The 72,089-nt window shown below is 41.8% G+C and overlaps 1 protein-coding gene across 1 annotated transcript; it reads right to left on the reverse strand.

The window, feature by feature from the left end:
* Positions 1–18,818: 18,818 nt before the first annotated feature.
* YWHAG (tyrosine 3-monooxygenase/tryptophan 5-monooxygenase activation protein gamma) lies at positions 18,819–46,764 on the reverse strand. The gene is made up of 2 exons (XM_070735163.1): positions 46,255–46,764; positions 18,819–22,215 (listed from the first exon to the last, which is right to left on the reverse strand). Exons 1-2 carry the CDS (start codon positions 46,339–46,341, stop codon positions 21,559–21,561), a joined length of 744 nt encoding a protein of 247 aa, XP_070591264.1. The 5' UTR covers positions 46,342–46,764; the 3' UTR covers positions 18,819–21,558.
* Between the last annotated feature and the right edge of the window lie 25,325 nt (positions 46,765–72,089).

Raw genomic sequence — 72,089 nt, forward strand, 5'->3', positions numbered from 1 at the left:
CCTGACTTTAATATATACATACATACGTACATTCATATATATACTGCTCAAAAAAAAATAAAGGGAACACTCAATAACACAATATAACTCCAAGTAAATCAAACTTCTATGAAATCAAACTGCCCACTTAGGAAGCAACACTGATTGACAATCAATTTCACATGCTGTTGTGCACATTTAACTTTGTAACCTTGGGTCCCTTCTACATTTTCTTCTTAGATTCTAAGGTTATTTTCCTTTCTCCTCTCTTCTGCCATCCATCTCTGTCTCCCTCTCCCTCTTCTGTTTTCTGCCCTCTCTTTACCTGGATAGGGTCTTCCTTCATTATGCTACTCATCTTTCTATTGATGAGTCCCCATGTCTTCAAACTCCTGCATGGCTCGTCCTTAAAACAGGCTTAGGTTGTCCTTAGTTGTTCCGGTGATGAATGGTTTTTTCCCCCCTTAAGTCAACTGCATCATATGACAGTTCTGACATATGCCAAGGCTGACACACTTTGGAATAGAAGCGCTGTTGATGGGCCCTTGAGGGAATTGACTATTCTGAGCTGGTGAGGGCACCCTCCCAACCTCCAGTTAGTCTTCTACTGGTGCAGAAACGTTCTTCTTCTTCTCCATTAGGCATAAAATAACTTTACTGTCACTTTGAATGTATATTAATGGGCATACAGTCAGCCCGAGTCCTCATAGAGTGGGCGGCATATAAATTCAATTCATTAAATTAATGAATACATTAAAATAAAATTTTGTTGCACACAGCTCTCAAAAAGGTCATTCTGGCCTTGGCTAGCAACTTTCTTACATCTACCTAGATCAGGAGTAGGCAAAGATGGCTCTTCTATGACTTGTGGACTTCAGCTCCCAGAATTCCTGAGCCAAGCATCCTAGCTCAGAAATTCTGGGAGTTGAAGTCCACATGTCATAGAAGAGCCAACTTTGCCTACCCCGGACCTGGATGATACTGAAAACTCTTCCTCCCCCTCCCCGCCCCCCATTTATAGCACCTTTATTACGCTGAGCATAGGATGAATGTGATAATCCTAGACATTAAATCCTGAGAGCATATGCACCAAAGACAAATTCCTTGTGTGTCCAATCACACTTGGCCAATAAAGAATTCTATTCTATTCTAATGTTCTATTACATTGCAAGCTTATGCCAAAAACATTACATGGCAAACAATGGATAAAATAAATAAATAAAATACAATAAGTCCCTCATAGGTGTTCTTCCCGTCTGAGCCGCAGACAACCCTTAGCTCATGCTCAGAGACCCCCGCTCGAGCAATGACGCAACAACGTTGCAAATGCACGGGGATAAAATAAACGCAGGTTTGGCCAAACCCGCAACTTCCCGATACGAACATCCCGGTCTTTTATTTTTAATTGTTATTATTATGATTATTATTTTCCCCCAGAGGCTACGAGAACGCATGCGCGCTTCAACGCACGATGCGCGCCACGACTCTCCCGCGGTCCAGCCGCAGGAAACGCTTCCCCTACCCACCTTCCCCCACCCCCGCCCAGCTGGGGGGGGGGGAAGATCCGCCCCCTCACTTTGCTTTTGGTCTTAGCAACAGGCCGGGGATTTGGCAGCCCGCTGCATTTCCCTCTGCCTCATTGGCTGCGAAGGCTGGGTAGGGATTGGCCGAGCGTTGGGGGGGGGGGGTGAGCGTGTGGCCGCGCGTTCCCCTCCCTGCGTGGGCACACGCACACACGCACATACACACACACAATCCTGGCAGTTACCTCAGGTCGGGGACAAAGGGTGTGTGGGAGGGAGGCAGCGTGTTTCGGTGATGTACTGGGTAGTACAATATCTAGAAAAGGAGAGCCCGCTCTTTGTCCATTATTGCACAGGGAGATGAATCAGCAGAATGCAGCTTGCGCGTATACACACACACGCTATGATGGCCTGGTGTAAGTCCAGTGGCTTACACCAACACACCAACATACATAGATTTATTTCATTTTTTATTTATTTTGTCCAATTCACAATAATACACAATGAAGGTAATAGAGGACACCTTCGAGGAAATAGAATTAAAGAAAGAATAGAAGAGAGAATATAGGATAGTCCAGTGGCTTACACCAACACACACACACAAGAGAAACATAAATGACCTGGTGTAAGTCCAGTGGCTTATCCATCCAACACATTTTAATCGTGTCAGAGCTGACTTCAGAGCTCCTTTTGTCTCTTATATACTGCTCAAAAAAATAAAGGGAATATTCAAATAACATCCTAGATCTGAATGAATGAAATATTCTCATTGAATACTTTGTTCTGTACAAAGTTGAATATGCACAACAGCATGTGAAATAGATTGTCAATCAGTGTTGCTTCACTGGACAGTTTGATTTCACAAAAGTTTGAATTATATTGGAGCTATATTGTTGTTTAAGTGTTCCCTTTATTTTTTTTGAGCAGTGTGTATATGTGTGCATGTGTTTGTGTGTATAATATATATCCGCCCCAGTCTTCAGAGAAGGGCAGCATACAAATCTAAATAATAATTATTATATGTGTGTGAGGCTAGAATGATGATGATGATAATAATAACTTGGTGTTTGCAAGCTGATCAAGAGTGAAGACAGGTGGGATAATCCAGGGGGTAAAGGCAAGGTCCAATACAAAAAGACTTCTTCCCATCTTTAACAATCCCAATTCAGCCACCTGCTTTCATGTACCTGTCAGGTGGTTGAAACATTGCATTTTTTTATGAGCAGTCTGAGAATAATTCCTAATCTGATCAATACTGAAGCAGGTTTTATAACTACTGTAAAGCAGAAAGATTTATATACGCTGCTCAAAAAAAGGAGAACACTTAAACAACACAATATAACTCCAAGTAAATCAAACTTCTATGAAATCAAACTGTCCACTTAGGAAGCAACACTGGCTGACAATCAATTTCACATGTTGTCAGCACATTCAACTTTGTACAGAGCAAAGTATTCTATGAGAATATTTCATTCATTCAGATCTAGGGTGTGTTCCTTGAGTGTTTCCCCCCCTTTTTTTGAGCAGTATATATAGTTAAGAGGCCTAGTGCCTAAGGAATTGCATTCCACCAGGAGTATTCCAAAAGCATCTTCTCTAGTTAAATGCAAGAGAAGAAAGGCAGAACCTCAGTTTAGCAACCTGAGAGAGGGGAGTCAATCCTTAACTCTCTACTGCCTCCTGGTGATCAATATGCCTTGAGGATGCAGAAAAGTCAAGCCATTGGATTTGTACCCCCAACAGTATCAAAGGACTGATGTGAGCTTATTTTGTGAATGTGAATAAGCAGGCATTTACCCAAGTTTTGTAGAGTCCATTTCCAATGATCCGGGTTAGCAGCTCTTAACTTTTGTGATGGTGAGTTATAGCCTTTGTGAATTCAATCACAACTTTGTTTCGCAAGTCTCCTTTTTCTTAGGGTGTGGCAAAAACAGAAAGATGACAGATAGCACAATGCAATCAAAACTCCCTGTTTTGTGTGTGTGTGTGTGTTGGATGTGCAATAGTTATGAAAAAGATGGACCGGCGATCACACTATATTGGCATCATGTTGACTTTTTTGACCATACTCTGAGGAGACACCTGATTCGTAGAGGAATATTAACTGATGATGAGCATGAAGTTCATGGACAATTATGAGAAAGAGGGAACAAGTGACAAAATGTGGGTTGCAAGATCACAATGCAAACTCCAACTCTCATGTATTGCCATCTGTAACATGGCAACTCCAGCACAAAAGGGCAGAGCTGGAGACACCTCTAAAGAAACCTAAACTTTACTAATTTATTCTTAAAGATATCAGTTTCTATTGAAACTGCCACAAGACACATTCAGATTATCCTCCTTGAGAACACCATAAGGTGTATTTAGTGTTTTTTAGACCTGGCAACTTTAAGATGTGCTAGCTGGGGAATTGTGAGAGTTGTAGTCCTCACATCTTAGTGGAAGTTTGAAAAACTCTGCTTTAGAAGTTGGAGCTATGACAGGGCACAGAAGGTCTTGAAACTCTCCTTTGGTTTTGTTGGTTTCCTTCTTGAGATTCATATAGCAGCTGCTCATATCATAAATCTTTGGCAACTTAGTAAATTCTTTAGACTGCAAACCACACATTTTTCTACAATTCCTACTACCAGTAGCTCTATCCTCCCAGTCTGAAGTGATTTTCAGTTTGCAAATTGAAAAACCATTTTTCCATAATTCTGCTCTTGGCTCATTCTTCTGCTTCCTGTAAGCACTTTCTGACAATCTTCATAAATGTTCTATAGCTAGTCCTCGACTTGTGACTGATCATTTAGCAGTCATTCAAAGTTGCACTGGTCCTACCAGGCAGTATTTATGATGCAGATACAAAGGTCCAACAGTCCCCCTCCCCCCACTTACATGAATGTACTTAGGGCATTCAAGAACTGGGCCACATTTACAGCCATTTGCAATGTCCTACAGTCACATTGGATTTTACAATGATTCTGCCCAAAACTGATATTTATTTTCATTTTTCATCAAAGCTAGTTCATAGCTAATTGAAATGGCAGTCGCTTTTACCACCACAGCAAAAACATCGTAAAATTGAATCAGTCGCACAACTGGCTCCAAGTTACAAATACATACCTGTATGATGGGCAGGCTCTATCATGGTTTTAACTCAAGGACTACTTGAAGGTTTATAATTAAGATGTGCTAGAAATAATGTCAGTAATCAGTGAAATCTGATGTGATGAGGATTATCACTTGCAGTTTCAGGAATTAACATAACAGGACCTTGAAATCAATATAACAGAGAATTTTCCATATTTTTTTTAGTCTATAATGCAGGCTTCATCACTCACTTCTGTTAATTAGAAATGAAGTGTGAACTTGTGTTCTCAGTGAGTACTGTACAGAAACCAGAAGTTTCTCATTTTCATTTACAGGTTATCACTTAATTGCAAAATGCCTTTTCTGTCAGAATGAAGGCCCTAGGCTATCCTAACACTGTTTCCCCGATTTTTCTAGCAAATTATCCCAAATATGGGCAACAGAAATAGAAGGAAATCACTACATAATTTTCACAACCACTGTATGATTATATTACAGGTGGCTGTTACATAGAAATTGGGTTGACAAAATCAGAAATGAGGAAGTGATAAGTCTCCTGGAAAAACCAAGGGAGACCATGAAAACCATTGAGAAGCAAAAGCTAGAATATTTCAGACATGTGATGCGACACCTGGAAAAATACACCATACTTCATTTAATCCTCCATGGAAAGATTGAAGGCAAACGAGCTCTAGGCAGAACATTATGGCTTCAAAATCTAAGGGAGTGGTCTGGACAAAAGTCAGCCGCACTTTTTTCATGTGGCTTGTCGATAAAAATAGGATTGCCAATATGATCGCTGACGTCTGATGATGGATATGGAAGGAGGAGGAGGAGGGGAGGAGGGGGAGGAGGAGGAGGAGAAGTTATTATTGTTATTGTTATTATTTCAACAATACAACACAGCAAACGAGATCACTATGCTGGATTTCGTATTTCATCACCAGTCGGGCGCTTCCCAAGGACTGCATATTGTTGTTGTTGTTGTTATTTCAGGATTGCCAATGTAATTTGGTTCTTAATCCCTGTGAATGCTCTGTGAATTCATCAGTTTGTAATTCTTTCCTCCCAGTTTCCAGTAGAGAACATTCCAGCATTATTGTTGTTATTTTGTTAGAGAGAGGAAAAAGAAAGTTGAGCTTCTAAATATGCTGATAATTACTATATTCTGTATTATTCTTCTGATAATTTGCTCAATGATATATTGCTGGCTTCGCTTGCGCTTACAGTGAATTGATTTTTCAGTAAAGCTCTGGATGATAGTTATAATCAATATTTAGCAGAGTTTTATCAGTCCCAAAAGACATACAGAGGATACAGTAACCGCTGTATGTGAGGCAGACTCTCGTTGCTTCCATTCCAATATCAACTGAGCACATGCTCAGAGCAAGAGGACAGCGACTTATAATTATTGAAATACACATGTCCTTGCCAAATGTATTCGGAAGAGATGATTTATGTCTAGTTATTATTTATTCTTCTTAAGAGCAAAGGATGGACATACATTTATCTTTATTAACTGCAAATTTAGAGGATGCCTGTACTTTTGATAAGGGGAGGAAAAGGAGGAAAAGTGAAGAATATTGTCAAATCATCCTAATTCTCTTTCTTCTGGTAAAGAGTTTGTTAGTTGCCTGTGCCAATTATTAGCCATTCTCTAGCTCTTCAAGGTGATATTTAATTTGCTTCCTGCCGCCCATAATGTGTGACTTCACACAGGGTGTAGCCTTCATCCTGAGAGAAGCCTGATAATGTTTGTGAAAAGTTGAGAATAATTTTAATGCTGCAATTATTCATGATTTTCAGGCAGGATTTTTAATTAAGCTTTTATGATTTTTTGAGGGGGGGGGGGTATGCCTTCAAGTCAGTGTTAACTCTTGGTGATTACCTAGACCAGTGGTGTCAAACTGGATTTCTTCAAGGTCCGGATCAGCATTGTCGTTCTCCTCCAGGAGAAGGCTCTGTGTGTATGGAGGGTGGGGTGGGGTGGAAATAGCAAAAATAGCAAAGGACCAGCCTGCGGTGCCTCTGGCAGCCAAAATGGGGTGCGGTGGGGCATACATGGCCACCCTGTACCCCTGTACCCCATTTTCAGCCTGAACAGCCTCCTGTAGCTCTTTGCTGGCAATAATAATAATAATAATAACAACAACAACAACAACAACAACAACAACAACAACACATGGGGTGAGGTATCATCAATATGCTGATGATACCCAGCTCTACATCTCCACCCCATGCCCAGTCAACGAAGCGGTGGAAGTGATGTGCCGGTGCCTGGAGGCTGTTGGGGCCTGGATGGGTGTCAACAGACTCAAACTCAACCCGGATAAGACGGAGTGGCTGTGGGTTTTGCCTCCCAAGGACAATCCCACCTGTCCGTCCATTACCCTGGGGGGGGGAACTATTGACCCCCTCAGAGAGGGTCCGCAACTTGGGCGTCCTCCTCGATCCACAGCTCACATTAGAAAACCATCTCTCAGCTGTGGCGAGGGGGGCGTTTGCCCAGGTTCGCCTGGTGCACCAGTTGCGGCCCTATCTGGACTGGGACTCATTGCTCACAGTCACTCATGCCCTCATCACCTCCAGGTTCGACTACTGTAATGCTCTCTACATGGGGCTACCTCTGAAAAGTGTTCAGAAACTTCAGATCGTGCAGAATGCAGCTGCGAGAGCAGTCATGGGCTTACCTAGGTATGCCCATATTTCACCATCAGTCCGCAGTCTGCATTGGCTGCCGATCAGTTTCCGGTCACAATTCAAAGTGTTGGTTATGATCTTTAAAGCCCTTCATGGCATTGGACCAGAATATCTCCGAGACCGCCTCCTGCCGCACAAATCCCAGCGACCGATTAGGTCCCACAGAGTGGGCCTTCTCCAGGTCCCGTCAACTAAACAATGTCGGTTGGCGGGTACCAGGGGAAGAGCCTTCTCTGTGGTGGCACCGGCCCTCTGGAACCAGCTCCCCCCGGAGATTAGAACTGCCCCTACTCTTCCTGCCTTCCGTAAACTCCTTAAAACCCACCTTTGCCGTCAGGCATGGGGGAACTGAAACATCTCCCCCTGGGCATGTTTAATTTATACATGGTATGCTTGTGTGTGTGTCTGTTAGTATATGGGTTTTTTTTAAATCTTCAAATATTTTAGTCGGATTATTTATGATTTGTTCCACTTGTTGTGAGCCGCCCCGAGTCTTCGGAGAGGGGCGGCATACAAATCCAAATAATAAATAAATAAATAAATAAATAATAATAATAATAATAATAATATAGTAAATTCCTATGAAAAGCAGTAAAGGCAGAAGTTGTTTGTTCTTTTAACAGCCAGTGATGGAAGTTTTCAAAGGAGGGGGAAAGATGAGAAAGGTTCAAGATGCAATACTCCTTGGATGCAATACCAGCAGCACCCTGAAGGTGGCATCTGTGATGAGTATATGCAGAATGTGGACTGGAAACTTAATCTACCTGATCAAAGGAGGGGTGAGGGGGATGAGGGTAGTGAATGCCTGCAGGATTCCAGAAAGCCTTTTGGCATTGCAGCACAGCTGTGTGTGTGTGAGTATTTTGCAAACCACCTTAGTAAGATGACAGGAAGGCTTCTGGTTTACAGAGCTGTGATTTTTCTGCATTAACACAATTGCCTGGATTCTGTCACAATTAAGATTCAATTGAGCTGAGTATCATATATTGTTCCCATCATAGATAAAGTAACATCCAGATATAGAATGTAATGCTGGCTGAGAAATTCTACCTACTACCTCAGCCTACGAGTGAAGAATGATATGAATGTTGGTTTATTAATATATAGGGGTTTTAGAATATAACTTAAGTTAGATGTCTATGTGTTTTTAGTATTGAGATTTTTAGAGTATTTTAATATTAGATTTCTTCATGTTTTTTACTTGTTTACTGTGAGCCGCCCTGAGTCCCAGAAGGGCGGCATAGAAATCTGATTGTTGTTGTTGTTGTTGTTGTTGTTATTATTATTATTATTACTACTACTACTACTAGTAGTAGTAGTAGTATTACTACTGCTGCTGCTATTACTACGTGGGTCGCCCAGAAAGTAATGCACCACATTTTTTTCTCAGCCTACAGTAATGGTACTAATGCAAAACTTTAGATATACATTATTTGAATTGTCAGGAGTGCGTGTGTAAATTTTGCATTTCTTCAGATAGCGTAGCTGCAGCAGTTTCAAAATGGCGTAAGTGATGTATGTTACAAGCAGCGTGTCGTCATTGAATTTCCCACTGCGGAGAAAGAAACTGTTGGGAACATTCACAAATGTTTGTTCCCTCAAACTTCCACTTGTTTGGGCCATTAAAGGATGCCATTCATGGAAGATATTTTTGAGGATGTTGAAGTGGTGATTCGCACAGTGCAGAAATGGCTTCGTGACCAGAACAAGGAGTGGTACTGACAGGGCATACATGCCCTTGTGTCTCGCTGGAGGAAGGCCATAGAATGGGACGGAGATAATGTGGAAAAATAGGGAGTGAGAAGAAACATCATTTTTTCTTGTGTGTAATTTTCATTGTGTTCAATAAATAATTGTTGAAGAAAATTAATGTGGTGCATTACTTTCTGGGCGACCCTCATATTTTTATTATTATTATAGGAGTGCATACATCGTTACAAGTTTGGGGGGGAAAGTGCTAAGATAAGGGATTCTCACCTTAACATAAATTTTTAGCTATCTTCAAAGAGCTGAAAGCAAACCCTGTTTTCTTGTAGAACATTCTTCGTGGAAGAATGAATGTAAGCAATAGCAAGGGAGATTCCAGTTGCACGTGGAGGAAAAACAATTTCTCTTAACAATAAGTTCAGTTCAGCAGTGGAGCTAATTAGTCATGATCCCTTTCAGGATATGTTTGCAGATACTAGGCAAGTCATCTGGGTTGCTTTAATCTGAATTCCTCCACAAAGCAAGGAAGAAGGTTCTTTTCCAAGGGTAGGACATGCCTACTATTTTAAAAAGTAGATTTTACATTTACAAATTAAGGTGATAACTTGGATATTTAAATTCAAACACCAATGGTACCAATGCATTTTGACACCCATTTTTTGTCTTGGTAAACATGTTTGATGCTCAAAAAACTAGAACTTGTTGATGTTGGCTGCCTTGTGACTCATATTATTCCTTATTGGAAAAACTGGTTCGTACTCATCATTTTTGGTATTCATTGTGTGTCCCAGAACAAATTAGCAATAAGTACCGAGGTACCACTGACCTAATTTTTTTTTACAGGAATCAGATTAATGCCGACATAGGACAGAACATTCAGAGGGGCAGTAGAGAGTTTCCGAACAAAATGTTTAGCCTTAAGTCAAGACATAATAGCATCCTTCGGATATATAAAAGGATGCTGTGCAGTGGGTTGAAACATTTCCACTGCATTTCATGGCTCATGATAGGAGAAGAGATTCCCCCTCTTTGCAACGGTTGGCAACTCTATTGCAAACTCATAACCTGGTTCCAGAGTTCCGATGGCTACACACAGACCAACTGGCTCAGCTGTACAATAATTGCAGTATTGCCCAGTTCTGTGACCATACTGTCACGTGACAGTATTACTTGATCTGTTGTGTAGATGTTTGGGGGGGTTCAGGGTGGGGAATTTGTGGTGGGTAGGGCATTTAATTTATTTTTTATTTTTTTATTCTTTTTGGATTGGCATGTTTATTGGGACTGGTCTCTAGAGTCAGGTGACCTTTTTTGTATTTGTATACTGTGTATACGCATACAATGACAATATTTATTTATTTATTGGCATAATTGGCAAGATTTCTTTTTGCCTTTTTGGCCCATTTCTGGCAACTCATCCATAGGAATATATTGCTATGGACCTGGGTTTTGCTAGAAAACAGAAGTAAATGGCCATATTTGTAAGCCAGTTGTCAAGTACCCAAAATATGATCACATGATAGGAAGAACAATGCCAGACACTTTGAAACCAGGTCATATAAACCCCCTTTGGGAAGTCTGTTGCAATTTCAAACAGCTGCCAAGTAATCAGTCTTAAGTCAAGGACTAACCTACGCAGCCTTGAATTTGAAATCAACGCCAAGTTTAAACTGCCTACATATATTTTATTTTTTTATTAATCAAACTTACACAGCTGCCCATCTCTCCCCAAAGGGGACTCTATAGTTCTCACTTTTGGGATTATATTCCTAGAAATATGGAGATCGAGCCTTCCAAATCCCCATGACAAGCACATAACTTCATGCTCTATTTTTAGCCTTTGTCCTCTCTCTCTGTTGATGTCATGAGCCACCAGACTTCATTTACAGAGTCCAGAGTCTACTGGGAGTGGCATCAAACATTTTGGCACCCTTCTCATTCAGAAGGTTGAGAGTTCAATCCTAGATTGCAGCAGGCATTTTTCCCAAAGTGAAGTGGTTCTCAGCCTTTCTAATGCCGCAACCCCTAAATACAGTTCATGTTGTGGTGACCCCCAACCATAAGTCTAGCGCCAATTCTCCCAACAGAGCTTTACGCTGATTGGCAGAAAGATCAGATGGGCTCCCCAGTGTAAACGCCTGATTGGTCAGATTGTAAAAATATCTTCCAAGGCGCTGTCCTAGGATGAGACAGACCTGCCCAAAGTGATCTAGATTGCTCCTCCACCAAGGCAGAATTAGAACTCACTATTTACTAGGCCTGTGATGGCGAACCTGTGGCGCGCAGAGCCATATCTGTCAACACGCGAGCCGTTGCCCTAGCTCAGCTCCAGCGCGTGCCAGCCAGCTAATTTTCAGTACTGGGAGGGTATTTTCGGTCTTGTGAGGGGCAGGTCAGGTCATTTTTGCCCTCCTGAGGCTCCAGGGAAGCTTCTGGAGCCCGGGGAGTGCAAAAAATGCTCCTACCGGGCCCACAGGAAGTCAGGAGAGTGGGAGGGTGTCTTACGTGCCTGTGCTGGGATGGGGTAGTGTGGGAGGGTTGTATGGGCATATGGAGGAGTGGGGGGGCATGGGGGACATTGAATGATGGGTGTGGGCATGTTCACGTTTGGCACCACCCAAGGGAAAAAAAGGTTCGCCATCACTGTCCTAGGCTCTAGACCAGCGAAGGTGAACCTTTTTTGGCCCGGGAGCGAAAAGGTTGTGCGCATTAATAATAATAATAATAATAATAATAATAATAATAATAATAATAATAATATATAATTTTCAAATTCAGCAAAAAAACATGTGACACATACACATAGAATTGTCGGCTATCAATAAAATTAACTGCCTTGGAAATGGCCCTGGGTTGGGCCGAGAGGCAAATAAGGAGCTGTGATGTTCCTTCAATACACCAGAGTGATACGACACAAAAACATGTGACCCTTCACTGGTGCAGAGCTGAAGGGATTGGATACTGTAGCCTAGAGGATAATTCTCTGCCTTACAAGGCAAAGGTTGCAGGTTCAAGTCCCAGTGGGTATGGCTAGCTGATGAGGCCAAAATAAGGCCGAAATAGATCTATCCTAGTCTCCCTAATTTTCAAATTCAGCAAAAAAACATGTGATATATATATATATATATATTTTTTTTCTTATGTCGGATGACCCTGGTATATTTTTTAAGGAACGTCACAGCTCCTCTTTTTTTTGCCTATAGGCCCAGCCTAGGGCCACTGCAAGGCAGTAATATATTTATAGCCGACAAACTATATTTTGTATGTGTTAAATGTTTATAGCTGGAATTTTAAAATTAAGGGAGACCAGGATAGATCTATTTCGGCCTTATTAGGCCTCATCAGCTGGCCACACCCATTCTTTTACTGGGATTCGATCTGGGGAGCTTCTGCATTGTAAAGCAGAGAGCTAGCAATTAGACCCATCCGATCTGAATCCATCCAGCTTTGTACCAGGGAGGGGTATATGTTTTTTCTTATGTCGGATGACCCTGGTATATTTTTTAAGGAACGTCACAGCTCCTCTTTTTTTTGCCTATAGGCCCAGCCTAGGGCCACTGCAAGGCAGTAATATATTTATAGCCGACAAACTATATTTTGTATGTGTTAAATGTTTATAGCTGGAATTTTAAAATTAAGGGAGACCAGGATAGATCTATTTCGGCCTTATTAGGCCTCATCAGCTGGCCACACCCATTCTTTTACTGGGATTCGATCTGGGGAGCTTCTGCATTGTAAAGCAGAGAGCTAGCAATTAGACCCATCCGATCTGAATCCATCCAGCTTTGTACCAGGGAGGGGTATATGTTTTTTCTTATGTCGGATGACCCTGGTATATTTTTTAAGGAACGTCACAGCTCCTCTTTTTTTTGCCTATAGGCCCAGCCTAGGGCCACTGCAAGGCAGTAATATATTTATAGCCGACAAACTATATTTTGTATGTGTTAAATGTTTATAGCTGGAATTTTAAAATTAAGGGAGACCAGGATAGATCTATTTCGGCCTTATTAGGCCTCATCAGCTGGCCACACCCATTCTTTTACTGGGATTCGATCTGGGGAGCTTCTGCATTGTAAAGCAGAGAGCTAGCAATTAGACCCATCCGATCTGAATCCATCCAGCTTTGTACCAGGGAGGGGTATATGTTTTTTCTTATGTCGGATGACCCTGGTATATTTTTTAAGGAACGTCACAGCTCCTCTTTTTTTTGCCTATAGGCCCAGCCTAGGGCCACTGCAAGGCAGTAATATATTTATAGCCGACAAACTATATTTTGTATGTGTTAAATGTTTATAGCTGGAATTTTAAAATTAAGGGAGACCAGGATAGATCTATTTCGGCCTTATTAGGCCTCATCAGCTGGCCACACCCATTCTTTTACTGGGATTCGATCTGGGGAGCTTCTGCATTGTAAAGCAGAGAGCTAGCAATTAGACCCATCCGATCTGAATCCATCCAGCTTTGTACCAGGGAGGGGTATATGTTTTTTCTTATGTCGGATGACCCTGGTATATTTTTTAAGGAACGTCACAGCTCCTCTTTTTTTTGCCTATAGGCCCAGCCTAGGGCCACTGCAAGGCAGTAATATATTTATAGCCGACAAACTATATTTTGTATGTGTTAAATGTTTTTCCTTAAAAAATATACCAGGGTCATCCGACATAAGAAAAAACATATACCCCTCCCTGGTACAAAGCTGGATGGATTCAGATCGGATGGGTCTAATTGCTAGCTCTCTGCTTTACAATGCAGAAGCTCCCCAGATCGAATCCCAGTAAAAGAATGGGTGTGGCCAGCTGATGAGGCCTAATAAGGCCGAAATAGATCTATCCTGGTCTCCCTTAATTTTAAAATTCCAGCTATAAACATTTAACACATACAAAATATAGTTTGTCGGCTATAAATATATTACTGCCTTGCAGTGGCCCTAGGCTGGGCCTATAGGCAAAAAAAAGAGGAGCTGTGACGTTCCTTAAAAAATATACCAGGGTCATCCGACATAAGAAAAAACATATACCCCTCCCTGGTACAAAGCTGGATGGATTCAGATCGGATGGGTCTAATTGCTAGCTCTCTGCTTTACAATGCAGAAGCTCCCCAGATCGAATCCCAGTAAAAGAATGGGTGTGGCCAGCTGATGAGGCCTAATAAGGCCGAAATAGATCTATCCTGGTCTCCCTTAATTTTAAAATTCCAGCTATAAACATTTAACACATACAAAATATAGTTTGTCGGCTATAAATATATTACTGCCTTGCAGTGGCCCTAGGCTGGGCCTATAGGCAAAAAAAAGAGGAGCTGTGACGTTCCTTAAAAAATATACCAGGGTCATCCGACATAAGAAAAAACATATACCCCTCCCTGGTACAAAGCTGGATGGATTCAGATCGGATGGGTCTAATTGCTAGCTCTCTGCTTTACAATGCAGAAGCTCCCCAGATCGAATCCCAGTAAAAGAATGGGTGTGGCCAGCTGATGAGGCCTAATAAGGCCGAAATAGATCTATCCTGGTCTCCCTTAATTTTAAAATTCCAGCTATAAACATTTAACATATATATATATATATATATATATATATGTCACGTAATATAGTATAGTATAATAATTTATTGGATTTGAGTACCGCCCCTCTCTGCAGACTCAGAGACAATAGCACACGTGTGCCAATGCCCATAATGCAATGCCCTCTCCTGTGCATGTGCACAACCCCGTGCGCATGTACAGAATACTCACTGAATTTTCCGAACTTCCAGTAGGCCTGTTGGGCCTTTTTTCGCCATCCCTATGGTTCAGGAGGCTTTCCTGAAGCCTGAGAAGAGCGAAAATGACTGAAAAGGCCGAAAATCAGCTGGCTAGCACACACATGCATCTGACACAGGGCGACGCCTTTTGTGCCCTCAGATATGGCCCTGCGTGTCACTTGTGGTACCCATGTCATAGGTTTGCCATCACTGTTCTAATCCTATGCCTTTAAAGCACCAAATACCAATCACAATTCATCCTCTTTAGCCATTTACAGACCAATTAAGGTGACCTAGATGCTCCTATCTTCCATGACTCCATGGGCTTTTGCAAGAACATTAGAGCAGGGGTCTCCAACCTTGGCCACTTGAAGACTTATGGACTTCAACTCCCAGAATTCCTCAGCCAGCTGGGAGTTGAAGGCTACAAGTCTTCAAGTGGCCAAGCTTGGAGACCCCTGCATTAGAGGAGGCCATGGATAGAGGCCATGAAATTATGCAGAATTTCAGCTGTGCTTATCTGATACAGTGGTACCTCATCTTACAAACGCCTCTTCTAACAAACTTTTCAAGATACGAACCCGGTGTTTAAGATTTTTTTGCCTCTTCTTCCGAACTATTTTCACCTTACGAACCCAAGCAGCTGCTGCTGGGATGAAGGGGTTTCTTTTTCCCCCTTTTTTGAACAAAGAAAAGGGAGGGGCTGCTTGGAGTAGGAAAGATTTTGCAGAGAACGTGCTTGCAAAGGCACTGAAAGGGTGTCTTTTTAAGAAAGAAAAGGGAAGGGCACCCCCCTTGCCTTTCTTCCTTCCCACTCACCCTTTAGCCTAGCCTTGCTTATTCCAGCCGCCCCCTTTAGCTGCTCCTCCCTGCCCTCTGTTCGCCTCCCTTCTAAAGTTTGGGATTTTCCTGAAGGATTTGCAGCATTATTTGCTTTTACATTGATTCCTATGGGAAACATTGTTTCATCTTACGAACTTTTCACCTTACGAACCTCCTCCTGGAACCAATTAAGTTCGTATGATGAGGTACCACTGTACTTTGGTCTGCTATCCATTTCCACTCAGATGGAGCTCTATACTGATTATTTATTTATTTAATTTATTTAATTTATTTGTTTATTTATTTTATTAATTGGATTTATATGCCACCCCTCTCCAGAGACTGGGGCGGTTTACAACATATTAAAAAAAATCATACAATACAATACAGTGATCCCTCGAGTATCGCGAGGGTTACGTTCCAAGACCCCTCGCGATACTCGATTTTTCGCAATATAGTGGTGCGGAAAAACACCATCTGCGCATGCGCGCCCTTTTTTCCATGGCCGCGCATACGCAGATGGTGTTTTTACTTCCGCACCTGGGAAGACCCAGGGAAGGTTCCTTCCGCCGCCCAGCAGCTGATCTGCTCGGCAGCGCCGCAGCAGCGAGGAGCCGAAGATCCGGGTTTCCCCGCCGCCCACGCAAAGGGGAAACCCCGATCTTCGGCTTCTCGCTGCTGCCGCGCCCGCGGCTTGTCCGCCCGCGGCTTGTCCGCCCGCGGCTTGTCCGCCCGCGGCTTGTCCGCCGCCTGCCTGCCCGCCTGCCCGCGGCTTGTCCGCCCGCGGCTTGTCCGCCCGCGGCTTGTCCGCCCGCCGCCTCGCTTGTCCGCCCGCCGCTTGTCCGCCGCCTGCCTGCCTGCAGCAGCAGCGAGCAGACGAAGATCGGGGTTTCCCCGCCGCCCATGCAAAGGGGAAACCCCGGCTCCTCGCTGATGTGCCCGCCCGCCGCCCGCCAGCAAGAGGGGAAGAGATAGAGAAAGAGAGAGAAGGAAAGAAAGAGATGAGAGATGAAGAGAGTGTGAGAGAGGAAGAAGCAAGATAGAGAGAGAGAGAAAGAAAGATGAGAAAGGAAGAAAGAGAGTGACGTCATCGGGTGGAAAAATCGCGATATAGCGTTTCGCGAAGAACGAGATCGCGAAAATCGAGGGATCACTGTACACTGAATTTAAGTAAAATTAAATAAGCTACTTAAAATAGTTTGCTATATTTTAAAAAAATCAATCATACTGATTATGCAAGAAACCACATCAATTTCTTTTTATATATAAAATCCTAAAACGACGTCAGAGAACAAGAATTTTTTTTTTTTCGTTCTGTCACAAACTAAGCCCCAAAAGTTGTAAGCTTCAGTCAGGGGGAGAATTTACAAAGTTACAAGAAAAAACAAATTAAAGAGATACCCTACAATTCAACTCGGAAAAATACTTCAAAAAAGCAGAGGATTCGGTAAACATCTAAAAATAATTTTAGCCTCTTAGATCTTTACCTCAAAAAGGCCTAAGCTCTCAAACAAGTGTATGCATAATAGGCAGGCCGTGATGGTAGAGTCTGGAAGGCATGAGGGTTGCTCACCATTGAATTCAGGCAGGATCCATGAATAGAAAATCCCCCGTTTAAAAAGTTTGAGTTTTCTATGAACTGGGCTAGTCTCCTGGTGATCACCATAGAACCGTGATGGCAAACCTATGGCACATGTGCCACAGGTAGCACACGAAGTTGTGGGTTTTAGATGTTTTTATTAGATTTGTTACATTGTTAGTATTCTGTTGTGAGCCGCTCCGAATCTACAGAAAGGCGTGGCATACAAATCTAATAAATTATTATTATTATTATTAATATTATTATTCTCTGAAGGCAGACAAGGTGTTGCCCGGTGTCAGCTCCAGCATGCATGTGCTTGCTGACCAGCTGATTTTCAGCATTCCGGAGGACGAGGGAAGGCCGTTTTTGCCCTCTCCAGGCTTCATGAAAGCTTCCAGAACCTGTGGATGATGAAAAATGGCCTGTGGTCCAACTGTAAACTTCTGGTTGGGCTGTTAAGCCATTTTTCACCCTCCCCAGGCTTCAGGTTTTCCTGAAAGCATTTCCTGAGGCTTTCCCGAAGCCTGGGGAAGGGGAGAAACGGCCCAACTGGAGGTTTGTTTTCGAACTTCTGGGAGGCCCGTTGGGTCTGTTTTTTGCCATCCACAGGCTCGAGAGACTTACCTAAAATCTGGGGAGGGCGAAAACAGCGTCTCCCACGACCACCTAACAGGCCTACCAAAAATCCGGAGGCTTCAGTGAGGTCTATGCGCATGCACGTGGGGGTTGTGCACGCAGGGAGAGGGCATTGCATTATGGATGTGGGAGCACACACCCTTTTGGCATCCTAGCAAAAAAAAGGTTCACCATCACTGCCATAGAAGATACAATGCGAGGTTTACCACGTGACAAAAATATCTGTACTAGCTTCTTTAATCTGATGTTTTCAAGATGTCGGACTACAATTCCGTGTCACCGCCTTGTGTGTAGAGAATTCTCAAAATTAGAGACCAATACATGTAACTAAGAAGAGATTGGGGTCATCTGTTATTTTTTCTAGGATCTCTTTGTCTGTCTTATTTGATTTGATTTGTATGCCGCCCTTCTCCGTGGACTTGGGGCGGCTTTGTTTAAATGGCAGTTAACAGTGAAATCAAAATGAGGCTATTTGCCAAACTGCATGTTTCATCTAGCTTTGTGGCAAGGCCTGAAATTTCACAAGGCTTCAGAAAGGGGGACAGAGGCATCTGATGATGGAGCATAGCATGTCTGCACATACCAAGTGTGCATCATGTGACATTTTCAACTCTACCCTGGATGAACAAACTACCTGCCTTTCAACACAGACATATGGGAGACTCTGGAAGTGAATATGCTTTCTACGTTTTTGAAAAAGAGCCGATTGAAATGTTTTTAAACCTTGCTGGAATCTTTTTTTAAAATTTCCCCTTCAAAGTTTCTCTTAAGAGAATGTCAGTGGAAAAAGGCTGTACAACTAATAGTATTGGGTACAAATTATCCCTAAGTAGGGCTCAATAACCAATCCCCTCCCAAACCTTTGGGGGAATGGCATTAACTAAAGAACTGTTAGTCATCGTCTTCATATAACACTCCTTCTCCCCTTTCCTGAAGTACTTCAGCCAGAACTCCAGGATGCCATCATTAGTAAAGCTTCCACTAGAGGCCACATTCCCCAACCCGCTGCTCATAGCTACCAAGAATAAAGCAGAGTCCAACACAAGACCATAGTGGAGTAGCATGGACATCAGATCTGTAAGTTTATTTGCTCAATGTACGACGGCTACATAATGACTCACATTCATGATATTCCATCACTGAGGAAAACTGCTAAGAATGGTCCGTGTGTGAAATAATTCCTTACAGAAACACGGAGTTGGAAAAATAATCACTGATTAGACCTTAAAAAGAGTTCACTGCATAACATGACAGAAAAGCACAAACAAAGGCTCATTCAAAGAACATAGTCATTTTTCTCCTACACTGTAATAGTTATAATTTTCACCATGACGAACACCAGACATTAAGATTAAGCTAACACTGGTGTTTTCTTTGCTTTCCTTTTTTTTAAAAAAAAAATCATATATAATTGCATGTCACTATAGCAACATCCATAACAGATCAGTTTTGTTACGATCACTATTTGGTAGAGCAAACTTTACCCCCCGAAAAAGGAAAAATAAAATAAATTAAAAAATTTTAAAAAAATGTTGAAGACTATTGTCATAGGAATACATAACATCTACAGTATAAGTTAATAAATTTCAAGCTACTTTATAGAAATACAACACCAGCATGCACAATATTGTATCAATAGAATAATGGAGCAGTTATTCATTTCACTGGAGAAACAGTTATCATAGGCAAGTGCATTTCTTTAACAAAAAAATTGAAAGAAACCATTCAAGCTGCTCGCATCCCCCAACCCCCTGCCCCCCACTCCATATTTAGCCCTCTTGTGCGATCTTTTTTCCCCTGCATAAAGTTTTCCTAAAGCAGCCAGAGCTAGAAGCTGGAAAAAAAAAATCAAGAAAGGTTTTGTACTTCCAGTAAATCACTTCCAAATCAAAGCCAGGGATACGCACTGCTCACACATGACTGCAAATTAAAGAGAAGCCTTAAAATGTTCTTCCAGTCCACGATATTTCTTAAGAGGTTTCACTCAGTCACTCAAGTTGCAAGCCTCTCCTCCTTATTGGAGCCAACGGGATGCAAAAACAGCCTACTGGCATGGCATTTTTACTCAAGTGGCCCTGAAGGGAAAACTCACTGAATGTATGTTACCACACTGCAACGAAGTACAATTTAGGTTTGGTTATTAAAAGAAATGTATCTGCACTGGATGCCCTGATGCCGATTTGCCAGCTTTTTGCAGTATCAATCCATCTTAAACTTTTACTTTCTTTGGAATTGCAGACCGTCAAAAAGACTCTCACCCTACTGTTCAGATGCATTGCAGCAAATTAAACAGAAAAAAAGTCTATAGACCACCATGAGAAACAAGATATTCCTTTTCCACAAAGGGAAATAAATCTATTTGTACAATGGGAGTCATTAGAGCCCTGTTTCCTTCTAAGGTGCTTTTGACTAACTAAAGCTATATTTAAAATAAAAACTCTGTAATTTATGAAGGAAAAAAACAATGATTTTCCAATCACTTTGATTTATTTCCAAAAATGGATGCCAAAATTCCTGATCAACTGTAGTTTTCCCCCACTCCCAGCATGTTAAGTATCACAAATGAACAGAATTTTCTGTACATGTTTTAAATAGGCCAAGATTTCTTAAATCTTGTTCTTTGTGGATGCTTCTACCCTGATAGATTCACTTATAATCACAGGCTTGAAATACAGAAAGGCCCTGCCTTCAATATGGGCAACAAAGGAAAGGTCAGAGGTGTGGGAAAAAGAGGCAGGAGAATCTTTTAATTATACTGGAGGAAACGTAAGATTATGAGCAAATTGGCAGCAGGATCCCTGAGGATGGACTATATTCCTCTTCCTTTGAGAAAGAAGAAACGGCCTTGGGAAATTGCAGACACTGAATGAGAAAAATACAGGTCTGATTAGCTTTAAGAACTTCTCTTCTCCAATTTAAGTTCTGAATCCTTTGATGGGAATACCTGTATATAGCCGTTTGCCAAGCATCTATTGAGATATGGCAAAGGAATCAAAACAAGATGGGTCATTTTCATGTAGTATTCAGACATCTGGAAAACTGATTCTCAGATGCAAGCTATAGAAGAACATTAAGCCATTAAGAAGCAAATTTAAACTCAAAAAAGTTTAGTGTAAAATATGGCTGTTGTGTAGAAATACTGTGAACTGTAAATATGTTAATACTGCAGGCTATCTTCAGCATCTAAACTCCAATGCTTATGATCTTAGAAACCTTGGGATCTTTTTTTAAAATTATGCCATAATAAATGGGAACTCAAATCTACCAGAACTGGAGGTGGACAATAGAGAGACAAGACAAAAAACTTGATTTTTAACATAGCGTGACATTTCACCGAGAAGAGAATGACTGGGAAACCTTACTGGAACCACAGAACAGCTTCTCAAACAAAGAAACAAAACAAAAACAAAAAATCAAACCAAGGGGGAAAAAAGAGAGAGGGCCATTCCATTCAACTTAGTCATCATTAACTTCATGTATGCCTAGCAATTAAGATAACTTAAAGACAGCTCCCCTTGAATTAATAATCAACTGAACAGTCCATATGCCATTGTGAGGCTGCTATTCTACTCCATACCACCACAGCCAGCCTGATTTTTCCACTAGTGGTGTTTTGGCAAAAGTGTCACAGAGGCAATCAAAGACAGGTTGCGGGGAGCCTCCCTGGAAGATCACACCTCCTTTTTCCCCTCCCCCACCCCTGACCCCCTCCCCCCCACTTTTCACTTGTGGGAAAAAAAATAAAGACTGCAGTAGTAGCATCGGCGTGCGGCTGCCAGTCCATCCAAAGGTTCTAGTTGTTGCCTTCGCCACCGTCGTCATCTTGCTGGTCGCTTGTCCAGAGCGTTAGGTTATCACGGAGCAGCTGCATGATGAGCGTTGAGTCCTTGTAGGAATCCTCGTTGAGGGTGTCCAGCTCAGCAATGGCATCATCAAAAGCCGTCTTGGCCAGGTGGCATGCCTGTTCAGGGGCATTCTGGATCTCATAGTAGAAAACAGAGTAGTTAAGGGCCAGGCCAAGTCGGATGGGATGAGTCGGCTGCATGTGTTCCTTGCTAATCTCATGAGCTTCATTGTATGCCTTCTCAGAGGATTCCACCACCGTTGCTCTCTTCTCCCCTGTGGCCACCTCGGCAAGATAGCGATAATAGTCCCCTTTCATCTTCAAGTAGAAGACTTTGCTCTCATACTGGGTCTCGCTGCAGTTCTTGATCAGGTAGTTGTCTAGGAGACTGAGTACATCCTGGCACACAGCTTCCAATTCCTTCTCAATCTTCTCACGATAAGCCCGCACCATCTCAATTTTCTTCTCATTGCCATCAGCAGAGGTCTTCTGCTCAATGCTACTAATTACTCGCCAAGAGGAGCGTCGGGCCCCAACTACATTCTTGTAAGCTACAGACAAGAGGTTTCTTTCTTCATTAGAGAGCGGCTCATTTAGCTCTGTCACCTGTAGGAGACAAAGGATGACAAAATATTTGTAATTAATGGCTTTGCTTTTTCACTCGAAACTATGCCACTTACATTGAATTCAGTGAAACCTTTCTCACCAACCCACTACAGTAGAAGTCAGAGGACTCTTTCCTTAAATACATCATCATAACAATTTCACATCATTACTGACTTAAAATAATGTCGTGCAAAAATTGAGCAGTTTGAGTGTTTTGAAGATTAAAACGTATGGTCCAGACCGAAGAAAAGTTACTAGCAGTAATTAAAATTAATACAGTTAGTCGCAGACTTACAACCAGTCTATTCAAAGTTCTTCCTTGGGGTGGTGGGTGGGTGGGTGTATTAATGTCCCAAATTCAAAGTTACAATGCCCTCCCCCACCATTATTACGTTTGATGAACCTTTAATAAAAACCTGACATTTACTTCCATTGGGCAGTTTGAGAGTTATGAAGATTAGAAAGTATGGTCCAGACCAGCTGAAGGTTGACTCAGCCTTCCATGGTGGGTAAAATGAAGACCCAGATTGTTGGGGGCAATATACTGATTCTGTAAACCACTTAGAGGGGACTGTAAGGCACTGTGAAATGATATCTAAGTCTAAGTACTATTGCCAGAGCAAACCATTGGTTGGCTAAATTACTACAGCAGTTAACAACCAAAAACATTTGTTTAACAACAGCCACAAAAACCATCATGAAATTATGGTAAGTCAGGCATGCCACCAACACACTATTATCATTATACGTTACAACTGTGATAGGCAGGCTCCATTACAGTGGTATTTGGAGACTACTTCTACTAGGAACATCACCACTACATGTAAATTTTCTTTTACAAATTTTTGACTAGCAATATAAAGACAGAGGTAATTTCAAAATTATATTAGGTTATAAAGATTTGATGAACACTATTTTAAAAGGGGGTTCTTTAGAAACAAAACTAAAATAGAGCTGTAGAAGTCAAGCCGACAGTAGTTTGAATTGAAAGTCAGAGTGATCATGAAAAAAGTACATAGGAAGCAAGTCAGGCAGCAGGGTTGAAAATAATATGCTAATGAGACACAAATGTGCTATACAGATAAGACAAATTGAGAAATTTGAAACTCAGAATGCCATTGAGGTCCTTAGTACTGATTTTCATGTTACTTTTCATGGTCTACCAGACTTCCTAAAAAAAGAATCTGATCCTAGAAGTCAAAATCTTCTTGTATGCTCTAATGACATTTTTATCCTAAATTTAGCATGACCACTATGCTTAATTTTGGCAAGCAAGTACCCAAAGTTAGTAGTTTGCAATCCTAAGCAATGGTGTCACAATTACCACAAAAATGCCTGTATCTTGCCAATACAGGAACTCAGCATCTACCAAAGCCAACCAAGTGGGAATATCTGTGTTTGGCACACTGGCAATAATAAAAAAATAAACCTTGGGTTATACCTCTTACAGAAATACACCAAACTAAGAGAAGAAGCTATCTATTCAAATAAAACTATTATTTTCTAATACATTAAACACTTTCAGATAACTAACAGTAGAAGTATTTAATCATCAACATCAATTAACTTGGCACCAGAATTTCAAAGTTGTATATCCTTTTTCTAGTGAAGGACAGACTCAAAAAAGCAAGTGTGTAGCAGCCTCCAGCAATTAATGACAGTAAGGCAAATGGGTACATATTTAAGAATGCCATTTTGCCACCTACAGAGCATTTTTCTATTTTAGGCCACAGAATATTTATTTTTTAAAATTTTGTTTTATAAAATATGTTAAAAAGCTATTTAAAGTTTGCCAAGCTTATTTTAGCGACATTTAATCATTCTTTAAAAGATGACACTGTATCTTAACAATTTTCCTGAAGTTTGGCATCTATTGAGAAATAAACCTGCCATCTAAAAGTTTACAAACCTGGAAAGGGGTTTACACTTCAGATGGACAGCGTTGTAGAAAATAGCAAGTAATTCTTCTAATTTATGACAGCTCCATAAACTCCTTATATTTCACAATAATACAAAAGACCAAAGCAGGCCCAAACCATCTCCTAGCACAAAGCACTCCTGAGGCAGCTGCCGCAGTTATACAGCTATATTGTATTTAGTACAAATGATAAGTTTACACACAGACAAGATCTGTTCCTTTGTTTAAAAAAGAAATAACTAGTATCCCAATTAGTGTCATTTATCTGCAGAATGTTAGAAATTTAGGTAAAACAGGAATGAAGCGCTAATGATTAAGTTTGTGCAAAGTTCTGTGATGAAAAATGTATGACTTTTATAAACTCTATATAACTTTTATAAACTCTTATAATCCTATGTAACTTTGCTCTAGACCAGCCTTTACCCAGAACGCTCCAAATGGTTTGAACTGTATCAGCCTTGGTTAATATGATCAATAGGTACCCCAAATACCATTTATTTAAGATTTTAAACCAATTATTATAGATACAGGTACCTCTATCTATTATAGGTATAGGTACCTCTACTTAAGAACTTTTCTAGATAAGAACCGGGTGTTCAAGATTTTTTTGCCTCTTCTTAAGAACCATTTTCTACTTAAGAACCTGAGCCCAGAAAAAATTCCCAGGATATTTGAGAGTGGCACGAAGGCCCAGCTAGATTCCTGCCATTCCCCATTTAATCCCAGCCATCTCGGGCTTTTCTGGGCTGCCAGAGAAGCCTTTCGGTGGTGCTTAAGGAGGCTTTGGCAGTCCAGAGTGAACAAAGCATTTTCCTTTCTCTGTGCGCTTGGAGGGAATAAAACTCTGCCTGCGCCCAGAGAAAAGAAAAGCTCCTTTTGCTCTGGGCAGCGACTGCCATCCTCCTCTTCTTCTTCCTCCTCCTCCTCCCACCCAAATTCTGAGCTTTTATTTCTTTCCTAATGGGTTTGCACGCATTATTTGCTTTTACATTGATTCCTATGGGGAAAATTGCTTCTACTTACAAACTTTTCTACTTAAGAAACCTGGTCACGGAACGAATTAAGTTCTTAAGTAGAGGTACCACTGTACTAGTATTCTATTTGTAAAAAAAACAAAACCTGCAAGTGACACCACATTAAATTTATCCAACTACAGTGATCCCCCGCTCGTTGCGAGGGTTCCGTTCCAGGACCCCCCGCAACGAGCGGGTTTTCGCGAAGTAGCGCTGCGGAAGTAAAAACACCATCTGCGCATGTGCAGATGGTGTTTTTAACTTCCGCAGCGCTAGCGAGGAGCCGAAGATTGGGGGCGGGGCGGCTGTTTTAAAACGTCGCCGCCGACATGGGGGGCTTCCTAGCAGCCCCCCAAACCCGGGTTGGGGGTCCGGGGGGGTGCTGGCAAGCCCCCCATGCCGGCTTGTCCGCACTCGCTCTCGCCGCTTTGGAGCTGAGTCCTGAAGCGAATTCGCTTCAGGACTCAGCTCGAAAGCGGCGAGAGCTAGCGCCAGCGAACGGCTTGTCCGCGCTCGCTCTCGCCGCTTTCGAGCTGAGTCCTGAAGCGAATTCGCTTCAGGACTCAGCTCCAAAGCGGCGAGAGCTAGCGCCAGCGAACGGCTTGTCCGCGCTCGCTCTCGCCGCTTTCGAGCTGAGTCCTGAAGCGAATTCGCTTCAGGACTCAGCTCCAAAGCGGCGAGAATGAACGGTGTGGGCGGGCGAAGGGCGGGCGGCAGCGAGGAGTTTGCGTGGGCGGTGGGGAAACTCCTTGCTGATGCCCGCTGCTCGCCCTCCCACCAGCAAGAGGGGGAAGACCCAGGGAAGCCACCCAGCAGCTGATCTGCCGGGCGCCATCTACGCATGCGTGCCCATAGAAAAAAGGGCACACATGCGTAGATGGTGTTTTGACTTCCGGGTTGAAAAATCGCAAATTACCCTGTTCGCAATGGTCGGGGACGCAATAACCAGGGGATCACTGTACTGCTATTAAGTGCTAGAAATTACTAAATGTACAACTTAACATACAACTTGCACATTTATTGGCAGGTAAAGCTGATTCCCAGAATATTTATTGCCTTAACATTTTAATGATATACCTGAAGGTATTGCAGTGGAGGGGTTGCCACCAAAGTATAGCTGTTATAATAAAACAACCCAGCTTTGAAGCTGAATTGATTTTCTCAATGTAATCAAATGTTACACATCAGTTTCACAAGCCGGAGTCAAGGAGCAAAAGGGGCTGTACATTTCTGTATTTCTCTTTTTTAAAACTGTACAAGTCTAACCCAAATGAAAATTCATCCCTGGAAACAGGTTAGAACAGACATAACTTTATTTATGTAGGTATATGTGTCAATTAACCCTGCTGTTCTGTTCGGGTCGTATGTGACCCGAAGCCAAGTTTGAGTCCCTGTAAAAAATTTTCCCTGCATATCTGAAACTTGAAATTTCATGACTATTCATCATTTCAGGGGTTCTCTCTATGAGAATTTTTTTTGGGGGGTGGGGGGCTTAGTTTTTGCTGGGCAAAAAAAGTTACAAATCTTCTGTTCCCGGGTCACCCTGACCCGGACCGAAAACTCTTCATTTGCAGTGCTTATGTTTGGTCTTTTTGAAAGCTTTTTTCACTTGGAAAGTAGTCTGAACATTTCTGCACACAATGATATGAAAATTGAAATGAAAAAAGTAAATCTTATTGGTTTATTTTGCTGATATAATGCACGCCCCCCCATTTTTGTGAAAGTTTTTTCAATTTATGGATAGTTTTGCTTGCAAAATGCATTCTATTTTACTGAAGTTGGTGTGGGATTGGTAGCTTGAACATTTCTGAATATAAGAAAAATATAAAGGAACTGAAAAAAATGATTCTTACTGGTTTTTTAACATCAGAAATAAGGCCTTCCCTCCCCCCTCAGCTGCTTGCAACCATTTTCACTTTTTATTTTTTTATGCTCCAAATCCGAAATATTCTTTAAAATCTTAGGCATTCATTTACTCAATTTAACAATGCTGATCATCAAAAAAATATTTGTGGGGGTGGGGGAAATTTTTTTTTTCTGGGCAAAAAAAAAGTCACGTTTAGTCTGTTCGGGTCATATAGACCCGGACCAAAATGATTTTTTTTAGGTACTTGAATTTGGTCTTTTTGAAAACTTTTTTAACTGGAAAACTAGTTTGAACATTTATGAACATAATGATATGAAAATTGAACTGGAAAAATTGAGACTTATATTTTTATTTTGATCAAAAAGCCCCTCCCCCCATCCTTTTTGAATTTCGTGTCAATTTCTATTTTTTAAGGCTACAAATCCCTAAGGAATTTTCCCCCAAAAGGTTTGATATACTAAATTGAACATTTCTGAATATAAGAAAAATATAAATGAACTGAAAAAAATGGTTCTTCTTGGTTTATTTTTGCCACAAAAGGGCCACACACACCCCGGCCTTGCTATGTGCCATTATTGTCACTGTTTATACATATTTGTCTAGAAATATTTGGAATATCCTTTTGAAAATCAACCACATTGTAGCCAGAGAACTAATTTTATCAAACAAATCCATTTTACTAAAAAAAAGTATGTAAGTTTGAAATTAACAGCATAATTTTTATATAAATTGAAATAATTGAACACGGGGGGAGGCATACATTTATGTGCAAAATAAACCAATATGCATCAATTTTTCCAGTTCAATTTTCATATCATTATGTTCAGAAATGTTCAAGCTACCAATCCCACACCAACTTTAGTAAAATAGAATGTATTTTGCTAGCAAAACTATCCATAAAGTGAAGACTATTTTAAAAAAAGGGGGGGGGGGCGTGCATTTCATCAACAAAATAAACCAATATGCATCAATTTTTCCAGTTCAATTTTCATATCATTATGTTCAGAAATGTTCAAGCTACCAATCCCACACCAACTTTAGTAAAATAGAATGTATTTTGCAGGCATAATTATCAATAAATCTAAAGAAAATTCACAAAAACGGGGGGGGAGGCATATTTATGTGCAAAATAAACCAATAAGGATTAATTTCTTCAGTTCAATTTTCATATCATTGTGTGCAGAAATGTTCAGACTACTTTCCAAGTGAAAAAAGTATTCAAATTGACCAAACTTAAGCACTGCAAATGAAGAGTTTTCGGTCCGGGTCAGGGTGACCCGGGAACAGAAGATTTGTTACTTTTCTTAAACAGAACAGGAGTGTTAAACTAACTTGACATAAATATAGCTTTAATACAAAAAGATAAGAAATTTTTAGATGTGCATTGTTTTCTGCTTTTCGTATGCTTTTTCATCACCAATATTGTGTTTATAATTCATATCATATTATATACTCAGGAAGGCTAGTACTGAAAAGAATAAGATATGTATCTTGGTAAATATTTGTAGATGGGAAGACATTCGGCACAACCCTATTCTTTATGTTACTGCTCTCTGCAGTGGCCAGTTTTCCTCATAATATATATATATTGCTGTTGCTATGGACTAAAATCCTAATCATAAGCAAAAGGCTTCTGAGCCCACTATTCTGCTAAGAGTATTGCATAGTAACAGAACACCAAGGATACTCATGACATCTTGTTTTTTTACATAGCAACAAACTTTACTTCATCAGTTACTTTAGAAAGTGCTCTTCAGAGCCATCAAAGACCACTTGATTTCAAAGCATTATCTTCAGCAAGTAGATAATTTAGACTACAGATAGTATTAAATTCTAATTTGCATGTCTCATTTATCAAGGTTCTCTTTGAGCAAAATGAACAGGCTTTGTATGCACATGTAACTACATATCTATAACTTTAATTGTTCGGCACTAAGAGGAACAATTGATTTGTATTTACCAAAGAATTTTATAGTACTTAACAATTCATATTTCATTTCATTTTATTCTAAACTAGAACTGTGATTTGTTTTCAACTGAGTTTTTCCCACTGGGCTGCAAATGTTTAATTTTGTGGGGGGGGGGGTTCAAGAAAAAAAGCCTAAACCTTAACTGTTCCATTCCTAAGCTACTGTTAATAATTTCATGTGTTTCAGCTACAAATAAAATGCAGAAATTGTTTATATTGCCATTCTGCAATTTCACAAATAATTACAAAATAAGCCAAACATCTCTTGTATTTTGTCTGTGCTAGGAGAAAGAGTGGTAGATGAATCCAAATTAATGCACATTTATATTAAAATTATTAAGACATATGGCTGCTGTGTAGTATGTGAAGTACAGCTGATACAAGAATGTGTATTTGACTCCTTTCAGGTGAGAAACTTTATAAAGGCTGGCTTGCTTCTTAATACAAGTTTTCAATCTTCAGAACTGCTATTGCTATTAATTAGCATGACTAGGGCAAATAAATTGTTCAAACGTAGGAAATTTCATTCCAAAATACAATTCATATAAATGAATGATGTACGTATATACAAATCACTGATAAAATTATTTAAATTCCGTTCTCTGCCCTAGTCTTCGGAGAGGGGCGGCATACAATTCTAATAAATTATTAAATTATTATTATTATTATTTAAATTAATAGCAAAATGGCTTAGACCAGGGGTGTCAGATTTGGCCTGAGGGGAGGTCTAAATCTGGCCCCCAGGGCTGGCCTGGAAATATCAAAGGACTGGCCCACAGAGCCTCTGCCCACAAAAACAGTCGGTGTGTGCCCCTCTCCTTCCCATCCGGTTTTCGGCCTCCCCGGCCACCTGTAGCACTCTGCTGGCCACTAGTCGCATGGAAGCTTCAGGAGGAGAACTACAATCTTGATCTGGCCCTTGAAGAAATCCAGTTTGATACCCCTGGCTTAGACTGTTAATAGATTTAAAGTTACAATTCTGGTATGGTTATTTCATGTATTTTATAATTCCAATTTTAATCTAAAATTTGTCTTCACAGGTTAACACATATAATCTGGGTGATGCATTTGAAGAGATGTTCCATTTTCAAAATCAAATTATTCTCCTTATTGACTAAGTACTGCACGATTGTTCTTTACGTACCACTCTCAGCACTTAATGATACCACATCTACATTATTTTCATGATTACATAAGTTGTATTTTATAAATCTGTTATGAACAAGCCAAAGTCTGATATATATGGTCATAATTGAGACCTGCAAATAAGGTCCAAGTGATGATGGTTGCAATGTGGGTCATATGACCTGACCTAATTTTATAACCTTTGTGGCAGTCATAATTCAAACACCACAGCCATAAGGCAAACTCATTGAGTTTGCCATAAAGTATTTTTCTGCCAAAAATGCCTTAAATCATTGTCACGTGACAAGCCAGATGCCAAGCATTCAAAAATGCATTCATGTTTGAAAATGTTGTAACTTTAAAAAATGGGATCATAACTTCAACTAGTCGCTAAGTCACCAGTTAAGACCTACGTGTAATAATGTAAGATTTGTATTGAACACAAATCAGTATTATACAAGAAAGTAATCCTTGAGCTTTGGAAGCATTTCCAGAACAAATATATGGATCATAAAGTATATTACTTACCTATATCCAATTTATATTTATATCTAAATGCTCCTGGTTTGCTCGTGCTTGTCAGTCGTCGGAGAGCCGGTCGCAAAGGGAGCAAAAAGTTCTGTCCACCTGCCCAAACGCCATCATTTGGGTTCTTTTACCCTCTGTGCATGTGCAGTGTTGGATAAAAAGCCCCAAATGGTGGCATCTGGGCGGAGCCTCGTGCTCCCTTTGTAACTGGTTCTCCGATGACTGACACGAACGAACCAGGAGAATTTCACTCCTGTTTAATGTAACTATAAACCTTTCTTCCCAAGTTTGCAATACAGTATAAAGATAAAGATAGTTACAGACTCAGTTTTATTAGTTAATGAATAGCATCATCTAAATTTCAAAACTGCAATATTAAAACATCTTTGGCAACACAATGATGCACTTGCACCTATCAGAGGAGAGAGGCAGAACTTAAAAGTTTTTCTCTCCGATCAGAACATATCTTATTCTCATCCAAAGCACCTTTTAAGATCAGTCATCCTTTTAATGGAACTTTTAAGGATCAGTAATTTCACTATAAATGATGTTGCTAAGCTTTTTTCCTTGAATGGCATTAGTCAGATAAATGTGACCTTATCAAGCAACAATCCCCAAATAAATTATTTTCATACTATCTTATCATAGCACATCCAGCCTTCCCAAACCTGTTGATCCCTAAATGTGTTGGATCAATTATCATAATTCCTGTTCACAGGAACATGTACTTCAACTCTATTTGATTGACAACTTTATACAATATAAATACTAATAAATAACTTTGAAATTCTATAACAACTGGCTGATAGGGAGGTATATAAAATGAGACAGAAGGAGGCGAAACAGATAATATATGCTGCTAAAGCCTCAAAAGAGGAAGAAATTGCCAAATCTGTAAAGAAGGGGGATAAAACCTTCTTCAGATATATTAATGATAAGAAGAAGAAAAACTGCGGCATCACGAAGCTTAGTACCGGGAATAATACATGCATTAATGGGAATAAGGAGATCGCTGACCATTTCAATAGCTACTTCTGTTCAGTTTTCTCAAAAGACGCCTTACAAAATAATACTATAGAGGGATATAGCATTGCTTCCAGCTGTACGGATTCAGCTCCAGTGATCTTAGAAGCCGATGTCTTAGAAGAACTTGAACGATTAAAGATAAATAAGGCAATGGGTCCAGATGGCATCCACCCCAGAGTTCTTAAAGAACTCAGATCTGTCATTGCTACCCCCCTGACTGATTTGTTTAACCAATCCTTGTTAACAGGAGAAGTTCCTGAGGATTGGAGAATGGCCAGTGTTGTGCCTATTCACAAGAAGGGCAGTAGAGAAGAAGCTGGTAACTACAGGCCAGTTAGCTTGACATCAGTTGTAGTTAAAATGATGGAGACTCTACTCAAAAAGAGGATAAATCAGCACCTAAAAAACAATAACTTATTAGACCCAAATCAGCATGGCTTTACTGAAGGCAAATCATGTCAGACTAATCTCATTGATTTCTTTGACTATGTCACAAAGGTGTTGGATGAAGGTGGTGCCGTGGATATTGCCTACCTGGACTTCAGCAAAGCCTTTGATACGGTTCCACATAAAGAGCTGATAGATAAATTAGTGAAGATTGGACTTAATCCCTGGATAGTTCAATGGATTTGCAGCTGGCTGAAGCGTAGACATCAGAGAGTTATTGTTAATGGCGAGTATTCTGAGCAGAGTCAGGTTACAAGCGGTGTGCCACAAGGATCTGTTCTGGGTCCTATTCTTTTTAATATATTTGTGAGTGACATAGGGGAAGGTTTGGTAGGGAAGGTTTGCCTATTTGCCGATGACTCTAAAGTGTGCAATAGGGTTGATATTCCTGGAGGCGTCTGTAATATGGTAAATGATTTAGCTTTACTAGATAAATGGTCTAAGCAATGGAAACTGCAGTTTAATGTTTCCAAATGTAAAATAATGCACTTGGGGAAAAGGAATCCTCAATCTGAGTATTGTATTGGCAGTTCAGTGTTGGCAAATACTTCAAAAGAAAAGGATTTAGGGGTAGTGATTTCTGACAGTCTCAAAATGGGTGAACAGTGCAGTCAGGCGGTAGGGAAAGCAAATAGGATGCTTGGCTGCATAGCTAGAGGTATAACAAGCAGGAAGAGGGAGATTATGATCCCACTATATAGAATGATGGTGAGACCACATTTGGAATACTGTGTTCAGTTCTGGAGACCTCACCTACAAAAAGATATTGACAAAATTGAACGGGTCCAAAGACGGGCTACAAGAATGGTGGAAGGTCTTAAGCATAAAACGTATCAGGAAAGACTTAATGAACTCAATCTGTATAGTCTGGAGGACAGAAGGAAAAGGGGGGACATGATCGAAACATTTAAATATATTAAAGGGTTAAATAAGGTCCAGGAGGGAAGTGTTTTTAATAGGAAAGTGAACACAAGAACAAGGGGACACAATCTGAAGTTAGTTGGGGGAAAGATCAAAAGCAACATGAGAAAATATTATTTTACTGAAAGAGTAGTAGATCCTTGGAACAAACTTCCAGCAGATGTGGTAGATAAATCCACAGTAACTGAATTTAAACATGCCTGGGATAAACATATATCCATCCTAAGATAAAATACAGAAAATAGTATAAGGGCAGACTAGATGGACCATGAGGTCTTTTTCTGCCGTCAGACTTCTATGTTTCTATGTTTCTATGAAGAACAGCTGATTTGAGATACTTCAATGGCCCAGCAGTTTCCTCTCAATAATTGTCATCTTACAACAGACCACAACTCTTCTAATCCTGCAGTACCTACTCTGACAACAGGAGATCTACACTGAAATCTCTCTTCCCTCTTTCAGGTTTTAGTGAAAAAAAATGCTGACCTGAAACTTCCTTCCTGCAGGAAAATATCTCCCCTGATCTGTGGTTTCTGCCTTGGTCTCACTATCACCAAATTCAGAAGATTCTATTGCCACAGAATACAAAGCCAACTGTCTTTTCTATCTGGGTTACTGGCCCTTGAGAAAAAATGTCTCCATTTCAATATGTTAAAATATACAGGTACTACCCTACTTATGACCACAACTAAGCCCAAAATTTCTGTTATTAAGTGGGACATTTGTTAAGTGAGTTTTGCCCCAATTTACAACCTTTCTTGTCACATTGGTTAGATGAATCACTGCAGCTGATAAATTAGTAATCTGGTTGTTAAGCTTGTTTTAGGCTACAAAAAAGAGCTTATGACCTTTGAAAACAGCAATAGCCATAAGTATGAACCAGTTGCCAAATATCTGGATTTTGAACATATGATCAAAATGGGAATGCTGCAATGATCATAACTTTGAAAAACAATCCTAAATTACCTTTTTAGTGCTGTGGTAACTTTGGTCACTAAATGAATGGTGATAAATCAAGGATTATTTGTGTTACACAAAATATTGAAAGCCAACAAAAGTAATTAATCAGAATAGTTAAACATTGCTGAGAATAGCAACATTTTAAAAAAAAATCTATGCCATTTACAAAGGACTCTCCAACAGTTTCTGACCAACCCACTACCATGTTTCCCCATAAATAAAACCCTGTCTTTTCCCCCCCCCAACCCTGAAATAAGTGCTTGGCCTTATTGCTGTGCACTAAGAAGCCCAATTATCAGGGAATGTCTTATTTTGGAGAAAACAGGATAGATTTCATAGGAGGGCTGGCTTCTCTAGAGCTTTTCTATGAACAGAGCCATCTTGCAAGAGCCAGGAGATATTATCATTAAATAGGCGTTGATTGCTTACCTGAACGCCTCTTCTTGTACGATGAGCGGGTACAGCAATCACGTGGGTTGCTCGCTGTCCAATCCGTCAAGGACCGAGCCTAGTCTTTAAAAAGCCTGCTGGATCCGCACCTTACCCAGAATTCGCGAATCCGTAGACTTAGCCTCAATGTGGTGGCTCAATAGTGTTCAACTCTCATGATAGGAAAGGATACAGGTTAAAGGAATAACCATAGTTAGAAAGGAAAAAAACAGGGAGGGAAGTGACTGCTGTACCTGCTCATCGTACGAGAAGAGGCGTTCAAGTAAGTAATCAACGCCTATTCTCCATACTGAGAGAGCAGGTCCAGCAGTCACGTGGGACATACCCAATAGATGAGTCTCTAGGGAGGGATTAGTTCGCTATCGTGAGAGATAACGGATTGGAGGACTCTTCTGCCGAAAGCAGCATCCGCTGAAGCGTAAGAGTCAATTTTGTAATGCCTTATGAAAGAGTGTGGAGAGGCCCAAGTGGCTGCTTTGCAGGCTTCCTCCAATGGAGCTTGAGTTGCCCATGCGGCAGATGTGGCTGCACTTCTTGTGGAGTGTGCCGTGATACTTTTAGGTATGCTGAGGGAAGCTGACTCATAGGCCTTTGAGATAGTTCCTTGGATCCAACGACCTATTACGGTTGAGGATACCTTGGATCCCAGGGATCTGGGATGATAGGCCATGAATAGGGCTTCAGACCTTCGAATGGATCTCGTCCGTTGGATATAGAGTCTCAGCGCTTTGGTTAGATCTAAGGTCTGCCATCTGACCACAAGATGATGGTTCTGGTTGGAACAAAATGAAGGCAACACAATGTCCTGGGATCTGTGGAACATGGAACTGACCTTGGGTAGAAAGGTGGGGTCCAGGCGCAGGACTACTTTGTCCTAATGGAACTGGCATGGATCCTGCCGAATGGGAAGGGCTGCCAATTCTGAGATGTGTCGGGCAGATGTTATCGCCACCAGGAATGCTACCTTGTAAGATAGGTACCCCAAGGATGCTGATCTTAGGGGTTCGCATGGTGCCTGAGTGAGGGAGTGGAGAATCCGCAGTAAGTCCCAGGACGGGTATCTGTGAACCTTGGAAGGCCTGATACTTGAATTTCCGGAAAGGAGTAGAGTGGTTGTCTGCGAGGCCCTGCTAGGACTGAAGATAAAGCAGCCAGATGACGTCGGATGGTGCTGGATGAGAGGCCTTGATGGAACCCCTTCATGAGAAAGGCTACAATCTTGTGAATGGGAATGCACAGGGGGGATAGATCCCCCTGTGAGCACCATTGGTGAAACCTGGACCAGGTATGGTCGTAAATCCTGTTGGTGGAAACTCTTCTGGCTTTTAAGATTATTTCTATAGTGTCCGGGTTGTCGCCTCGCAGATCTAAGTCGCGCTGGATAATAGCCAAGCGGTGAGGTGGAACCACTCCGGATCTGGATGGTGAGAGGCACCCTGCTGCAACATATCCTCCGAAACGGGGAGTCGCCAGGGGTCCTGGATGGATAGACGTTGTAGATCCGTGAACCAGGGCCGGAGTGGCCAATAAGGGGCTATCAGAATCTCCTGGGCCTTCTCGAGGATGATCTTGTGGATCACATCTGGGAGAATTGGAATTGGAGGGAAGGCGTAAAGCAGCCCTCAAGGCCAAGGGATTCTGAGTGCATTTGTCTCCTCCGCTCCTGGGGATAGGAACCTGGAGTAGAATCGAGGGAGTTGAGCATTGGACGCGGTCGCAAATAGGTCTAGCGACGGGTGACCGAATCTGAGGCAGGTTTGCTGAAACAGAGCCGGATGAAGGCTCCACTGTCCTGGATCCAAAGTCGACCGGGAAAGCCAATCCGCCTGCACACTGAGAACTCCCGATATGTGGTCGGCCCCTAATGACTGTAGGTGCCCCCTTGTCTGCAAATATAACTCTTTGTCATAATGTCCGTGAAAATCAGGATGTGTTGATTGAGGATGTGTGGTTTGACTTGTTTGAAGGCCAACGACACTGCTCTCAATTCCAGCCAGTTGATAGGTCTGGAAGCCTCCTCCGCTGACCACGTGCCTTGGGCTATCAAGCCCTAAGCATGGGCTCCCCAGCCCGTTAAGCTGGCATCCATGGTAATGGTAAATTGATCTGGACACCTGAAGGGGGATCCCTTGTCCAGAGCGAGGGAGGTCCACCACGTAAGGGATCTGAAGACTGTGGTTGGAATGGTGATGAGGCATGCCGAGTTGCTGTTCCCCGATCTCTGGAACGGTAACAGAAGCCATTGGAGATCCCTGGCATGAAGACGGGCCCATGGGATAATGCCAATGCAGGACACCATCTTTCCCAGTAGGGAAGACAGGGTAACGATGGTAGTCCTTCTCTGAGATCTTATCTGGGAAATGAGCTCTCCGGGAGAGATCTGAATTTATGATAGCCCCCAGATGTTGAATGGAAGTAGACGGAACTCTTGCTTTAAATAGAAGAGATTTGAAGAGTTGGAATGGAAAGATCGCAGCCGGGGCTGGAATCTTAATTTGAGATTCCTCATCTTCTGACAGACGCTGAAACGGGTCATCATTGTCCTCTACGTCCACATCCTCGTTCTCATCCTGGGAAGGATCCGAATCCTCATTAATTGGAACTCTGTAGGATGAGAGGGAAATCACGGGCCGGGGGGGCGCGTGGAAGGGGACTAGAGTGAGAAGGCACATTGATAGCCGAGAGCTTGTCATCAATGGCTTTAGACAAAGCAGAAAACACAGATTGAAACTCTGGAGGCAGATTAGTAATGAGTGCATTTGTCTCCTCCGCTCTCCTCTGCAGGTAAAGATGGAGATTCCCTGAAGGCCTGGGATGGGTCTGGCTCGGAGGGATCTTCCATAATGTCTGGCTCCTCTGGACCTAAGCCCCATAAGTTAGGTTGGGGCCTATTTAGGTTTGGCTCATCCAGACAGAGCACAGGGACCCCAGAGGAAGGCAGTTTAGAAGCCTCTGGGGGGTCAGGGCTAATGTGCACTTGGGCCTGCACCTTTAAACGTTTAGCTGATTTTTCAAGGCTAGGTCCCTTCTCTTCTCAGCCCTGGTGGGTCTAGCCATTGTAGGGGCTCCCGAGGAAGAGGAGGAAGAGGCCTGGGGGATATTATCAATTTCATAACCAGTAGGCCTAACCCCTCTGGGACCTCTAGATGTGCCACTCTTGGGAAACGAAGTCATGACCTGAACAAATTACAGGGACAAGACTTGAGCCAAAATCTGATGGGAGAAGCTTCTAGGGCAACATTCCCAAGAGGAAGGGGTCCCTGCTCCTAGGCCCAGGAGCGTCTGCAACTCACAGTCAATCTGGTCAGTACCAGAGTTCCTGCCAGGGAGTGCAGAAGGGCAGGCCTCGCTAACCTTAATCAAAAAGTAAACCAAGGCACACTGGTTTGGAGGCCTAGCCAGGGAGAAAAGGCCTGAGGGACTCAAACTTACTCCAGGGCCAAGCGGTGGACTTACTGGTGCCAGACGGGATGCACGTGGGCGATCCGCAAGGGCCGACGATTACTGGGCACTGAGGGCCTTCGCGCCAAAATAAACCGCTCCGAGATTTTAAAAACGGAGGGGAGTCTAAAGTCCAGGGGACAATCAAGGGAAGCTTGCTAACAGTCCCACACCGCAGGAGGAAAAAGAGCCCTTTTTTTCCTTTTTAAATCAATCCTTAGCTTGCCGGTAAACCTCCTGGCTGAGTAGATTTACTAGTAAATACAATCCGGCAGCAGCGCGAGCAGGGTGTTTGCAAAAAAAACTGCAGGAGCCGCACCGCGGCTTCTCCCTCGGCGCTGAGCCCAGTAAAGCCGATGCGCAACCAAGGCAATCTCTAAAGTAAAAGGCAATAATGAATTTTACTTCTCTGATAGAAAAAGGATGAAGGGAAGGTGTTTTGGGAGAGGAACGAGCCACCACATGTCCTGCTTGATCACAGGACTGAGCGAATTCTGGGGAAGGGGCGGGTCCAGCAGGCTTTTTAAAGACTAGGCTTGGTCCTCGACGGATTGGACAGCGAGCAACCCACATGACTGCTGGACCCGCTCTCTCAGTACGGAGAATTTGTTTATATCTTGCAATGCAGCCCAAACACTAGCATAGATGATGAATACTGAAATGAACATTCTAATCTGAATTATTTGCATGGGAACATTTGGTGGAAAATGCATCTTTAGCAAGCACTGAAAAAGATGTGCTGTGATAGAAAAGAGGTAAAGACGAAATGCAACAACATATTCGGTTCAAGTCATATGCAGTACTGTTGCTATGGAGATGAATAGGGAATATTCCCAACCAAGGTTCTCACACTGAGTGACCTAAAATATTTGCAACTGATGAATATTCGCCCAGTAATTGACTAGATGAGAGCAAATCTGAACTTTAATTGAAAAATAATCAGTATCTCCAAAACTAGGCAAATTTCACATATCTGCACTTAATTCAATATTACTGCAGCTGCCTCAGTCAGCTGTTCAAAAAGATTGTCATTACCTAAACTGACATGGCCAAATTTGAAGAAACATCACTTCCAGAATACAAGCCAATTCTGAAAGCCATTTGTTTTGATAGCAGCTTGAATAGAATAGAATAGAATAGTACAGAACAGAACACTTTATTGGCCAAGCGTGATTGGAAAGACAAGGAATTTGTCTTTGGTGCATATGCTCTCAGTACATATGTTCTCAATTATTTATATGACTATGCATCTTGCCTTTCGTAAACTCCTTAAAACCCACCTCTGTCGTCAAGTGTGAGGGAACTGAGACATCTCCCCCTGCCCATGTAGTTTTTGTGCATGGTATGACTGTATGTATGTTTTTATATATTGGGGTTCCTTGCTTTTTTAGACTTTTTAAATGTACTATTGTTATTTTAGATTCTAACTGTTAGATTTGTCATTATATATTGTTTTTATCACTGTTGTGAGCCGCCCCAAGTCTACAGAGAGGGGCGGCATACAAATCTAATAAATAATAATAATAATAATCAGTAAACAATTAATGGAATTTCTTATTCATTAAAAAAAAACATATGAAACCATATATCATTTTCATGGTAATGAAATATCTCATTACCAATCACATGAGCATAGATTTCTGTTTGACAATATCACTAAGTCTCACCAATTTTTATTTTGGGAACTGATAAAACTGCCTTGTTGCAATACATAAGGAAAGCGCAAAATGTCCATTGCATGTAACAGTGGGATTTGGTGACATATGCTTACACTGAAACAGGTATGTTTTAGTTTACATATGGAATGAAACTGAACATTTTATTAGAGATACTGTACAAAATTCAGTTTTTACAAGTATAAGTGGAGGAGGAAGTCAAAATGGAAAAAAGCCAAGGCTGAGAGGTTTTCCAAGTGATGATGGTATGTGCAACAGCAGCAGTAAATTAGATGAGCAGCTGAACAGACCTAAGAACAGAAATCTTCAAACTTGGCAACTTTAATACTTGTAGACACCAACTCCCAGAATTCTCCAGCCATCATAGCTGGCTGGAGAATTCTGGGAACTAAAGTCCACAAGTCTTAAAGTTGTCAAGTTTAGGGACCCCTGTCTAAGAAAATTAGTGTGGAAGGCCAGAAAAACAGACTTTGATGGCAAGTAATTGGCAGGGAATGGAGAAGAGATGAGCCAACTCACATTAGCTTTGCTACTTATTCCATAATTCAGGGATATTATTTTAATTGCAGCCTAAAACAAACAAATTGCTATTTTTCTGTTTTATTTCTGCTAATCCAAATGCTTGAGTACAACGTCTAGAAAGCAATGATTTGTTCAGATTTTGTAACAAGATATGGTTTCCATTTTGTTCACATCCCCACAGCACATTATTTATCATAAGGTGGAAAAATTACACTCTTATATTGCTGCAGTCTCATCAGGAAAAAAGGAAAAGATGTAAACTGAAAGAAATATTTCCTTCCACTAAAAAAATCCCTAAACCATACAGGTTCTAGGGAATGTGTAAAGCTTATACGCTGACATTTCTCACTTTCTGGCAATCATATAAAAAGTATGTACAAGCCAACTTATTGATTTTAGAATCCTTAGTTAACATACTATCAGAGGACTTTTCTTCTTCCTCTTGAAATTTTTAAAGGATGACAAAATAGTAAAAAAAAATAATGCCTTAAGATCTAAACATAAGCAAAAGCTGAGTTTCCCTAACTTCACATGTTGTCTGAAATGTGGATGGCCTATTATCTTAAAACTGAAATATCGCAATCTACACACCTGCAACACAGGTCCAAAAAACCCACCCCAATCTGATCTTATTTATCATTGACTACCATAAACAGGATTCTCTACACCAAGTGCCAGCAATACATTATATACTATTATATAGCCACAGCATCATATTGGCTGAAAATGCCAATTTCAACCGATCTTGTACAGTGTAATTTAAAGCTATTTCTCCCACCAAATAGTTCAAAAAATATAAGACAGTCTTATTTTCAGGAGGGAATAAACAGTATGTTATTAATCTTTACAAACAAGGAAACAATTAGAAAATTAAGGTTTTAATCCTATATACTTATCTGAAATTGGAAGGGTTCTAGCTCAATAAAGGTTAGTTCTGAGAAAAATACATAATACTGTATTATACCTTGATTAAGAACTGTTTACGGCAACTAATACTAATTAACGGTTTAATGGCATGCAGCACACATAATTATTCTAAGAAAATACTAAAATGCATGAGTATCACACATTAAAAAGCAGAATAACCCACACATTGTGTTTAATTCCTTAGATCCAAACTCTCTCAGCTGTGCCCTTGCTTAGCTTGTAAAGAGTGCTCAATAATTAATCTAATGCCATTTTTAAAGCCATATAAAAATCCATTTGATTTTGCAATGTACATTTTCATCAGAGTTTACATCTTTCTTCTAACATTATCTATTGTGCATTAACTCAGTAATAGACAATCTGGGAGGTAAATCTCAAAGTCCATCACTATTTGCTTTTTTTTCATATGGAGACATTATCTGGCCAAGTAGACAGCCAAAGAGCCACCTACATACACACTATCTGATGGATTTGGGGGCAGGTAAAAATAATGGAAGAACAACATTATCTTTTGTTCCAGCTATCTTCAAATACTTTTACAGCTGACTACCTCCACGTCCTTTAATTAAATTTAAGCGTTTTCAAGTCAGAAATTATCATTATGACAATATCTAAATACTAATCAAACAGTTGCAGCTTACCATTTACTATGTGCTGTTTCCCGAGTTAACAGAAACACTGTAGTTGCAAAGGGCAGATTTCTAATCTATCTTTGTACAGTGATAGCCTTTTCAGTAAATAGTACATTAAAGGTCACCTGTAATATCACACTGTGCCCTAATGCTATTATTAAGTTTTGGACCCTTAGATACAGAGAAACATTCAAAAATGTTTACAAGTTACTTCTCATTCTAAAAAGAAACAGAAAATTATTTCTTAGCAGCATTTCCATAAATGTTGAAGAAAATCATGTAATGCCTTGTTAAACACATATTGGGTGATTTAAGTTTTGTTAACTAAGAACATTCAATGCTGATTTAAGATACATTATTTTCAAGTTCCAGAAGGCCCAATAATAAATAGATGCTAAAAATAAAATCATACTATTTAACTTACCATGTCCTTCTATATGAAATCTGAATTAATTCAAAATAATAAAGATGAAGTTTATAAATCAGGAGTCCAAAAGTATTGCATTAAAAAAATCCAGGCACTATTCAGCTCCTATGAATTGAGAATTGGCAAGCATTTTTATCTTCAATCAGGTTGTTAGAGGATTTTATCTTTGTAATAAATAATAGTTACTGATGTAGACATCCTACAATAAACTGTTGAATGACAGCTGTGAAGTTGATCCACGTGTTCCATGTTGGAGGATCCATTTCAGAGATGCTGTCAACACATCCTGTTGGACTTTTACCTGCATGGAGTCTCCTAATTTCAGCAAGTTATTTTAACAAATGACTTTCAAAGTTCATCCCCCAGTGAAGATGCAGCAAGGCTCTGTAGGATAATGTGCTCTTATGTGCATTCTAAATACAGAACAATCAGAAAAGGAATATTGATGCACAACATGTAAGAGTTTTAAGGTTTCACACCACAGCAGTAATATTTAACCTTAAAATTAGAGGCAATATACCTCTGAATGTCACATGCTTTGAAAGAGAATGCATTATTGTCTTCATATCCTGCTTAGTCCAGCTATCCTTCATGAGAACTGAAATGCTAGTCATTGATCTGATGCAGCAGACTTTTTACACTTAACAGTTTAATGATTTTTAATGATGTCTCCATTGCCAAGATTTTCTTTTGTCAGTGTTCAATGTACTCTACTACAGGTATCTAAGTTCATTAGGTTAAGAGATAAACCACAAGTCACATTTAGGATGCAGTCTAGAACATTGTATCTGACTGTAGAATATCAGTTAAATTGTAGATTTTATTTCTGCATTATCTGAAACAAAATGCTATATATGCAGTCAGTCACCACCTGGGTGCACTGCAGCCTCTATTGTTATGTGACATCACTGCCTTACAATGGGAAATCAGTGAGAGGTCATAAGTCTTGCACACAGCTGGGATAGGATGATGTGAGATATGGCTATTAGGTCTGTAATGTCATTTCTGAGTGTAATAGCTCAACTCTTTTGTCTTAGCCTTAATAGAGGGCAACAAGCGGACACTGTCAAAGATTTAGATGCTAACTGTTGAAGAAATTCTGTAACAGTGGGATGCTACAAAATTATATTTTCATTATTTTAAGCAGAGTAGACTTCCCACAAAATTGTTAATACTTAAGGAAATCACAGGAAACACAAAAGAAATTAATTAAAATAAAGCTATTGGAGAAATCATCAAGTCAGAAAATATAATGCATATGGTGCAAAACCCAGGACTGAAGACTCACATTCAGCTGCTATAAGTGAGATTACTTTGAATGCACGTATTGGCATCAAACCACATTGCAGAAATGGTCTGCCCAAAATTAACAGAAAATCACTATGCTACATATGGATCTCCACCTCATTTATATTGCTAGCTGAATCTTCCTCTGTTCTCAAAAAAGCTGTGGCAGTTCTATTTCTTTGACAAACACAAGGTTAGGGCAAAATGGTGCAATAAGATAAAGAGCAGCATCCTAGGCATACTGCGACAATTCTAGTCTAGATCAGTATTCGCTATTCATCAGCGAGAGGCCATGCTGGCTTCTCTTAAAGGCTCAGACCTGACTAACAAGGCAAATATAAAGAACAGTTCTCTCCTTTAAAACAACCCCTCCCTCCCTCCCTCTCTCCACCCAGTCTAGCCTCTCTGCAATATGACAAATGCCGAATCTTCTGGAATGACTTGATACTGCCTCCCACGATTGCTTTGTTTGCAAGATCAGATAAAAATTCTTTTTTATTTATTGGATTGTAAAAAAAATGAAATAAACCCCTCCACTTTATAGCATTTAAGAGCTCTGTTCCACAATGACCTATTAACTGTACTAAAATTAATCAATTTTAAGATTAATTCTAAACAAACCTTCAAATAAACACTTCTGAAGACAGCCTACATAAATATGAAGGTTATTCCACAAAAGAAAATTAACACTCTCATCAGAAGCTTAAGAAAAGGATGCACTATAATGGATTAAAAAATACCCCGAGAAAAAAATTAAGAACTAATCGGTGTACAAAAATAATTTTCAATTGGCAATTCTCCCTTTATTATCCAAATTCCCTACCCCCAAAGAGTGCTGGATAGAAAACTGGGGTATTTAAAGGTTTACAGTAAAAAAAAAAAGAGTATTCTTTTACTGATCAAAATCATAATCTTAGCTCACTGTCTATCATGAAGCAGATTAAGGGATGAGTTGGTTGCCAATTGTGGGTGGGGCTGATTGTGGGAGTTAGGGGGTGGGTATACTAGCTGAATTATTGGGAAAGACTACTAGGGAGTGGCACCGCCCAAGCACTAGAGGGGGGGAGCAAAAAGGGGGGAAAGCCAGAACATCCATGCCACTAGGTTTGCCCTCTCCAAGAGAACATAGGATTACTCATATTTCTGCAATATGGTGATACAAAGGGAGGGGCAAGCAATAGTATAGCTCATTCTCAAAGTACTGAAACATAAGTAGCATAAAATCCTCCCCTCCACCTCTTCCCCCCCCCCAATGCAGAAAAGAGACTACTTTAACTAGGCCCAATGATGAGGCAAAAACAGAATACTGTAATTTTATCAGTCCACCCAGGAACAAGCAAAAATGGTAGAGGAAGGTGATTACAACTAATATTATAATGTAACTCAGTTACATTAAACAGAAAAGATTCGCTGCAAATGCTGCCTGTGACACACCAACAACTTTATGGAACAAAGAAAAAAAATCTTAATTTCGGTTCAGAACAAATTGCCTGTTTAGAGGAACCAAATACTATTTAATTATTTCAAAGAGGGTCACATCTCTTTGAACTTCCAAAGATTACATTGCATAATATGATGACAGTAAAGGCTCCATTTTTTTTCTTAAAAGGAAAGAATCTTTCTTCAGCATGGAGGAGACAATACTTGGGAGAGGTATTCCCTCTGGAAGGGAAAAAAAATCCTTCCTTTGACATGAAATACTGTAATGGGAAATTTCAGTCCAAGACACAGCAAGAGCACAGTAGTACGCTCTTTTTCCAGCAAAGAAAGGAACATGGTTCTCTCTCTTCTCACTCTTAAGCAGGGTGGGGCATTTGCGCTGGAAGTTTGTAAGAAATAAGATTCTCATCCTCGCCGGCATCAGTAATGCGCTATTTCAAGTACTTTTATATAAAGACACACAAAGCAGGCATATACAGGAGGAAAGTCAGGTTGCATGCCACAAGACATTTAGATGCAGCGGGGATGTTAATAATGAGATCTGACCCAAGGTGGAATAATCTCCTTTAGACACGTGCAGGAAGAAAGGAGCTCTTTTTTCTCTCCAGGCATGGCAGAGTCATGGAAGAGAAGAAAGCACTCTTTGCCCCCTTTGAATCCATTTCCATTATTTAAAAGTGAGATAAGAAATTACAGCTACCTCAGCCCCAAAGTATTTTATGTATGGGACAAGAATGTGTATGTGTACACACACAAAGACTGCATGGAAAGTTGAGTGTAAAGAAACCTTAAATATTGTATCCCTGTCATTCATTTCTCCAAATAGCTGCCAATCTCCCCCCCCCCAACCTCCGCCCTCCCAAAGAAAAACGATGATTCATCATGAGAAAGACATTTTTTTAACAGCTTCAAAGTAAAACACGTTGAAAAATTCAGAGTGAAGGAAGAGCGGATTGTACTAACACCGTTTTGAGGAATCGTTTTATCCCCTATTCCTTTTGGTGGAGTAGACATGTGATAAAATACAAGGCTTTTCGCGTCAATCCCTCCCTTTTCCTTTCGTTTGGATACAGTGTATTTTTCCCCATCAAAAAATAAATTAAAAACTACCCAAGTTATTAATGGGACCAAGGAAGAGCAGAATAAGGGTTACTTTATTTCTGCATATTGTAATTATTTCCCCCTCTTTGACGTTTATTTCATCAGAGCGTCAGCCTAATTTCCTTCACATAAATGAAAGGGAGCAAAGGAAAACCTATTGCCACTTTTCAATATTTATTTCTCATGTATGGCGGGAAAGAAAAGTGGAAATTATTTTCCCTCATACTTCAACAAAAAAAAAAAATCTCCAGACAAAAGCCCCTCCCCCCCAAAGGATAACTCTGCTTCAGAAATAGGCGGCGGGAGGGCCCTTTTATTTGCCGCTACGGCGGGAAACGGGAGGGCAGAGAAGGGCGACTTACGTTCTTCATGGCAGCCGCCATGTCGTCGTATCTCTCGGCTTGCTCTGCCAGCCGGGCTTTCTGCACCAGCTGCTCGCGGTCAACCATCTTTACGGTTGGGTTTTGGTTTTTTTCAGAGGCTGGGAGGTTTTGCTTCTTTAAACGTTTTTGTTCTGCTCCCGACCGAAGCTAGAGAGAGACAGTCTAAAGAGGAGAGAGAGAGAAACACAGAAACAAAAAACCAAAAAAAAAAAAGCCAGAAAGCAGGCGATTGGATGGTTTGGTTGGTCGGCCGGCCGGCCGAAGCGGGGTCGCGTGCGAGGCAAGGCGGTTCAACGGCTTTGCTTCCCAAGAGCGCGAGACTACTCGCCTCTTTCCCCCTTCACGCTCGCGCCGCTACTGCTCTTTACGGCAGCGGCGGACGGAGAGGGAGGCAGCTGCAGTAGCAGTGGTGGCTGCACCCAGGAGATATACGCATGCGCTTCTTTGCCTCGCGGGGATCCTCTCGCCCCGCCAAGGCCCTCCTCCTGTGTCCGCCCCTTTAAAAGCCACGCCTACTTAGCTAAGGTGGGGAAAATCATTCGGCACGGGCGCCAAGACTGCACACAAGGGCCGGGGCTACGGCAAGTTGACGCAGCCATGAAAAGTACCATGGGAGTTGTAGTTTGAAGGAACGAGAGAAGTGATGAGAGAGAAGGTTGCCTCAGATGAGAAACGCCCGTTTTCCAGATTGAGCGATATTCGTGCCTCGTATTTTGCAGTCTCTTGTAAAAAATAATAACCTGGCTCCCAAAAATGATCAGAATGATATTTCTTCTATTCCTATATCTCTTCTTCTATTCTTTCATTGATATGTTCTATTACTATATCTTCTTTTCTATTATTTCTTAGATATATTTTACTATGAGTATCTCCTCTATAACCTTCATAATGTATTTTACTATGTGTATGTATATATATATACCCACTAAAACCCTAATTGTGTATTGGACAAAATAAATAAATAAAATAAAATAAAATAGAATACAAAATACAAACTTGGAAGAAATGAACTTGTAGATGTCCCTCACTCTGTCAAAGACCTTGGAGTACTCATATCCAATGACCTAAGTGCCAGAGCTCACTGTAACAACATTGTCAAAAAAGCACTAAGAGTTGTTAATCTAATTTTACTTAGCTTCTTCTCTGACAATATTACACTGCTAACCAAAGCGTACAAAACATTTGTTAGACCAATTCTGGAATACAGCTCACCTGTCTGGAATGCGCATTGCATATCAGGCATTAATATAATTCAGAGAGTCCAGAAATATTTCACAAGAAGAGACCTTCACTCCTCCACTCGCAATAGAATAATTTATTCTACCAGATTTGAAATTAGGATTAGATAATTTACAACTACGTCGCCTCCGATCTGAGCTAAATAACCGAGTAACAGTAACCGAGTTGTCGAAGCGTGGAACTCATTACCGGATTCCATAGTGTCATCCCCAAACCCCCAACACTTTACCCTTAGATTATCCACAGTTGACCTATCCAGATTCCTAAGAGGTCAGTAAGGGGCAAGTACAAGTGCACTAGAGTGCCTTCCGCCCCTGTCCTATTGCTCTCCTATATCTCCTGTGCCTTTCTTCTATTCCTATATCTCTTCTATTCTTTCATCGATATGTTCATTGATATGTCCTTTTCCTTTCCTATATATTCTATACCTTTCTTCTATTCTTATATCTCTTCTATTCTTTTATTGATATGTCCATTGATATGTTCCTATATCTTCTATTCTTTCTTAGATATATTTTACTATGAGTATATCCTCTATAACCTTCATAATGTATTTTACTATGTGTATACCCACTAAAACCCTCATTGTGTATTGGACAAAATCAATCAATCAATCAATCAATCAATCAAATGAAATAAATGTATACTGCTCAAAAAAATTAAAGGGAACACTCAAATAACACATCCTAGATCTGAATGAATGAAATATTTTCATTGAATACTTTGTTCTGTACAAAGTTGAATGTGCACAACAACATGTGAAATTGATTGTCAATCAGTGTTGCTTCTTAAGTGGACAGTTTGATTTCACAGAAGTTTCATTTACTTGGAGTTATATTGTGTTGTTTAAGTGTTCCCTTTATTTTTTTTTAGCAGTGTAGTTCACAAAATCATATACCAAAATGTCCTTCCTGTTAATGACTACTGCACGTTCAACCACAGCAATACACGAGCACATAATAGATTCAAATTAAATGTAAATCGCTCTAAACTCGACTGCAGAAAACACGACTTCAGCAACAGAGTGATCAATGCCTGGAATGCACTACCTGACTGTGGTTTCCACCCCAAACCCCAAGAACTTTAACCTTAGATTGCCTACAGTTGACCTCTCCACATTTCTAAGAGGTCTGTAAGGGGCGTACATAACTGCACCACTGTGCCTACAATCCCTTTCCTACTGCCCTATTGTCCTCTTTTATGTTTACTTTTTACTTATGTTTAAACTACTAAAAAAAAATATGAAAATTGGGGGGGGGGATGGTGTCGCTCATAGGACTGCCACTGGAGTGGTTGTGTGCAAATTGCGCAATCTGGCAGCCGCTAGCAACTCATTATTGATTCTAGTCCAAGCATGGGACCCTAACAACTGCCTCTACCTGGGATTCAACTCATAACCTCCACAACAGCTGCTTAATGTTTCTTTAGGGGGCACCCGGATTATTTATCCTACTTTGGACATGTTATGCAAAGACTCAATTCTCTAGAGCAGTGTTTCCCAACCTTGGCCACTTGAAGATATCTGGACTTCAACTCCCCAGACAAAATTCAGAATTCAACTCCCCAGACAGCATTCGCTGGCTGGGGAATTCTGGGAGTTGAAGTCCAAATATCTTCAAGTGGCCAAGGTTGGGAAACACTGCTCTAGAGAAGGCTCTAATGCTGGGAAAGGTGGGAGGAAAGAGAAGAGGATCATCACTGGTAAAGTGGATGGACTCAGTGTCAGTGGCAATGTTGGAAGGACCAGGTTAAGGGCAAATTGTCATATAGAAAGTCTATGTGGTTGCCAGGAGGTTAACACTGAATTGATAGCAGATAATCCAATCAATACTGTACAGGAAAATATTTTACAATAATACTGTAAGAATGTTTTAAGTCAGACTGACTTGATTAGTATGAACTTCTTGCAAAGATGATATTTAGTATGATCTTGCAATGTTACAACTACAGTAACTAGGATTTCTGACATGATTAAACCAGGGCTTCTGTAGATGGTTGCAGAAATCTGCTTGATCGGTAGATGATACTAAAAAGAAAAAGCAAACATATGAATTTATGTATAATCTAGATATAGGAGTCCAAGCTATTTTCTCCTCTCTTCCAAACTGTCAAGTTCATACTAGCCTCCGCCACTAGCTATTCTATGATCACAACAATCTTGCAAGGTAATTTGAGCTGGCAGAGAATTATCAACCTCCTCCAATATCTAGCCCAGGTCTAACAAAACACAGCTTTTGTGCTCACTAAACATGCTACTTAATAGAGGTACTTCAATACAATACTAACCACTACCAGTTTAGTCAAATGGTTAAGGTATTAGGCTAGAAAGAAAGAGACCATGAGATCTAGTCTCACCTTAGTCATGAAAGCGAGCTGGATGATTTAAGCCAGTCCTTCAGCCCAACTCACCTCATAAGGTTGTTGTTTTGGGGAAAATAGGAGGAGAAAGGTATGTTGGATATGGATAGTTGGATATTAGCCGCCCATAGTCATTCAGGAGTTGGGCGGCATATAAATTAAATTAATAAATAATAAATGAATGATTGGAATGTTGATTTATTTGTAAAATAATAAAGGCAGGATACAAATAAATAAAAATACCACAATGCCTTAAAGGAATCAATGGCTGTAGGGTGAATTCCACCTCGTTGTGTCATCTTACTACATATTGCCAGAATACTTGAGTGAAGCAGATTGTATTCATGTATGTCAGGATAAAACAGAAACATTACTTTAACTTAACTATATTTAAGGGCAACTTAGGTCTGCCTCAATTACAGGTTTGGGCGAAATAGAAGTAATTGTCATGAGGACACAACAATAAAAGGAGGTTTCCAAGACATGTTTTGCCATACCGACATAGAAGTGAGAAAAAGTTCTAATACCGGGATACTTTGAGCCTATATTTTTCACGAGCTGGGAAAAACTCAGATGAATACAAGTGCCATTGCTAAATCATAAAAATCCAAAGAAATATGTCAGTAAGGAATTTTTCTGATTTTTTTTGTTTTTGTTTTGCTTCCACTCAGTGATTATCTAGATTTGGGCATCTCAGAACCAGTGGCAGGTGTCCATAGGGTAGAAGCAGGGGTGAAGTCCAGCAGGTTCTAACATATTCTGGAGAACTGGTAGGAGAAATTTTGAGTAGTTTGAAGAACTGGCAAATACCAAGCCAGACCAACTCCACAGGAAGGCTAAAGCTACTTTTGCTGAGATTGGCTGTACAGTGATACCAGTGATCCTAGCTTGGCTTTAAGGAAAATGATTGGTGGATACTGGGAACTGATATTTTTTTTGCTTGCGCCCTGCACTCAGTCAATAATAGCAAAATAGCACTTATATACCGCTTCATAAGAGCTTTTGCAGCCCTCTCTAGGCGGTTTACAAAGTCAAAATATTTACCCCAGCAATATGGGTCCTCATTTTATCCACCTTGGAAGGATGGAAGGCTGAGTCAACCTTGAGCCTGGTGAGAATCAAACTGCCAAACTGAAGCTAGTAGTCTTTATCAACATTGTGCCTGTGGTACAATAAGGCTTGGCAGGGCACGTATTCCCTTTTATTCCCTTTTAATTTTTTTTGCCAGCAACTGGTTGGTAGCATTTTAACTTGACTGTGAGGAAGAGCCATTAAAATAAGACTTTCATCTTTATTCTGCTTCCATTCTAAGGCAGTCCCATGGTGTATAAAACCTGCTAAAATTTGACATCCGTTACATTGGAGGGAACTCAGGTAACTGTCAGTTTCTGGAAACAGCGGCAAAAGAGATTGAATGGGAATCAGCAAGGAGAGTAGAAAAATATCAAGTGAAATAGGTAGCTTTTTTTTTTTGGCCAGTTGAAGGAGGGATGGAAAACATTTCAATTCAGCACAAGGGAAAGGTCTTCTGCCCAAAACTAGCTACATCAAAACTCTACGGAGCAACTGAAAGTAGGTTTCTTTTAAAGTAGCAAGTTGACAAACCAAAGAAAGAAAGAACTAAATTGAAACTGTATTGCTGGGAAAGAGTTCATAAGTCTGCTAGTGTAATGAATTTAGATATTTAATTCAGATCTCCTTTAAACTGTGTTAGTCCATGTAATGTCGTTTGGCGGTCCCCGGGGGAAGAGCCTTCTCTGGGGCGGCCCCAGCCCTCTGGAACCAACTCCCCCCAGAGATTAGAATTGCCCCCACCCTCCCTGGCTTTCGTAAACTATTCAAGACTCATTTATACCGCCAGGCATGGGGGAGTTGAGATATTCCTTCTCTCTAGGCCATTACAAGTTATACATGGTATGTTTGTGTGTATTCTAAATAAGGGTTTTTAGTTGTTTTATTATTAGATCATCACATGTTGTTTTTATCATTGTTGTTAGCTGCCCCGAGTCTATGGAGAGGGGCGGCATACAAATCAATAAATTATTATTAATTATTATTAATAATAATGCTATGAGAGAGGAGTAGCAATTGCTTCTGCTTTACATCATATCTACATCAATGTGAGTTTATTGTCACCACCACTATTTAATTATGGTGAACTAGAACAAAATAAAGCTATAAGGAACTCCTTAGCTCTAAGTTGCTTCCCTCCTTGATTAATTTCCACCCATTGATTCTTGTTCTACCTTCAGATGCTTTGGAGAATAGCTTGACTCTCTCTTCTTTTGGCAACCCTTGAGATATTGGAATACTGCTATCATGTCACCCCTGGTCCTTCTTTTCATTAAACTAGACGTATCCACTTCCTGCAAACATTCTTCATATGTTTTAGCCTCCAGTTCTCTAATCATCTTTGTTGCTCTTCTCTGCCCTCTATCTAGAGTCTCAACATCCGTTTTACATTGTGGTGACCAAAATTGGAGGCAGTATTCCAAGTGTGGCCTTACCAAGGCCTTATAAAGTGGTATTAACACTTCACATGATCTTGATTCTATCCTTCTGTTAATGCAGCCAAGAACTGTGTTGCCTCATATTTATTTTATTTTATTTTATTTTTATTTATTGGATTTATATGCTGCCCCTCTCCGTAGACTCGGGGGGGCTAACAACAATGATAAAAACAGCATGTAACAATCCAATACTAAAACAACTAAAAACCCTTATTATAAAACATACACACAAACATACCATGCATAAATTGTAAAGGCCTAGGGGGAAGGAATATCTCAGTTCCCCCATGCCTGACGGCAGAGGTGGGTTTGGAGCTTATGAAAGGCGAGGAGGGTGGGGGCAATTCTTATCTCTGGGGGGAGCTGGTTCTAGAGGGCTGGGGCCGCCACAGAGAAGGCTCTTCCCTTGGGTCCCACCAAACGACATTGTTTAGTTGACGGGACTCGGAGAAGGCCCACTCTGTGGGACCTAACTGGTCGCTGGGATTCGTTCGGCAGAAGGCGGTCCCGGAGATAATTTAAATGGTTGTCAACCAGGACTCCAAGATCCCTCTCACAGTTACTACTATTGAGCAAGGTATCACATATACTGTACCTGTGCATTTTGTTTTTCTTGCCTAAATGTCTAACCTTAGTTTTTATTTAACAATCTCTTTGACAGGCTAGTGGTGGGCTATGTGTTCAAGAAAGATCAAAAGCAACATGAGAAAATATTATTTTACTGAAAGAGTAGTAGATCCTTGGAACAAACTTCCAGCAGACGTGGTAGATAAATCCACAGTAACTGAATTTAAACATGCCTGGGATAAACATATATCCATCCTAAGATAAAATACAGAAAATAGTATAAGGGCAGACTAGATGGACCATGAGGTCTTTTTCTGCCGTCAGACTTCTATGTTTCTATGTTTCTAAAAGAGTATGGGCTCATGTACTGAAGGAGAAAAGCAACCTGGAATGTGAAATTTCCTGACAGAACAATTAATCAGTGGAAGAGGTTGCCTCCAGGAGTTGTGGGTGCTCCAACGCTTTAAGAAGAGATTGGAAAACCATTTGACTGAAGTGGTGTAAGTTTCCTGCCGGAGCAAGGGGTTAGACTAGAAGACCTCTGAGGTCCCTCCTTCTAACTCTGTTATTCCTAAGGCCCAATGCTGTGGCTTGTAGCAATGCTTAGCAGCAATAAGGAAACAGGAGGGGTGAGAGAGAGATTGGTACCAACACACATTCCTTTACGCAGAGTTTGAGGTCAACTGAATAAATGAGGAAGCCAGTAATCCTTGCACCGGAGTGGTCCACAAGATTGCATTTGTGGGTGTGGGGATGTGAAATGAACTTTAACCTGGATGGGAACTGAAGGGTAATTCAGTGTTGGAATGAATGTGCCATGAAGCCAAAATGGCCAAGTTAATAAATCAAACTTAAATATTTATTTATTTAATTTTTATGCCGCCCTTCTCCTTAGACTCAGGCGGCTTACAACATGTTAGCAATAGCACTTTTTAACTGAGCCAGCATATTGCCCCCACAATCCCGGTCCTCACTTTACCCACCTCAGAAGGAGGGAAGGCTGAGTCAACCTTGAGCCGGTGATGAGATTTGAACCGATGACCTACAGGTCTACAGTCAGCTTCAGTGGCCTGCAGTACAGCACTCTACCTGCTGCGCCACCCCAGCTATATTTGAATTGAATGTGATTTATTAACTTTGCCATTTTGGCTTCGTGGCACGTTCATTCCAATCACCGAGAAAAATCTTGGGCACCCATTGTGCACAAATCTTGGACACCCGTCGCATCAGCGTTCATGCCCTTAGCATTCAAGTAGCATATTATAGCGTGCACTTCACACTTGGAGGGAAACGGAATGAGGACGCTCATCTCTAACCTTCACCACAACGCCAGTCGATGACCTACTGACCACTGGCACTGCTTGTTCTCTTCCACTGGCTTCCCACTATACAATAGTAATACCAACTTCCCTTGCGAATATTCCCCGCGAGAGCTACATGCCTTATTTATTTATTTATTTATTTATTTATTCATTCATTCATTCATTCATTCATTCATTCATTCATTCATTCATTCATTCATTCATTCGATTTTTATGCCGCCCTTCTCCTTAGACTCAGGGCGGCTTACAACATGTTAGCAATAGCACTTTTTTAACAGAGCAAGGCTATTGCCCCCACAATCTGGGTCCTCATTTTACCCACCTTGGAAGGATGGAAGTCTGAGTTAACCTTGAGCCTGTGATGAGATTTGAACTGCTGACCTACAGATCTACAGTCAGCTTCAGTGGCCTGCAGTACAGCACTCTACCTGCTGCGCCACCCCGGCTCTTTGTGTTCTGTCGGGCTCTCTGGTAGAATCCTCCCAAAAATTCACAGGTACAAATTTCAGACACACACACGTTTGAAAATTCAAAACAATGTTCTTTCTAATGAAAATTCACTTAAACCAAGCCCTCTTTTGGTATAACAAAGAGCACTCGTCTCCAACCAAACTGGTAATTTGTACAAGTCCCTTATCAGTTCTGTGATACTTAGCTTGCAGCTGTGAGGCAATTCACAGTCCTTCTTCTTTCACAAAGTGACACACACTTTGCTCTGGTTTAGTTTCAAAGCGGGGAAAAATCAGCACACAAAAAGTCAAAGTCAGTAAAGCAGTCACGAAACACAACGATCAGATAATCCTCCACAATGGCCAAACCCACAGGCTGCTATTTATAGCAGCCTCACTAATTACCACAGCCTCACCAAACCACAGGTGGCCTCATTTTCTTTGATAATAATCTCTCAGTTGTTGCTGCCTATGCATCGCTCTCCGCATGCGTGGCTGTATCATTAACTCTTGTTCTGAATCAAAGGAGGGGCTAGATAATTGATCTCCTTCTGAGCTGTCTGCCCCACTCTCCTCCTCCCTGTCACTCATGTCTTCTTGGTCAGAGGAGCCTTCATCATCAGATTCCACCAGGGGCAAAACAGGCCTGCAGCATGTGGATGTCTCCCCCACATCCACAGTCCTTGGGGCAGGAGCAGGGCCAGAGCTAACCACAACAGTATGTAACCTTACTTTCCAGATAACCCTCATAGATCCATTTTTTAAAGTTCTTTTGTACAGGGGCTTTGAAGAATGCCTGCCTTGCCTGCAAGTCACTGGTTCAATCTCCGGCATCTTCAGTAAAAGCTTTTCAGTGAAAAGGGCCAAGAAAGCATTCTTCTTAAAAGCCACTGCCTCTTAAAGAAGCACAATTAGAGAGAAAAATGATTCAGAGCCTCATTTCTTAGGTCTCCTGCAATCCGCGATGTCTCCCGTAAACCACATCGATGCCAAAATGGTAACCAGCATGCAGTGGTGGAATTGCACTGCATCATTGACCAGGTGTTTTTCTCCTAGGGGAGAAAAAATTTTATCATCCATTTTGCACTTCCTAGATCTTCCTTGAAGTAAGCCACGCCCATATTTGGGGGATCCTTTTTGCGTGGGTTTTTAAAAATATTTTAAAGGGTACAAATTTAAAAGCTTTGAGTCTTATCCAGACCTAATGTCTGGATTATCTGCGCTGGGGGTGGTGTCAGAATAATTAAGATGGTACTTTGATCACACAGTCATGGTTACTACCTTGATTTTTTTTTAAAAAAAAATCACAGGTGTCCTTGCTTAAGGCTCCCTAACAAACCAAATAAACCCCAATAAACCAAAATAAGACATTTTTTTTCTCATTTGCAGACCCAAAACAAAAACCAAGCCTTTCGTAAATTACTCAAGACCCACCTTTACCACCAGGCATGGGGGAGTTGAGACTCCTTCCCCCAGGCTTTTTATATTTATGTTTGGTATGTATGTATTGTTTGTTTTTTTAAATATGATAGGGTTTTTATATGCTTCTTTTTAATATTAGATTTGTTCCGCCTTAATTTCATTTCATTTTCATTTTATTGGATTTGTATGCCGCCCCTCTCCGTAGACTCGGGGCGGCTAACAACAGTAATAAAAACAACGTGCGACAATCCAATACTAAAGAAGCTAAAAACCCTTATTTTAAAAACCAATCATACATACAAACGTACCATACATAAATTGTGGAAGCCTAGGGGGAAAGAATATCTTAATTCCCCCATGCCTGATGACAAAGGTGGGTTTTAAGAAGCTTGCGAAAGGCAAGGAGGGTGGGGGCTATTCTAATCTCTAGGGGGAGTTGGTTCCAGAGGGCCGGGGCCGCCACAAAGAAGGCTCTTCCCCTGGGTCCCGCCAAACGACATTGTTTAGTTGACGGGACCCAGAGAAGGCCAACTCTGTGGGACCTAATTGGTCGCTGGGATTCGTGCGGCAGAAGGCGGTCCCGGAGATAACCTGGTCCGATGCCATGAAGGGCTTTATAGGTCATAACCAACACTTTGAATTGTGACCGGATACTGATCGGCAACCAATGCAGACTGTGAAGTGTTGGTGTGACATGGGCATATTTAGGGAAGCCCATGATTGCTCTTGCAGCTGCATTCTGCACAATCTGAAGTTTCCGAACACTTTTCAATATTGTTTTTTACTATTGTTGTGAGCCTACCCGAGTCTCCGGAGAGGGGTGACATACAAATCAAATCAAATCAAATCAAATCAAATCAAATCAAATCAAATCAAATCAAATCAAATCAATAAACAAAGTTTTGTCCTGCCAATTTGGATGGCATTATTTATTTGTTTGTTTGTTTGTTTGTTTGTTTGTTTGTTTGTCTGTTTGTCTGTTTGTCTGTTTGTCTGTTTGTCTGTTTGTCTGTTTGTCTGTTTGTCTGTTTGTCTGTTTGTCTGTTTGTCTGTTTGTCTGTTTGTCTGTTTGTCTGTCTGTTTGTCTGTTTGTCTGTTTGTCTGTTTGTCTGTTTGTCTGTCTGTCTGTCTGTCTGTCTGTTTGTTTGCCTGTTTGCCTGTTTGTCTGTTTGTTTGTATATTTGTTTGTTTGTTTGTCATACAAATATAGTATTGTATTGTAGTATGTTTAACATAAAATAAGTACTGTATAAAGTAGAGATAGAAAAGATAAAAAAGACATTAGGACAGGAACGGTAGGCACAAAGGTGCACTTCTGCACGCCCCATTGTGCTATTGTTGACTACAATAGCAACCCCTGCAACTTATAAAATCAGATTAAAATATCCCAAGAAAATTACCCAAACTCTAAACCAGCGATGGCGAACCTATGGCAAGGGTGCCACAAGTGGCACGTGGAGCCATATCTGCTGGAACGTGAGCCGTTGCCCTAGCTCAGCTCCAACGTGCATGTGTGTGCCGGCCAACTGATTTTTGACTTGCAAATAGGCTCTGGGGAGGTGTTCTTGGCTTCCGGAGACCCTCCAGGGGGGTGAAGGAGGACGTCTTTACCCTCCTCTGGATCCAGGGAAGTCTTTGGAGCCTGGGGAGGGCGAAACATGAGCCTAACTGAGCCCATCAAAAGTTGGGAAACAAGCCTTTTCCGGCCTCCAGAGGGCCTCCAGGGGGCAGGGGGATCTGTTTTTGGCTTCCCCAGGCATTGAATTATGGCTGTGGGCACTCGCCATGCACGCTCTTTTGGCACCATGGAAAAAAAGGTTCGCCATCGCTGCTCTAAACCCTGGTTCGCTTATTTATGGTCTCCAAAATAGCCACAATTGGCTAAGGGCACCCATTGCTGTGATCAATGTTACGGCTTGCAATCCACAGTATCGGGTTAAGCTAAGTTAAGATAAATAAGCCCCAGCATAACTGAATGTAAAATGTGAATCTAGACTTAGACAAGCTATTAGACCACAAACTTAATTTTGGGAGCAAGGTCTGCTTTAATACAGAAGTTCCTTAGGAAGAAAAAGAGCTCTGACTGCAGCACAGCCATGCCCCAGTAATCATTTTTATATGATCTATCTTCCTGAGGTTGCTCTTGTTTACCCTCCGCCCAAAGCCAAAAGAGCATAAAGTCCCAGCAGTACTGTAATTTAGCAGTGCTTTCACTCTTCTTCTGACACAATTTATATTGCAGATACAATAATAATGATAATAATGATAATAATGATAATAATGATAATAATGATAATGATGATAATGATGATAATGATGATCATGATGATCATGATGATCATGATGATCATCATGATCATCATGATCATCATGATCATCATGATCATCATGATCATCATGATCATCATGATCATCATGATCATCATGATCATCATGATCATCATGATCATCATGATCATCATGATCATCATGATCATCATGATCATCATGATCACGATCACAATCACGGTCACGGTCATGATCATCATGATCATCATGATCATCATGATCATCATGATCATCATGATCATCATGATCATCATGATCATCATGATCATCATGATCATCATGATCATCATGATCATCATGATCATCATGATCATCATGATCATCATGATCATCATGATCATCATGATCATCATGATCATCATGATCATCATGATCATCATGATCATCATGATCACAATCACAATCACGGTCACGGTCATGATCATCATGATCATCATGATCATCATGATCATCATGATCATCATGATCACCATCACCATCACCATCACCATCACCATCACCATCACAATCACAATCACAATCACAATCAATCATAATCGCAATCGCAATCGCAATCGCAATCGCAATCGCAATCATAATCAATCATATTTGTATGCTGCCCTTCTCCGAAGACTCGGGGCAGGGCTCACAGGATACAAAAACAGCACAACAACAAATCTAATTAATTTAAAATTACTACTAAAATCCCATATATAATAAATTCAGTCAATCAATTCATTCACAACCACACATTACATCTCGTAAACAGAGGAAGGGGGCTTGGTCTAATTAATAAAAAATTACTACTGGCCTCAACAATCCCAGATGCTTCATTGACAATGTACAGGGATGGGTTCCTCATGGTTCGGACTAATTCGCCCGAACCTGTAGCGACTCACTGGTGTTGTCACGATGATGTCACCGACCCAGTGGGGGCTGCCATCTCTTTTAAAAATTATTTTTATTTTAGTTTTTTTAGTTTTTTTCTTCTGAGCATGGGCAGTAGCCGAGTTTCCAGCACTGTGCACGGGGTTGCCATCTAGTTTTCAACTTGGGGGCAAGGGATTTTTTTTTTTAAAAAAAACTGTTGTGATTCCGTCCGAGGCCCCTCAGGGAACGGCTGATCTTCTGTCGGTTTCCTGCTCAGAGGGGGAGGATGAGGAACAGGAGGTGCAGGCAGACGAGGAGGAGGAATCCCAGGCTGAGGAAGAGGGGGAACAGCCAGAGGCCCCCGAGAGGGAGCTCTCCCCAGCAAGCAGCCTGGATTCCTTAGAGGAAAATGCACAAGCAATAATCGATCTGTGACAGAGAAGAGCAACACAAAGAAGGGACCAATTGGCTAGGTACTTTCAGCACTAAAGAGGCTCTACAGTGGTGGGTGTGCCAGCAAGAAGTTTGCTGTATTGTCTGGACATCAGACTCTGCTGTAAAGTCTCCTAGCCTGCCTGTTGGGAAGAACAGGTTTTTCTCTGTGTTTATTTTTCAAGCTATAAAGTACTTTTGCTTTTACCAGCGTGTCTGGCTGTTTTTTCCAGTTGGTGTTGAGGTCTGGGGGAACCCAGACAGAACAAAAAACATTCTTCAGAGCATGCGCAGAAGCTGAGTTTCTGTCACTGTGGATGTGGTCACCATCTTGTTTTGGGCTTTTTTTGTTCAGCTTTTTCAGCACTGTGCATGCGTGCACCCACAAGGTGTGCCCACGTGGCATGGGAGGAAGCGAACCGGTAGCGAGGAAAGTTAGAAACCACTTGATTCGCTTACTCCCATGCCACGTGGACACATACATGTCTAGGGCTGGAAAATCCCAATTTTTTTTTTAAGAAAGCAGAAAACAAGATGGCAACCGCATGTACAGTGCTGGAAACTCGACTTCTCTACATGCTCAGAAGAAAAAAAGTTCAAAAAAAAGAGAGATGGTGGTGTCCACAGACTGGCCCCAATGAACCAGGTCACTGACATCATCGTGATGTCACCAGCAGGTTGATTCCAGTTTGGGCAAACTAATCTGAACTCACCCTGCTTCAGTGAAAGGCTGCAAAAAATTTTACTAGAAAAATAGAAAACATAGAAACATAGAAGATTGACAGCAGAAAAAGACCTCATGGTCCATCTAGTCTGCCCTTATACTATTTCCTGTATTTTATCTTCGGGTGCATATGTTCATCCTAGGCATGTTTAAATTCAGTTACTGTGAATTTACAAACCACGTCTGCTGGAAGTTTGTTCCAAGCATCTACTCTTTCAGTAAAATAATATTTTCTCACGTTGCTTTTGATCTTTACCCCAATTAACCTCAGATTGTGCCCCTTGTCCTTGTGTTCACTTTCCTATTAAAAACACTTCCCTCCTGAACCTTATTTAACCCTTTCACATATTTACTACCATGCTGTGGGCGTGGCTTATTTTGTAGGTGTGGCTTGCTGGCCATGTGGGAGTGGCTTGATGATAATGTGACCAATGATGGCTTAAAGGTCATGTGACTGGTTAAAGGTGGCCAACTTGACGTCACTCACATCAAGAGTTAGGATTAGGGTGCCTGGCCTTTCCTCAACTCAAAGAGATATAATTTCCCTACCTATTTACTATTACTGAACATCCAAAATATACTATTTAATTCTACATATATATACCATGTGTGTACATACATATTACATACAGGCACACAAAAAATATACATTATCTACTATATAAACTGTATGTATATGTACACACACACAGAGCTCTTCTAAAATTATACACATTCAACCTCATTTACTCTGATAGGAAAAACATACATTTTGTTATGAGCTGCTCCGAGTCTTCGGAGAGGGGAGGCATACAAGTCTAATAAATTATTATTATATCCAGAACCCAGAAGGGGGGGAAAAATCAAAATTTTTCTACTGGTACTGCACAGCTGACCAAAATTTTAGGTCCCACAGAGTTGGCCTTCTCCAGGTCCCATCGATTAAACAATGTCATTTGGCGGGACCCAGGAGAAGAGCCTTCTCTGTGGCGGCCCCGACCCTCTGGAACCAGCTCCCCCCAGAAATTAGAACTGCCCCCACCCTCCTTGCCTTTCGTAAAGTTCTTAAGACCCATCTCTGCCGTCAGGCATGGGGGAACTGAGACATCTCCCCCGGGCCTATACAGTTTATACATGGTATGTTTGTGGGTATGTTTGCTTTTAATAATGGGGTTTTTAGTGTTTTTTAAATTATTAGATTTGTTCTTACATTGTCTTTGTTATTGTTGTGAGCCACTCCGAGTCTACGGAGAGAGGCGGCATACAAATCTAATTATTATTATTAATAATAATAATAATAATAATAATAATAATAATAATAATAATAATAATAATAATTTTTCTACCGGTTCTGCGTACTTGACCGTACCTGTAGGAGCCCATCACTGCCCTGGTTCTACCTAACTCCATCCAGCTATTTTAGGCTACAGTTGGCACACTGCCTCTCCTCTTGTGGCTGGACACTGCCCCCCCTTCCACATAGCCATTTTGATTAGGGCTGAAAACGCGTCTGGACATCTGCCGTGAAGTGTCGGACTGGCACCTTCTGAAGCACTTATCGAGTCTTTATATTTTAACAATCTTGAGAGCGTGCTAGTCCTCTTGCTGCACAGATGGTGGATTTTAAAGTGGGAAAGAGAGATAACTGGCTTTTGCCAACAGTGGGTTGCGGTTTTGTCGTCGTTGGATGCATTACGTTTTCTGCTACTCACAAGGTGCTTTGCGTGGCTGTACTTTTTGCTGTTTTTATTCCTGGGGGAGGGGGTGGACTGTGCGGCATTTTGTCTGCTCCGTTGTGTTTCCATGGCTATCAACTGGCTACTTCTGGCTGCTGCCAAAACCAAGGACAGAGCTAGACTAGACATCAGCATTGCAACTCCCGAGGTCTAGGATGGAGCCTGTGTGTTATTGTTATTTTTCCTATTTCACTCCACCTCCTCTGCACTTGCCGCCTTTCAGACAGACAGACAGGCAGACAGAAAGACAAGCAGGCAGCCCAGGAGACAGACAGGATTCTTCTGAAGTGTGCTAAACTCATGTTTAGAAATTTATTTATTTATTTATTTATTGGACTTTTATGCCGCCCCTCTCTGAGGAGTCGGGGCAGCTTACAACATATAGTAAACAATATACAGATCAGTGGTACCTCTGCTTACGAACTTAATTTGTTCCGTGACCAGGTTCTTAAGTAGAAAAGTTTGTAAGAAGAAGCCGTTTTCCCCATAGGAATCAATGTAAAAGCAAATAATGTGTGTGATTGGGGAAACCACAGGGAGGGTGGAGGCCCTGTTTCCTCCCAGGAGATTCCTAGAGAGGCCCCACAGAGGCTTCTCCCCACCTTTTCCGGCCCTGTTTCCTCCCGGGAGATTCCTAGAGAGGCCCCACGGAGGCTTCTCCCTGCCTTTTCCAGGCCTGTTTCCTCCCAGGAGATTCCTAGAGAGGCCCCACAGAGGCTTCTCCCCACCTTTTCCAGGCCTGTTTCCTCCCAGGAGATTCCTAGAGAGGCCCCACAGAGGCTTCTCCCCACCTTTTCCAGGCCTGTTTCCTCCCAGGAGATTCCTAGAGAGGCCCCACGGAGGCTTCTCCCCACCTTTTCCAGGCCTGTTTCCTCCCAGGAGATTCCTAGAGAGGCCCCACGGAGGCTTCTCCCTGCCTTTTCTGGTTACAGTTTCGGAGGCTTGGGTTTGAAAGTAGAAAATGGTTCTTGAGAAGAGGCAAAAAAAAGGCTGAACTCCAGGCCTTTTTGGGTCTTCTGAACTTCTATGTGGTCTTTATTCCACATAAGGCATTGGTGGCCGAACCTTTGCACCGGTTATTGGACAAGCATTCAAATTGGCATTGGGGTGAAAGGGAGGAGGTTGCATTCAAAGGGGTTAAGGCAATACTCACCTCTAACAATGTTCTGGCCCAATACTCACCTGGTTTGCCCTTAGTGCTCACCTGTGACGCTTCACAGTATGGGGTGGGCGCAGTCTTGAGCCACAAACTGCCCAACGGAGCAGAAGCCCCCTTGGCGTTTTTTCCCCGCACCCTGGCCAAGGCGGAAAGGAACTATGGGCACATAGACAAGGAAGCACTGGCATTGATAGCAGGGGTCCGACGTTTCCATGATTACCTGTATGGCCGGCATTTTGAACTGGTAACCGATCACCAACCATTATTGGGGCTATTGTCTGGCACCCGACAGAGTCCGACTGTCTCCCAGAATGTCACGTTGGATTGTCTTTTTAGCTAACTATTGTTATACCCTGTCTTACAAACCTGGGCGCCACATAGCGCACGCAGATGCCCTCAGTAGATGTCCCTTGACAGATGTTTTAGTTGACCCCGCTCCGGCATGCTCTGTTTTCTCTCTCTCTGAAGGAGCCGTTACCTTGTCTGCGCCCGAAGTGGCTTGGGAGACAGGGCGGGATTCCATTTTGTCCCAGGTAAGGCAATGGCTACTGAGGGGATGGCCCTCAGCTACCCCTGCAGAAGTTTTTGTCCCATTTTTCAGATGCAGGACAGAGCTCTCCGTAGAGAAAGGGATCCTGCTTAGGGGGTGCAGGGTAGTTATTCCTGGAAGGCTACGCAGCCAGGTGTTGGCACTTCTGCACAGAGGCCACCGTGGCATTGTGCGCATGAAGAGTCTAGCTCGAGATTACGTTTGGTGGCCAGGTATGGACAAGGAAGTGGAACAACGGGTGGTGGGGTGTGCTGCATGCCAAGAGAGTCGTCCATTACCCCCCCGGGCCGAGCCGCTAGCGTGGGAACCGCCTGCCGGGCCGTGGGCTCGCATACATATAGATTTAGCCGGTCCTTTCATGGGACAGACATTCCTAATTATCGTGGATGCCCATTCCAAATGGGTGGAGGTCGTGCACCTGAAGTCAACTCAGTCCCAGGCCATCATAGATGCCTTAATGACACTATTTGCCACGCATGGGTTCCCCGACCTCCTGGTCTCGGACAACGGCCCGCAGTTTACTGCGCTACTGTTTGAATCATTCTTGGCGTCAGCTGGCATCAGACATGCATTAACATCGCCGTGGCATCCAGCTAGTAATGGTCAGGTCGAATGGGCAGTTCGATCAGTAAAGGATGCCCTCAAAAAGATGCCTCAAGGTTCCTGGCAGGCAAGGCTGGCTGATTTGCTGTTGGCACAACATGCCACCCCCTGTGTGGCTATGGGTAAGACCCCGGCGGAGTTACTAATGGGTCGCAAGCTTAGGATTATATTAGACAGGTTGCACCCGTGGTATTCCCAGACTGTTCCCTGGCCGGAACCCCCAGCTAGAGAGGTGAAAGTAGGAGATGCCGTGTTCGTGCGCTCATACTCCGGGGGGGCGGAATTGGGAAAGAGGAAGGGTAAGCCGAGAGCTGGGGCCTCGGTCTTTCGAGATAGATTTAACCGATGGTAGGATTTGGAAGAGACACCTGGACCAGATCTGTCTGGACAGAGGGGGTGAACGGAACGGAGATTATAACCCCGATCAGCCTGAAACCGCTTGCAAGGAGTATTGTCTGCCAGTAAGGAATGCTGAGGAGCCAGCCAAAGCGGAATTTCCGCGGGCAGAGAGCGTTCCGACTCCTGAATTTGAAACAAGGGAACCTCACCCAGAGCCCAGGGTAGATCCTCCAGGCGAGCCTCGGCGCTCGGAAAGAATTCGTTCCAAACCGGCATATTTGAAGGATTATGTATGTATTATTCAAAGGGATAGGAGTGCTTTGTCTGCTTAGCAACAGCCGGCCGGTTAGAGCCGTGCGATAGGCGTCCCTATCCAAGGTGCTGATAGGGCGCGTATCCCCAGTTACATTGTAAGCAGGAAAGTTACGGGTTACGGATTGGTTCCTGCCTCAGCCTGTTTGTGCTATATAAGACTGTATGTGATATTATTGCTCTAAGCCTGTACCTGCCTGCCTGGCACGAGTTCTGCATTAAACATTATGGTTAACTAAGGCCTCACTTGTTATACTCTCCCCCTAGGTCCCGCCAAACGACATTGTCTAGTTGATGGAATCTGAAAAAAGCCGACACTATGGGATCTGATCAGTCACTGGGATTTATGTGGCAGAAGGCGGTCCAAATGACAAGTCACAGATCCATCTCTGCATCTATGACTAGTGATGGGCGAACCCAATGGTGTTCGGGTTCAGCAAGTTCGGACGAACCTGAACTGAACCCGAACTCGAACCCGAATGGGGAATCCCTCCCATGAAGATATTCCAGGGCGGAGCTTTGATGTCACTGGCAGGTTGCTAAGGACACCAAGGTGATCACTTCCTGGATTCCATGGAATCCAGGAAGTGATCACCTTGGCGTCCTTAGCAACCTGCCGGTGATGTCAAAGCTCCATATGCCGAACACGACCCCGAACTTTGCCCGAAGTTTGAAAAAATTTCGGGTTTGTGTTCGGCATATCGAACACTGCAAAATTCGGTACGGATCCGAATTGGGCGGGTTCAGTTCGCCCATCACTATCTATGACCTGTTAGGCAATTTGACAGGTGCTGAAACATGCAGTCTAAGCCTACAATTGCTTGACTGCTGACCACCTCACATTAAGCCAAGTGTTGTTCTCCTACTGTAAAATTAATGATGGGGGGGGGGGAAACAAAACTTGGGAAATCCATCCATCTCTTACTTATACCACTTTAAAACAGGGGCAAAAACACCCTTGTCAACCTATTCCCTTTTATAACAATAACTTCAGTGAAGGTTTCTGGCTTTAATACATTGGCAGAATAATACTTGGTAATCAGGGCAGTAAATGTTTTGCTGGCATGATTTTCTGTCTCTCAAAGCATGGCAGATAGCACTTTTAACATCATTGTCTGGCTCCGCCTAAGAAAGAACAACAGTTCCCATCATCAATGATTACCAATTATTCAGCAAAAATCCAAGCAATTATATTTAAGTCACCTGGACATAAATTACCCTTTTAAAATATGTTTATCTGTATTTCAACTGTAGAAAATATTGCTAATGGGAAGTCCTTGCATATCAGTGGACAACTGCAAATATCATATATATCTAATTATCATTTTGTTCCTTTTAAAAAAAACTTATAAGTCTACACTTAACATTTCAGTCTTTGGGGGAGATTTCTAATTCTATTATTCATGGCTTATTCTTGTTGTTGTTTGCAATATTCAGTTCCTAAAGCTATAGATACCCATTAGTTTATTAGCCAATATAAAAACATGCATGACATTGTTTTATGCTTTTTTTAAATAGATGTTTTTATTGCAGGGATAGATCTCCACCATAGCCTATGGTACTGTAGTACACTGCTCAAAAAAAATGAAGAGAACACTCAAAGAACACATCCTAGATCTGAATGAATGAAATATTCTCATTGAATACTTTGTTCTGTACAAAGTTGAATGTGCTGACAACATGTGAAATTGATTGTCAATCAGTGTTGCTTCCTAAGTGGACAGTTTGATTTCACAGAAGTTTGATTTACTTGGAGTTATATTGTGTTGTCCCTTTATTTTTTTTGAGCAGTATATTTTCCTCCAGTGGATTTATTTTGGAATAAGATCAGATTCGAACTCAATTTTCTGATTGTGCTAAATTCAAGAAAAACTACACACCACTGAATATGGTTGGAGAAGAGCAGATGCAGTCTAAAAAAATAGAAACATAGAAGACTGACGGCAGAAAAAGACCTCATGGTCCATCTAGTCTGCCCTTATATTATTTCCTGTATTTTATCTTACAATGGATATATGTTTATCCCAGGCATGTTTCAATTCAGTTACTGTGGATTTACCAGCCACGTCTGATGGAAGTTTGTTCCAAGGATCTACTACTCTTTCAGTAAAATAATATTTTCTCACGTTGCTTTTGATCTTTGCCCCAATTAACTTCAGATTGTGCCCCCTTGTTCTTGTGTTCACTTTCCTATTAAAAACACTTCCCTCCTGGACCTTATTGAACCCTTTAACATATTTAAATGTTTCGATCATGTCCCCCCTTTCCCTTCTGTCCTCCAGACTATACAGATTGAGTTCATTAAGTCTTTCCTGATACGTTTTATGCTTAAGACCTTCCACCATTCTTGTAGCCCGTCTTTGGACCAGTTCCATTTTGTCAATATCTTTTTGTAGGTGAGGTCTCCAGAACTGAACACAGTATTCCAAATGTGGTCTCACCAGCGCTCTATATAAGGGGATCACAATCTCCCTCTTCCTGCTTGTTATACCTCTAGCTATGCAGCTAAGCATCCTACTTGCTTTTCCTACTGCCCGACCACACTGCTCACCCATTTTGAGACTGGCAGAAATCACTACCCCTAAATCCTTCTCTTCTGAAGTTTTTGCTAGCACAGATTAGACAATTTTGTCTAATTCATATTGTGTTGTTTAAGTGTTCCATTTATTTATTTATTTTATTTATTAGCAGTATATTTAAAGCAGGAAGGGAATACATTTTGGAAGGGTTACCAAAAATGGCAGCACCTATTCAACTTTGGCTGGTTTTGAAAAAAATGAAGGCGGGACAGATCTGCTAACATTCGGAGTGGAGATTACCAGGAAATCTCAGCACTGAAGGGAAACTGAAACAAGATCCGTGAAGACGGCATGGGCAACCCCCTTCTGTACTGCTGCCAGAAGAACTACATGGTTGAATCCACAAAGCTCACTTGCATTTGATTAATGAGAGGCTTTATTTTTAACCTCCCGAGGCTCAACGAGACGAGTGGTCAAGAAGAATGTAGACATCTCCACTTTCTCTATTCCCTGCCCAATCGTTCTTATTGTCCACCAAGGTTCCAAGAAGTCTCAACAACTGATTTGCCAAAGGTTTTTAAAATGAAAGAAGAATTACATCTTTCAGCTGTGGCGAGGGGGGCATTTGCCCAGGTTCGCCTGGTGCACCAGTTGCGGCCCTACTTAGATCGGGAGTCACTGCTCACAGTCACTCATGCCCTCATCACCTTGAGGCTCGACTACTGTAATGCTCTCAACATGGGACTACCTTTGAAGAGAGTTCGGAAACTTCAGATCGTGCAGAATGCAGCTGCGAGAGCTATCATGGGCTTTCCTAAATATGCCTATGTTACACCAACACTCCGCAGTCTGCATTGGTTGCCGATCAGTTTCCAGTCACAATTCAAAGTGTTGGTTATGACCTACAAAGCCCTTCATGGCATTGAACCAGAATATCTCCGGGACCGCCTTCTGCTGCATGAATCCCAGCGACCAGTTAGGTCCCACAGAGTGGGTCTTCTCCGGGCCCCGTCAACTAAACAATGTCATTTGGCGGGACCCAGGGGAAGAGCCTTCTCTGTGGCGGCCCCGACCCTTTGGAACCAACTCCCCCCAGATAGCAGAGTTTCCCCCACCCTCCTTGCCTTTCGTAAGCTCCTTAAAACCACCTCTGTCGCCAGGCATGGGAGAATTGAGACTTTCCCTTGCCCCTAGGCTTATAAAATTTATGCATGGTATGTCTGTATGTATGATTGGTTTCTTAAATTGGGGTTTTTAAATTAACCTAAATATTAGATTTGTTTACATTGTCTTATTATTGTTGTTAGCCGCCCCGAGTCTATGGAGAGGGGCGGCATACAAATCTGATAAATAAATAAAATAAATAAATTAAAAGAAATTAGATTGCTTGCTCAAATCTCCCATGCACACACCCAAAAGCCACCCTTACAAACAATTGCTTATGTCCCTTCCTTTGATATCGACCCTGCCCCCACCTTCCATTTATAATATCTGCAGCCCTACAACTGCTTAGGGGAATAAGTTGCAGACTCCAACTCTGAGAAGGTATAAATGTTTCTCTCCCTCTCCTTTAATTATATCCAGACCGTTATTAACGTCAGATTCATTTGTTGAAAATTTGGGCAGCTATCTTGCATCATCATCTGTGCCAAATTTTATAAAGCCAGAGTGGACAATTGTGATCCCATGATTATAATGTAAACATTATTAAGGGCTAATTAATTTAGTTTACACTCTTTGCCCCAGATTATTATTATTATTACTATTACTATTACAGTGATCCCTCGATTTTCACGATCTCGTTCTTCGCGAAACGCTATATCGCGATTTTTCCACCCGATGACGTCATTCTCTTCCTTCCTTTCTCATCTTTCTTTCTCTCTCTCTATCTTGCTTCTTCCTCTCTCACACTCTCTTCCTCCCTCTCTCATCTCTTTCTTTCCTTCTCTCTCTTTCTCTATCTCTTCCCCTCTTGCTGGCGGGCAGCAGGCGGGCGGGCGCATCAGCGAGGAGCCGGGATTTCCCCTTTGCGAGGGCGGCGGGGAAACCCGGATCTTCGTCTGCTCGCTGCTGCTGCGGCCGCCCAGCAGCTGATCTGCTCGGCGGCAGCAGCGAGGAGCCGAATCGGGCTTTCCCCTTTGCGTGGGCAGCGGGGAAACCCCGATCTTCATCTGCTCGCTGCTGCTGCTGCAGGCAGGCAGGCGGCGGACAAGCGAGGCGGCAGACAAGCAGTGGGCGGACAAGCGGCGGGCAGGCGGCGGACAAGTGGCGGGCGGACAAGCGAGGCGGCGGACAAGCGGCGGGCAGGCGGGCAGGCAGGCGGCGGACAAGCGGCGGGCGTACAAGCGGCGTACAAGCGGTGGACAGGCAAGCGGCGTACGAGCGGCGGGCGTACAAGCGGCGGGCGTACAAGCGGCGGGTGGACAAGCGGCGGGCAGGCAAGCGGCGGACAAGTGGCGGGCGGACAAGCGGCGGGCGGACAAGCGGCGGGCGGACAAGCGGCGGGCGGACAAGCGGCGGGCGGACAAGCGGCGGGCGGACAAGCGGCGGGCGGACAAGCGGCGGACAGGCAAGCGGCGGACAAGCGGCGGGCGTACAAGCGGCGGGCGTACAAGCGGCGGGTGGACAAGCGGCGGGCAGGCAAGCGGCGGACAAGCGGCGGGCGGACAAGCGGCGGGCGGACAAGCGGCGGGCGGACAAGCGGCGGGCGGACAAGCGGCAAGCGCGGCAGCAGCGAGGAGCCGAAGATCGGGGTTTCCCCTTTGCGTGGGCGGCGGGGAAACCCCGATCTTCGGCTCCTCGCTGCTGCGGCGCTGCCGAGCAGATCAGCTGCTGGGCGGCCGAAGGAACCTTTCCTGGGTCTTCCCAGGTGCGGAAGTAAAAACACCATCTGCGCATGCACGGCCATGGAAAAAAGGGCGCGCATGCGCAGATGGTGTTTTTACTTCTGCACCACTATATTGCGAAAAATCGAGTATCGCGAGGGGTCTTGGAACGTAACCCTCGCGATACTCGAGGGATCACTGTATTACTATTATTATTATTATTATTATTATTATTATTATTATTATTATTATTATTATTATATTTGTATGCCGCCCCTCTCCGGAGACTCGGAGATGCATTGGCACCCTTGTTTCTTTTATAGGTAAGTTCAAAAGTCCTCAAATTTGAAGGCCAAGAAAAGCCAGAGCAAAGGATCCAACAATTTGTGTGAAAGTTGAGGGAAAAAAGCAGCAACTTTAGCCGCTTGTGCTGCATTGGAAATCTATAAAAGCCAAAGAAAAATAATGCACCGCACAAATCACACCGTTCACGTCATTTGTGGGTTAATGAGAGGATGACCATGATGGTATTTATTTTAGTATTCCTTGCTTCTGCCTGTGGATTCACATGTCACACCAGTGTGTAATCAACTATTTCTTTAACTGTAACTTTATTCCTGTTTACAGAAAAAAGTCCCCTCTTATTTGGCAAAAGCTAAATAAATTATACAGTACATATGTTCTTCAAAGTTATCCAAAAATTGCAAACTAAATTAATATAAAAGAATATACTTCGACTCCTCCCCAATTTTATCAAATGTTTGAAAACCAACAGTGATGGAACCCGACAAATATATTTGGGAGAAAATTACACAATTTAATTACTATCCCAAAGAGAATCAAAGACATATATTTTTCCTCATGGTCTCCAAGAGTATCTATAAAAATGCCACATTGGTCTAACAGAATGATAGAAAGGGAAGGAATCTTGGAGATCAGCTATTTATTTATTTTTATTTTTTATTTATTTTGTCCAATACACAATGAGGGTTTTAGTGGATATATATATATACACATAGTAAAATACATGATGAAGGTTATAGAGGAGATACTCATAGTAAAATATATCTAAGAAATAATAGAAAAGAAGATAAAGTAATAGAACATATCAATGAAAGAATAGAAGAAGAGATATAGGAATAGAAGAAAGGTATAAGAGATATAGGAGAGCAATAGGACAGGGGACGGAAGGCACTCTAGTGCACTTGTACTCGCCCCTTACTGACCTCTTAGGAATCTGGATAGGTCAACCGTGGATAATCTAAGGGCAAATTGTTGGGGGTTTGGGGATGACACTATGGAGTCCAGTAATGAGTTCCACGCTTCGACAACTCGGTTACTGAAGTCATATTTTTTACAGTCAAGTTTGGAGCGGTTAATATTAAGTTTAAATCTGCTGTGTGCTCTTGTGTTGTTGTGGTTGAAGCTGAAGTAGTCGCTGACAGGCAGGACGTTGCAGCATATGATCTTGTGGGCAATACTTAGATCTTGTTTAAGGCTAGTCCAACTCCCTGCTGAGTGCAGGATTCAGTAGAACAGCTGTCCTCAACCTTTCTGGTTCCATCAGTGGTAGTTGGGGTGAGGGAATGGTG

The sequence above is a fragment of the Erythrolamprus reginae genome, chromosome 1 (assembly GCF_031021105.1).
Source record: "Erythrolamprus reginae isolate rEryReg1 chromosome 1, rEryReg1.hap1, whole genome shotgun sequence".
Lineage (NCBI taxonomy): Eukaryota > Metazoa > Chordata > Lepidosauria > Squamata > Dipsadidae > Erythrolamprus > Erythrolamprus reginae.

Coding starts and splice junctions, on each gene's coding strand:
- YWHAG (XM_070735163.1), bottom strand. CDS start 46,341: ATGGTTGACCGCGAGCAGCTGGTGCAGAAAGCCCGGCTGGCAGAGCAA. Junction 22,216..46,254: donor TGGCGGCTGCCATGAAGAAC/GTAAGTCGCCCT, acceptor TGTCTCCTACAG/GTGACAGAGCTAAATGAGCC.